The sequence below is a fragment of the Somniosus microcephalus genome, chromosome 10, assembly GCF_052327205.1.
Source record: "Somniosus microcephalus isolate GS21.2 chromosome 10, FLI_Smic_1.0, whole genome shotgun sequence".
Lineage (NCBI taxonomy): Eukaryota > Metazoa > Chordata > Chondrichthyes > Squaliformes > Somniosidae > Somniosus > Somniosus microcephalus.
In genome coordinates, this window is record NC_140996.1 from 167,935,727 (window position 1) to 168,007,815 (window position 72,089).

The window sequence follows — 72,089 nt, forward strand, 5'->3', positions numbered from 1 at the left end:
CTCACCTCCTCAGCCACCTGCAACCACGCTTTCTTGGTGAGAGCCACAGGTTTTTTCCTCCCATTGCTGAGGAAAGTATGCCCCTCCTACTCCTGACTATACCCAGCCAGCGAGGCGTCATTAAATCTGGGTGCTGCCCTTGGTCTATGTCCACCATCCATCCTGAACACCTCTGTAATGTCTGTGTGTAATTGAGACACGGACTGCAGAAGTTGGTTATAACAGGTGTTTACTGAATGGAGACAAAACTGGAACTACTATACAAAGTTACTTCACAGGCTTATATACAGGGGTGGTCACTACTGGTACTGCAGTATACAGGGGCTGCAGAATATAGGTTCCTTCTTCAAGGTACATACACTACAATTCCTCCCCTTTTAGCTAAACAGTACATAACATTCGATTAATAATTAAATAACATATTTACAATTACAGTTGCTATATACATTAGCTGAAGTTAATCAATTATAAATTCAGTCTTTGAGGAGGCTTCCTGATTCTGTCCGGATAATGCCTCTTTGGGGTATCAGGTTCTTCTGGCAAAGTTGATTCAGAATCAACGTCGTTGTTTAGTTCGTCTGCTTCCAATATCACCGATTCTGAGGTAGATGCAATTGGTACTTCGGTTTCATCACCAGGTGTATAGGATCATGGTGTAGATTTGACGTTTTCCAGTGACTCTAGAATCTGGTCAGCATGGCGTCTTACAATGCTCTCTCCAACGTCCACGGTATACATTAGAGGTCCTTGCCGTGTGCAGATCGTTCCTGGCTGCCATTTCTCTGTGCGGTAGTCCCGGGCCAAAACTGGTTGACCTATCTTAAAACTCCTGGTTGGCTTTTCATTCATATTCTGAAACTGCTTGTTCTCCACATCTCTTCTGATGTTTGGCTTAACCAAATCCAAGCGGCATCTTAGTCTTCGATTGAAGAACATCATGGCTGAAGTTTGGTTGGTAACCGCATGTGTCGCATTCCGGTAGGCAAACAAGAAGTTATCCACCTTGTGTTGTAGGGGTATGTCTTCATTACACATTGCCTTGATAGCCTTCTTGAATGTTTGAACGAACCTCTCAGCCAATCCATTGGTGGCTGGATGATATGGGGCGGATGTGTAATGCTTAACACCATTGTTCTTTAAGAACCTCCGGAACTCTTCAGACACAAACTGTGGTCCATTGTCAGAGCAAATCTGTTCAGGCAGCCCATTTCTGGCGAATATGGTTCGTAAGACTATGATAGATTTTTCTGTGGTGGTTGAGGACATTTTTATTACCTCTGGCCACTTTGAATGTGCATCCACCGCAATTAAAAACATCGAGTCCATAAATGGGCCAGCAAAATCAATGTGTACCCTTTGCCATGGAGATGAGGGCCACTCCCATGGATGTAGAGGGGCTTGTGGTGGGGCGTTTTGGACCTTCTGGCATCCTGTACAGCTCTTGGTCGTCTCTTCGATTTCTCTATCGATTCCCGGCCACCACACAAACGCTCTGTCTAAGTTCTTCATTTTTACCCCTACCAGATGACCCTCATGAAGCTCATTGAGCACTCTATCCTTCAATTTGGGTGGAATTACTACTCTGGATCCACACATCAAGGTTCCTCGGCACACTGACAGCTGTTCTCTTCTCGGCGAGAATGCTGGCAACAGTGGTTCGCCATGTGCTGGCCATCCCTTCACCGTTAAATCATAGACCCTGGAGAGTGTCGGGTCATTTCGTGTTTCCTTTTCTATGTTTGCATTCGTCACAGGGAGACATTCGACAATAGTCGAGTGGAATAACTCCACAGGATCCACTGCAGGTGCTTCTTCCACCGTCGGCAACGGTAGGCGTGACAATCCATCAGCATTCCCATGCTGTTTAGTTCCTTTGTACTCGATGTCATATTGGTGTGCCCCTAGGAAAAGGGACCACCTCTGTAGCCGTTGTGCTGTCATTATCGGGACGCCCTTCTTAGGGTTGAAAATGGAGACAAGAGGTTGATGATCAGTTAGTAGAGTAAATTTCTGTCCGTGCAAGTAGTGATTGAACTTCTTCACCCCCCACACCAGGCTGAGGGCCTCTCTGTCAATCTGGGCGTAGTTACGCTCGGCTGCAGTTAACGAGCGTGACGCAAAAGCTATCGGCCTCTCTGAACCATCAAGGGATTTATGTGACAGTACCGCTCCAACGCCGTAGGGAGATGCATCACACGCCAGTCTTATCGGTAGTGATGGGTTGTAGTGAGCCAATACTTCTCTTGAAGTGATCAGGCCTTTACACTTCTGAAAGGCCCGCTTACATTCATCGCTCCATTTCCATGCTACTCCAGTTTGTAGCAGGGTGTTCAGTGGGTGCAGAATTGTGGACAAATTCGGCAAAAACTTATGGTAGTAATTCACCAATCCGAGGAATGACCTCAGTTGCGACACATTTTCAGGTGCTGGAGCCTTAACTACCACTTCAATTTTGTCAGGGGACTTATGTAAACCCTCTTCATCAATCACGTGGCCACAATACGATATCTGTTTCTTACAAAACTCGCACTTGGGGCGATTGGCTCGTAGCCCATGTTCGCTTAGTCTAGTGAGCACCTGCTCTAGGTTGGCAAGGTGTTCACTGTCATTTTCACCTGTCACTAGGATGTCGTCCAAGTAACACTGAGTCCCCGGAATCCCTTGCAGGACTTGTTCCATCGCTCTTTGCCATATAGCCGGAGCTGATGCAACTCCGAATACCAGTCGATTATACTGGTAAAGACCTTTGTGAGTGTTTATCGTGAGATATTTCCTAGAGGATTCTTCAACCTCCATCTGCAAATATGCTTGCGCTAGGTCAATTTTTGTAAAACGTTTCCCTCCAGATAGTGAGGTGAAAATATCTTCTATCCTCGGAAGAGGATACTGTACTGTGTGAAGGGCTGGGTTCACAGTCACCTTGAAGTCCCCACAGATGCGAACCTTCCTTGGCTCCTCAGACTTATTGTTTAACGTTTTCTTCATGACAGGAACGATGGGTGTTGCCCACTCGCTCCAGTCTACCTTAGTTAACACGCCTGCATTCTCCAGATTCTCCAGCTCTGCCTCGACGGCTGGGCGAATTGCATACGGTACCGGTCTTGCTTTGAAAAACTTGGGAATTGCATTCTCTTCTATTTTTATCGAGGCGGTTACGCCTTTAAGAGTTCCCAGTTCTTGTTGAAATACCTCTTTAGCGTTAGCCAAGATTTTTGACAATCGTCCAGGCGTGACGTCGTCATCCTTTTTACCAGCCACAGTCAGTGCCTGAATGGAGTGCCAGTCTAAACTTATCTTTCTGATCCATTCACGTCCCAATAACGGTGGTCCACCATCTTGCAGTATGTACAGATACAATTTCTGTATTTCCTTGCCGTTGTATTCGACAGGCACCCTTATTTTCCCTCTGGGGTATACTTTCTGCCCCGTATATGTCTTCAAGACAATGGATGTGTCTTTCAAGGGTATGTGTGAGAATAGCCGCTCATAGTCTCGTCGATTCATGATGGTCAGAGCTGATCCTGTATCCAATTCCATTTTGACTTGGGACCCTGCTATCGTGAGGGTGACCCAAATGGTTCGGTGATCCTCTTTTGCAATTACGTTGTGTAGTTTGAGACAGCTTAGTCTCTTGTTCCCGGATTCACTATCGCTCTTCTGGTCTTCGGAACTACTGTCCATCATCTTTTGTACTTTCCTGTACTTTTCCTTAGTAGTCTTTTTCTTGTCGTTAGTCTTCTTCCCGGACCTGCAAACTCGTGCAATGTGTCCCATCTTTCCGCATTGCCTGCATGTTTTATCCTTAGACCAGCAGTCCTTCTGGTCATGGGTTGTTCTGCCGCAGCGATAACATTTTTCAAATCCCCGTGTCATTTCATGGGTGCCGTATTCCTGTGGCTTTTGCTGTATTTCTGCAGCTCCCCTTGCTGCTGCTTCGTACGATACTGCCACGCTGAAAGCCTTATCTAGCGTCAGCTTTTTCTCTGAGAGTAACCTCTTCTGGGTTCCTTCACTCAGGAGTCCACAGATAAATTTGTCCCGTAGGGTATCTGCCAGTCCTGCTCCGAACTGGCAGTGCTTTGATAGCTTGCGTAGTTCCGTAAGGTAATCAGCATTGCTCTCATCTTTATGCTGATTTCTCTTGTGGAATTTAAATCTTTCTGCTATCAGCAGCGGTGTAGGATTTAGGTGTTCCTGTAGGATATGAACAATTTCGTTAAAACTCTTCGCCATCAGTTTGACTGGAGTGATCAGGTTCCGCAATAGGCCGTACGTTCTTCCGCCCATTAAGTTTAGTAGTACCGATGCCTTTTTCTCATCGGCTACTTCATTTGCCTTGCAATATACTTCGACTCTTTCCACATACGTGGTCCAGTCTTCTATTGCATTATCGAAGGCAGTGATATTGCCAGTCTTCAGCATCTTGGAGATCTAAGATGGCGCCTCCCGCGCTTTGCCTTCTTCCCCGATTGAACAAAATGGCGCCTCCCGCGCTTTGCCTTCTTCCCCGCTGGATTAAGATGGCACCTCCCGCGCTTTCTGTCTTTTCCGCTGCTGCCAGCGCTGTTGCTGGCGTTTTTATGCCTTGATGGCGACGCCCTATGGTCTTCGTGCGCTTCCCCCCGCGCTGCTGCCAACGCCGCTCTCCGCGGTCCCCGTGGCAAACTGCAGCTCCTCGCGGCTTTCTGCGCTTCTAATTTCTTTTTCTTTTATTTTAATTACTGTTCCCGTCGTCAGCGCAGACCCTATGGGACACTTTCCTCCCTCTTCTCGGGTCTGTACGCTGCCCGGCTTCGTAGCACCGGCCGCGCCCTGTGTGCTCCACCCTCTCTCTCTCTCCTCTTCCCGACAACGCTGCTTGGCCCCGTTGAAAAGCCACCCGATCGAGCTCTAGCCCGCCGCAGCCCAGGAAGGATCAGTGTACTGCCTGCCACCAGCCCGATTAGCTGGAACACCATAGACTGGATAACCAAGCCCAGCTCTCGACAGCCTCTCCTGCAAATCTTCGAATTCGATGAATCAGAGGGCGGTTGCCCACGGTCGACGCCCGTTTCTTCTGTTTGTTTTTTTTTCTTTTTGGATTTCTTCCTTCTGGCTTCGACCTCTAATAAATTCGCTTCAGGGATGGATCCCCGTGAGGTGGTGCAGAACTGTAGGTAAGTTCGGATCTGTTCGTCGCCAATGTAATGTCCGTGTGTAATTGAGACACGGACTGCAGAAGTTGGCTATAACAGGTGTTTACTGAATGGAGACAAAACTGGAACTACTATACAAAGTTACTTCACAGGCTTATATACAGGGGTGGTCACTACTGGTACTGCAGTATACAGGGGCTGCAGAATATAGTTCCTTCTTCAAGTTACATACACTACAACCTCCAACTTCCATTTGTACAGTGTCCCTTTAAATACAGCTGAGCTCGCACCATCCGGGTGTGCATCACGCCACTGCACAGCTTGGAGACGGAAACCCGAATGTCAAAATGAATTGGTACAATTGAGTTGAGAGCGCAGTTTCCAACCCGCTCATTTGACTTCCGGGTTTCGCCATTCTACACCCGCCCCCCCCCCCCACCACTGCTCAGAAATGCCTTCATGTTAACATTGGGATCCGAGTGTGTGCCAGAAATGTTGAAGCTCCATAGGATTCAATTAATCATTTAAACTCAACAGCTCCAGACTTGCAGGGCTGGATTCCCCTGCTCTTGGTCCTAGAGGGAAGGGGCAGGACTTCCGTCCACCACCCTGAGCCCCCATAACCTTGGGCCAGATTACTGGGTCAGAGTTATTAAGTATTCATGGCCGGCTCCCACCTCGTGGGGGGAGAGCGGGAGGAAAATCTAATGCTGTTCTAGCAGCTGAATGGGTTAAAGCTACCAGTTTGTGTCTGTATTGTGGCTCAATGCAATGTCTGAGACTAATGCTTCTGCAGGAGACTGTTCAATTGAGGTGTTAGCATCTGTAATCCAGCAAAGCATGACCCAGCTTTTAGCTCCAAGGGAAAGAGGCCCATAAAAAGGTGACCTTGGCAGTGCGTGACACCTCACCCCCATTAAGGAATTCCTTCTGGAGCCTTGGCTGCGTTCCACCTGACAACATGGAGACTGCCTTCACATTTTCTCCTTTCTTCTTAAAGGGGAATCAGCCCACAAGCAAAGGCAAAGAAGTGCCACCTCAATTCCCCAAGCCTCCTGCTGCATATCATCAGTCAGCCATCTTAGAACCTCGTGTCAAGAGAGGTAGAAAGCTAAGATTGAAAGGGCATATAAGCGTAGGCACTGAGGGGAGCCATGGTGGTCTTAAATAGTAAGAAATTGTCAGATTTGTTGTCGGTGAGATGTTTTTTGTTGCTGATGGGATTATTTACAGAATGATATGGAGCAAGATAGGGAAATGTCTGAGTGAAAGAGTAGCAGAATGATGCCCAAATGGCAACCATGGAAGTTATGGAGGAGAGCGATATGTCAGCTAGCAACTGAGTTGTTAATGTTGCCTCAGGGGACTGTGCTGGCAGGACTCATTTGCAGTGTCCACAGATCTTCATTAGCTGAAAGTCTCCCATATGAGATCTTATTGCTTTCTGAGTGGATGCAGCCTTCTCAAGCATTGCCCACCTGGATCTGCAGACAGTGAAGCATGAGCACCAGTGGGTAGGGCCTGGAAGCTGCTTACAGTGTCTGCTCAGCCTGGCATCTATGTGACTGTCCACTTGATTTCACCTCCTCTTCCTGCTCAAACCAAAATAAAAGTTGCCTCACCAAAATAAAGTAACCTTTACACCTGCCTGTTCTCCCCCCCCACATCATCACAGAGTCCTTCAAGGTTCCAAAGACTTCTGCCAAGTTCCTTCTTGATACAAGTCTCTATTTTTCCTGCCATCATCCAACTCCCAAAAGTTGAAAGCATGCACAGAAACGAACTCACATCTCTATATGACTGAGCCGTGTTTACTTTAAATTACAATGTTCTCCAGGAAGTGCTACAAAAGTCCCTTCTCCCTATCTACAACTGTATTTTAACACCATGAGTCTCATTTGTGCCAGCTAATTTACTTGTTCTATCTCTTAACCTACTACTCCTACGAAATGCTCCCTGAGTGAATTGAGGTTGAGTGGTGCATGGCTGGAATGGTTCCCCAAAAGCCTTAAGAGGTCTGAGGTGACTCTCATCTCAAGGTAGCTGTTGTCACAAAGGGACCAGCTTCCTGCAGCAAAGGCAAGGTGTGCTAGGCCCATGTCTGGAGCTCCCTCATGTGAAGGCATTGGAGAGGGCTTTAGAGTAGCAGGCCCACTGCCACACTCGAGAAACAGCAACATCTGCGCCCACTTCTTGTAGAACCCTAGTGCAGGGCACAGGCTCAGAGGTGCTACTGGTCACATTATCACAGACCGATTAGTCCCAGTGACACTGTCCTGCTGAAGAAATACATGAAGTAGTGGAGGCTGCAACTCCAGAAGCCACCAAGTTCTTAAAAGGTTTTCCTGACTGCTTGATGCCGCAGCAATCTTCCAGGCTGTCACAGTCTACGGACTGTTCTGCGGGTAGTGCAACACTTCCTCAAATCAAATCAAATCAAATCAAATCAACTTTTATTGTCATTGTTAGTGCACAAGTGCAGTACAACGAAATGTAGTTCCTCTGTATGTGTTGCAGATGTGGGTAGCGGACTGCTCCCATTTATCCATCAACCATGTGCATGGAAATGCTCTCCACTGCCTCCACACGAGATCTATGCTCCTTAATCATTGCTTTTTTGAAGACGGGGCTCCTGCGATCTGGGTCCCCAGGTTTGCACAAATATGGTGCTATGACGGAGTTGGTGAGGAGGTGACAGGAATGGCGGATCTGGGACTGGTAGCGGCTGTTTCTCTAAGTACCCAGCTGGTCATCAGAGTGGCCGGCTTCCTCCTGCAAGGCACCCCCTGTGAAGTTACAGATAAGAAAGTTGTTTAGATGTGCAGCACCACTCCAGCTCACAGTAACAATGAATTAAAATAGATTTTAAACATATTTCTACCTAGCCTCAGCCCCACCTGCAGCTAAGAATGTTATTAAAACATACTCCCAGTCCACTCTCAGCACTTCCATAATGAAGCTAATAAATCTCACTTTTTTCATTAATACATTTTGTGCAACTATATTCCATTTATTCCTTTTATATATTCCTTTAATACATTTTAAGAAAATCCTTTCTGGTTAAATATCCAGTCCTTTTTAAGTAATAACATTTTGAGCAACCATATTTTATTTCTTCTTTACATGAATTTATAGGAATCATCTTCAATTAAATAGCTGCTACTTTTATTTATTAATAGATTATCATATGCATAGTGCAGTACATACCTAAACCCATTACCACCAAATTACCACTGCTTTAATTTTCTTTCATCAAACCCATTCTATTAAATAACCTCTCCTTCTATTTAATTTATAAATAACAATTGGCCCGGATTTTGTGGTGGGTATGACAGCATACACTCAGAAAAAGCAATTGCTGGTGCAGAGTTGGGCTATTTGCGTAAATGTTACAGTTGATGCAAACAGGTGCAGGGCCTCAGCGTAAGGGCATACCTCAGGCATGTTTTAAACATTTTCATCTCAGAAATTATACACATACACTGTATCAAATGAGTTTTTCAATGTTTCTACAAATATAAGAGTTTTAATGATGTCAAAAATTATCAAAAAATTACATTTATGGTGAAGTCGGTGGAATGAAGCTAATTAAGAATTAAATTCCAATCCTGTAAATTGTAATTAAATCTGATTTTGGGGTTCCATTAAATCTGATTACAGGATTCCCTTCAGAAATTATTAAAATCTAATTCTGTTTTGTGATTAGAGGACCAGGCCCACGTGATCCCAGGTACGCTTTCAAACAGGCTGCGTCCCTGGGATCCATGGGCCATTGCGCTGCACTCCGCCTCGCAGCGTCAGACTGCAAGTTTTCGCAGGAGGGCCGCCATCAGGTAGGTGCGTATTCCTTTTGCAGGTCAGAGGCGTACTCTGACCGCAATTTTTGGCCTAGTTAGTTGTTGTGATCTGGGATGCACTGCCTGAAAGGGTGGTGGAAGCAGATTCAATAGCAACATTCAAAAGAGAATTGGATAAATACTTGAAGGGAAAAAAATTACAAGGCTATGAGGAAAGAGCAGGGGTGCAGAATTAAAGCTCTACCAAAGAGCTGGCACAGGCACGATGGGCCAAACAGCCTCCTTTTGTGCTGTATCATTCTATATTTCTATATGTAAAAGGTCATCCATTTACAGTGATAAAACTCTGAGAATACCATTAAAAAAATGGAGTTCGCTTTATTCAGTCACAGTAAATTAATAGCCCTGATGTTATGCCCTTATTGTTTTAAAATACTGGGAGTCATTTTAATCTAAGCCATCCAGTGGGAAATGTACGGGACCGATTCAGCCGTTCATTTGAAACCCCATTGATTTTACTTTCCTTTCACTTTAATGCAAAGTAAACTCAGGCAGGGTATAAAACAAATGGCTGTTCCAAACCCGTCAGTTTCCTGCTGGACAGGTTAGGTTAAAATGACCCCCAGTGTATCCTCTACATGAGCAATGCCATGGGAGATTTGCCAGTTTCTTTAAAAATCTGCATGAATTATGTTACATCCACCGTACTGTGGACAGTATCACACAAGACCAAATTGAAGTGCACAAGCAGCCCACAACCTTCTGAAGAGCAACTGACAGCAGAACAGTGCACCCAAACTAAATGTAAACATTATCATAAAATTGGTATTGTTTATATTACTTAATAATAAGGATCAGGCAGGAAATCTATGGTAGTAATATATTATTGAAGAAGTAATCTAATAATATATTAGTGATTTGTAATCTTTTCCAGTGATCCATTATTCAGGATATATTATTAAAGTTTTACTTGTTCAGTATTATTTTATTTGTTCTTTGATACCACCATAGAATTCCTACATCATTTTTAATCATGGTGAAATAGACTATAACTGACAAAACATTGAAAAAATGTGGCAATTGCTTTTATTTCCTATCAAGAATGAAGACGACATTTGGAAATATTGCTTTGTTTTATGCATTCATTGAGTTCAGGCGAGAAAAAAAATTAATTTGATTTAAATACCTGCTGAAAGTTGACTGGCTGTCTTCCTGCCCCCCAACAAAAGAATGAGTCTTTTCCATTAAAGGCTAAACCCCAATCATTATTGCCCTGGAGGCTATCAATACTTTTTATTAATATTAACTTCAGGAAGTCGCTGTACTCAGCAAATAAAATCTATTAATATTATCTTCAAAAAGTAACTGCAACCAGCAAAAAAATCCATATCTCAGTGAAATGAGAGTCTCAGTTATAACGCTTTACATTCAGAATAAAAAGTCTAGAATGGATGGATCAGCAGTGGGATTCATCACAATCGGTTTCCAAATGGGAGCAAATTCATGGTTATTTAATAATTAGAAATGACATTGAAGACAATATGTTATTCAGTAGTGTTACTATTTCAAAGTTTTTAGTCCTGTTTTACTCTCAGTGGTCTAACAACAGCGTCCACAAGTAGTTCTTGTCCTTTGGGGTCTGGAAGCTTTTAACTTTTCAATACTTGGTCATCAGAGAAATGGGTACCTGAGGGGCTAAAATTATCTGACTTTCAGTCATCCTACCAGATTGAATGTAATCACACACTACACATTAAAAAGTCTCTTCAAAATGGTGGATATTACCAAGAATTCAAAGGCTGCTGACTAAAACAATTAATTTATTTACAGTTATAAGTATGAATATGAAGCTCAAAAATCAGCAAATACTAAAAGTGCAATGTGTATGTGTATATATATATATATATATATATGTATGTATATATATGTATAACTAATGTTAATATTATTAGACTATTTGTAATAGGTCAATTAACCTTCATAGAAACAGCTTTGGATTGAATTTAACAGGCTTTGAGGATTCGATCAACATAGATTTTCCATGCAACCCTCATGAGTAGTCTGGTATCTCAAACTTTGCCCTAAGGTGAAACCATGTGGTAAATTCTCTGTAGGGCAGAGAAGCCAGCAAAGCACTCACATGGTGAGCACAGCATTCTCCAGTTTCTAGCAGGACTGATCTCTCAGGATTTCCTGGAGTCGGCCCTAATTATATACTCCTGACCCAAATCGGGCCTGACGCTGCAAACTTAGAAGCAGGGTGAGGTGGGAAATTGCATGCACCAACAGTCCTCAATATCTGCTAGGAAAATTGAAGAAATGTGACTGTCTAAATTTAAGTTGCCAACATGGAGACAAAATGCTTTTTAAATAATATAAATGATTTCACGATATATTTCAACCTTTCCAAAAGCTCCTTGGAGAACAAAAATGCATGGAAAAAAGTAGGGACTGGCAATTTTTTTGAAAAACACATTTGATTCAACCCCTTACACAGAGGGCTGAGGGGAGAGGGGATGGTGAGCAGGTGCTAGTCTTTCTGTTTGGAGCAGGTGAGTGGCCAAAAAGCACCCGTAATGGCACTGCTTGGCCTGTGCAGCTGAGGTACCCTCCCAGTGACCCTGCAAACTCTGGTAGGATCACAAGCGGTTTTTCAGGGCCATCACATTTAAAGGGCAGAACTTATTTGAAACAATTAATGCATCATTGTGTCATTCTGTGTGGAAATGCTGCCCTCTAGCAACACTCTGGTACATGATTGTGATTGAACTAAAGAAGGATTGTAATTATAGGAAAATGTTATGGTGAATTAATCATAGCTAATGCGTGAAAAATTGATCTCAGCGCTAAGGATTATCAGAAATTCTGATGTAAATTACTTTAGAGACCCTTTATTGACCTACGTAGGCTTGAAAGGAAACAGACTTATTGCAGAGAAGACTGAGGGATGACCTGATAGAGGTCTTTAAAATTATGAAAGCACTTGATAGGCTAGACGTAGAGAAGACGTTTCCAATTGTGGGGTAACCAGAACTTGGGGCCATAAATATAAGATAGTTACTAATAGGGAATTCAGGAGAAACTTCTTCACCAGACAGTGGTTAGAATGTGGAACTCGCTACCACAAGGAGTAGTTGAGGCGAATAGCGTAGCTACATTTAAGGGGAAGCTAGATAAATGCATGAGGGGAGAAAGAATAGAAGAATATGTTGATGGGGTTAGATGAAGAAGTGTGGAAGAAAGCTCGGGTGGAGCATAAACACCAGCATGGACCTGTTGGGCCGAATGGCCTATTTCTGTGCTGTAAATACTATGTAAAAGAAAGAATTGCATTTATATAGCGCCTTTCATGACCACCGGGTGTCCCAAAGCACTTTACAGCCAATGAAGTACTTTTGAAGTGTAGTCACTGTTGTAATGTAGGGAATGCAGCAGCCAATTTGCGCACAGCAAGCTCCCACAAGCAGCAATGTGATAATGACCAGATAATCTGTTTTTGTTATGTTGATTGAGGGATAAATATTGGCCAGGACACTGGGGATAACTCCCCTGCTCTTTGAAATAGTGCCATGGGATCTTTTACGTCCGCCTGAAAGAACAGATGGGGTCTCGGTTTAACATCTCATTTGAAAGATGGCACCTCCGACAGTGCAGCACTCCCTCAGTATTGCACTGCACTGTCAGCCTAGATTAATGTGCTCAAGTCTCTGGAGTGGGACTTAAACCTACAACCTTCTGACTCCGAGGCGAGAGTGCTACCCACTGAGCCACTGCTGAATATTATACTATACAGCTGTAATACTATGTAACCTTGTAGGATACTGTGATATAGGATTGTTGCACATAATGTGCAAGTTTCCTTTGAATACGCTATCTTAAAATTTAATAACACAGGAAGGCACTGGTTTATAATGCAATAGTTATTGCATTCCAATACAGTAATTGCTTTTTTTAAAAGCCTGATCATTAGGAATTTTCCACCTATTGGTAGCTATGACATAACCACACTATTCCAGAAGTTCTTCAATAATCACACCGCAGCATTTGCTAACAATATGGGCCTTAAGGGCAAATTATACTGGGTGTGTGACTACAAATTCATCGGCACAGTGGAAAGAAAAATGTAAATTCCATTTGCTGCATAACTTTTAAGCAATGCAGATATAAAAATTAGAAAATAGTCTCTTTGAAGAGGCAATCAAATTATTGATGAGAGCAGTAAAGTGAATGCAGGCATCGACAATGTGGTCCAGGTGCAGTGATGTCAGAACTGCTGTATGCATCTCCACTGCACTGAGCTGGCCTTATGCCATGTGAGGTCAGCTCATTTATATAATGGCCCAGAAATTCGGGTCTCCACGGGTGAGTACACACGGGGTACTCACCCGTAGGCCCGATGGAAGTGCCGGTTTCCTGCAAGCACTGCGCATGCGCGGGAAACCAGCACTTCCGTTCCTCTGAAAGCAGGGGTTCAGAGGTCGAACGCGTGCGCGGGGGAGGCTGCATGTGCACTTTGAACTTACGTTTTTTTTACAGGTTTTTCCGGGAGGGTAAGCCTTTAGAATTTAGAAGTGTAAAAAGCAGGCGTAAGGCCTGTTTTTTACAAGGTAAGTGGTCAATTAATTAAAATTAAAACATTTTTTCCACAGGTTTATTATTTTTAAATACTTTAAAGCAAGGTAAGTTTATTTTTAGCCCTGTTAGAATATTTTTTTAAAAATTTCAAAAATTTAAATTATTTTTTTTAGTAGTTATTTAATGTAATTTATAGTTTATTTAAAAAATGTGATTTAAAAAAAAACTTTATTTGAAGGTTTACTGCTATTTTGGGGCCGTAGTATTTATAAGTCTTGACAGCACTTCCTGTCAAGACTTATGAATGGAGCATTCCCTGCTCCGATTGGCTGCCCATGGTCCACGTGGTCCCAGGGGACACATCGAACTAACTGCGCCCCGGGACACGCAAGCACTGCACACCGGCAGCTGGACCAGGCCCCGGATTGGAATTCCATGGGGCCCTACAGCTCAACGGCCGGCGCGCAAGGTAAGTGCAGGTCGGGGGCTTGCACCCGCAGGAAGCCCCCGACCCAAATTTCTGGGCCAATATCTAAGCACACCAGGCACATCGCACATGATGCACTGGCAGCGAAAGGGCCGGGGGGTGGGTGTAGATTATGGAATACAGCAGCTTTTAAGGAGCTGCTACTCACCCTTAAAGCTGTCCTGGCAGATAAATGGCTGGAGCAAGGTATAGGTCTTTCAATGAAGCTGGTTTGAAGCTGTTGCTGCAAGAGGTTTTTGAGAGAGGGACAGGAGCCCATTCCAAGGCCCTTTCCTCAATTTGTGCAAATTGGGGGCAATTATCGCTGCTATTCCCGACCTACCAGCAGCTTCCACTAGGCAATCCTAAGGAGTGGTGGTAACAGGAATGGGTGGGAGGGAAATGGGCTAGGTGACCTGGCTCTGCACCCCTGCCAGCATTTACATGTGGCGGGCGGGGAAGGGGAGAGCAGTGGTGGACCCAGGAGGGGCGCAAAGAGAGAAATAGAGGGCAAGGCGGGGAGGTGGCGGTAGGCATCATCGCTCTATTTTCCCACCATTTCTGTCATTATCCTGTCTGATTTTGGATGGCACAGCAGAGGAAAATTTAGCCCACACTGACACAAAGTGCAAACACAGCAATAAATCACACTGAACACACTAACTACACAATGTTAGTGCAAATAAGATTTGGGTTCCTTTTTAAAATTTTATTTAGGATGTAACAGAAAAAGACACTTGGGAAATAATGTATTCATGAGTCCTGATGTAAGGCCATGAAAAATGGCAGCAGTGTTTCTCTAGACGATGAATGGTGCACACTTTCAGATGTCTGTTGTGAATTGAATGTTTCAAGCACTTAAGTGAATATGTCGTTTATGTGCCTTGTTTGCCTGAGTGTTTATGCAGCTATGTCTGGCTGTTAGTTGGGATAATTTTCTGTCAGTGGTTGCTCCTGCCTGTCTTAGCCGACCTGCCACAAGGTACATGCCCATTGGTACTTCAACATTTCATCGGGGCCCTATTGATGTCACTGGACCCAGATTTACATAGGCTAATGAGGCTTCCACCTGTTTCCAGTGGGTGCCAAGGAAACCCATTTCAAGGCCCCAACCAAAATGGCGGACATGGGCGTTGATGGGAATGAGGCAGTAAGTGCTTCAATGCTATTTTAATTGATCTACTGTCCTGTTCCCGCCTAGCAGAAGGGGTGAATATTGGACCTAAGAACATAAGAATTAGGAGCAGGAGCAGGCCATACAGCCCCTCGAGCCTGCTCTGCCATTCAATAAGATCATAGCTGATCTTTGACCTCAACTCCACTTTCCTGCCCTATCCCCGTATCCCTTGATTCCTTTGGAGTCCAACAACCTATCTATCTCAACCTTGAATATATACAACGATTCAGCATCCGCAGCCCTCTGGGGTAGAGAATTCCAAAGATTCATAACCCTCTGAGTGAAGAAATTCCTCCTCATCTTGGTCTTAAATGCTTATCCTGAGACTATGTCCCCTAGTTCTAGACTCTCCAGCTAGAGGAAACAATCTCTCATGCATTTATCCTGTCAATCCCCCTCAGAATCTTATGTTTCAATGAGATCACCTCTCATACTTCTAAACTCCAGAGCGTGTAGGCCCAGTCTACTCAATCTCTCCTCATAGGACAATCCTCTCCTCATAGGACAATCCTCACATCTCAGGAATCAGTCTAGTGAACCTTTGTTGCACCACCTCTAAGGCAAGTATATCCTTCCACAGATAAGGAGACCAAAACTGTGCACAGTACTCCAGGTGTGGTCTCACCAAGGCCCTGTACAATTGTAGCAAGACTTCCTTACTCTTGTACTCCAACCTCCTTGCAATAAAGGCCAACATGCCATTTGCCTTCCTAATTGCTTTCTGTACCTGCATGCTAATGCTCTGTTTCCTCCACGAGGACACCTAAATCTCGAGAGGAGGAACAGTCAATTTTAGAAGTCTGAGTGCACATGAAGCATTGCAGCTGATTAGAAGACACACTGGAGAGGCAATGAAAGATGGGGAAGTAGGACGTGAATCAAAAGAAACAATGGCCGCAATTTTACCGACCAAGGCGGGTCCGGGGCGGCCGGAGTCGGTGTCGCGGTCCCAGCTCGCTGCCTACTGCAGCCCGCACTCTCCAAGTGATTTTACGTTAATAGGGCTTGTTAAGCCCACCCTGTGAGGTTCCTGGCCAATTAATAGGAAGCGGGTCTGATGAGGTCATTTGATGAAGTGTTATCAGCCGGTTTCCTTAAAGGGGCATGTCCAATTTGATCTTGACAATTGTGCTGTCAGTGTTTTACAGCATTTAGGTGCTGCAAACATTGATAAGCACTGCACAAAGGTGGATGGCTGCACCCAGGCTCTCCCATGACTCCCTCCAGATGCTTATGCAGGGAGTCACAGCATGCAGGGAGGTTCTCTTCCCTTCCCATGGGCGGAAGAGACCTCCCCAGGAGATCAACGCAGCCTGGTTGCACATTGCACAGGAGGACATAAGCAGGGATGTCATCAGGAGGACCAGGCTGCAGTGGCACAAGCCTTTCAATGATCTGAGTAGATCACAAAACGTTACTGCCAAGCCACACTCAACCTCATCCTGCTGTGCCACTTATCACATTCACATCACTCTGCCTTCCCTACCCTACTCCTGCACATCTTTACTCACACCAAATTACCTTGCACCTCCACCTAGCCCTCTCTATCTACCTTATCACATCCCCATCTCACTAGCCACCCTTCACACTCACCCTCAACCTATTGCAAGCATACCAACTAACAACACACAAGGGAAGGCACTTGGGTGGTTTAGCCAATGTTCATGTGAAGTTTCTGTTAATGTGTTGTCAAACATTGAAATCTATTTTCAACACTTTACCTTATTGGACAGATCTGTGCTCACCTTTGGAAGGGTCTTAGTGAGTTCCAGTGAATGTTAAGACATAACTTCCACCTGCCCCCGTCCAATTGTGATGAGTGTGAAAGGAATGGCTTGGACATTGTAGGGATGCTTTATGGTGCTGGTGTGGGGTGGTGTCAACCTGGCGCACCATGTGGCAGCCAGGGTGTATAACGCCAAGTGAAGTAAATCTGGCCATGGTGATGCCATCGCTGGCCTCCTGGGCAGCAATGTTGTCGGGTGCTGATGCCCGGTGTCCTGTGCAGCATCAGGTGATTGCGGAGAAGGCTGGTGCTGTTGGTGATTTTGGTGTGCCTGGTGATGTTGGTGTGGGGGCTGATCGTGGAGGGATTCAGAGGACCAGGGTGAGATTTTTTCAAGGGCCGGTTACCGATGTTGCTGGAATAGATGGCAGCTGAAGTTGAGATGACAGAAGCGATCTGTCAATGGTGCGAGGGGTTGCTCCAAGGAGGTGACAGTGGATAGAGAGTTTACTCCAAACACTTCCAAACTGCATAAAGCTCAAAAGCGTCTTCCATGTCCTGAAGGCTCAAGCTTCTGACATTGGAAAGTGACTAGCTGTGAAATGGTAGCTTTCATACCACTTTTGCAGCTGTCACCTATTCACAGCAATGGGGAGACATAGAGAATCCGACCCACTTACCTGATCTCCAAACGACATGAACCTCATTAAAAAAAGTGGAAAAATAGAAATAGGCTGGCAAAATAGTAGTTAACAAGCGTTTTACTATCTTAAATGCCTCCCCCGCCACTTGGTGTCGGGTCTGTTCTGAAATCGCAGACCCAACACTTTGGAAACTTACATGGAGGTGGGTTCGGAGCGGGCTCCCAACCCGCTGTCAATCATTTCAATTTTGACAGCGGACCTGCCTCTGAACCGGCCCTCTGAGCGCCGGCAAAATCCCGGCCAATGTCTTGACGCATACCTTTAATTTATACCACATGCACATTTAGTGATAATTTGTGGCATTCCACACAGGTAAGACAGAAAATATGCCCTGTCATACAAGTCAGTTGTTTTTGTGTTGCTATTTCTCTCTCTGTCTCTCCTCTTATGCTTTTCTCACTGGCTCTAAAACTCTGCTGGGGTTCTTCTGGTCTCTAGCTGGAGCTATGATGGGGGAGTGGTAGAAGCACTGCAAAATTTCAGTACATCTGTCTTTTTCTTCTTTTCTTTCGGATGGTGGACGGCATGACAGGGTGTGGTAAGGAAATCAGCCACCAATGATTCTAGAGAGCGTTCTGAATTATTTTAGACGTAAGTGCCATTTATATAAAGATGATGAATTGCCTTATGGCTTATGAATTTAAATTAAGAGAGAGTTATTCATCATTTTCATCTGCTGCCATTTTATCCATGATATAATGGATTGAACAGTAAGTCATATTATGTGAAACTTGAAATGTATTTACTGACTAAAACACCCTACAAAAGAGCCAAATAAAAAATCTAATTTTTTTTATGATTGAGTTTATTGATTTGGTTAACATACAAGCAACGAATGGTACAGTGATAAAAATCACACAAATGAGCATACCTTAAGATCCTTTACAAATGTTACAACTCTAACTCTGGAAATTGCTACATCAATGTTTTGTGCCTCTGAAATCTACTTTTTTATACAAATATATTTCTTGTTACTGGTCAGCCAATTAATGGCCGGTGTCGGGAGCGGAGAGAGCGGTGGTACAGTGAGCATTTAAACTCAGTTTTGCGGGCATTTTTCCTCAGAGGTCGGTGTCGGGAGCAGAGAGAGCGGCGGTACAGTGAGTATTTAAACTCAGTTTCACGGGCTTTTTTCCTCAGAGGCTTACCAATCTCACAGACCGGTGGTGGCGTTCCAGAGCCATGTCACAATTCAAAAAGTGACGCGAGCAAGAGGAAGCAGCTGATTGGGTGAGTACAGCCAGGTGAGTATTTATACTACTCTATAGTTTGACAGGTAAGGTTAATAGTTTATAAAGTTTAGAAGGTCTTAATTTTTGTGGTTGTGGTAAACCACTGTTTGTATTCCACTGTGTACATGCCTGGACATGCCTCGGCTGACTCCTCCCACAAGTCCTAGTATAAAGGTGACTGCTCCCCAGCCCTTTGTATTTCTGGACCGGCCGACCACTCGAGGCAGACCTTCATTCTTTTGTTAATAAAAGCCTTTAGTTACTCTCTTAACTCTCAGTCTTTTATGAGTAATTGATAGCGCATCAATTTTATTAACAAAATTTTTATAATGGAGAAGATCCTCACACCAGCATGCCTGGACTTAGATCATTGGGAGGCGGACTCATCCACCAAGTTTACTCACTGGCTTAAGTGTTTCGAAAAATTCCTGACCGCCTCCGCATCAATCAAATCGGACGAGGACAAACTGGATGTCCTGACCTCCAAAGTGAACCACCGAGTGTACTCGGTCATCCAAGACGCGACCTCGTACGCGGACGCTATCAAGCTCCTCAAGGACCAGTACACGCGCCCAGTGAACGAAGTGTACGCCAGGCACCTTCTGGGGAGTCGTAAACAACAACCTGGGGAATCGACCGTGGAATACCTTCAGGCACTGTCTGTGCTTGGCCGGGCCTGTGGTTGTAAGGATGTAAAGGCCGCCGTGTACACAGAGGAACTTATCCGGGACGCTTTTGTAGCGGGCCACAGATCCAATTACACCCGACAGCGACTGTTGGAGCAGAGTGACCTCGACCTCAACAAGGCCTCTGAACTCGCACTATCATTGGATGCAGCCTACCGGGGCATGGATGCCTACTCCTCTGCACCGTGGACGCCGCGGGGAATGACAGCCTGGGACACGGTAGGACCGCTTCATAGCGCCGTGCCACCCCAGCCACACCCCAGCAACGGCCCAACTACCACAGCAGTGTCCCAAGGCCAGACAGCAGTGCCCCAAGGCCAGAAATGCTACTTCTGTGGCCAGGCAAAACACCCCAGAGTGCGCTGCCCGGCGAAAAACGCGATCTGCTCGGGCTGCGGGAAGAAGGGACACTACGCTAACGTCTGCAGGGCCAAAGCCACCCCGAACCCCAGCAGCGCCGCGTGTGGGCCATGCGGGCCGCCATCTTGGGCCTCCCCGGCCATGTGCGAACCACCGGTACAGCAGCCATTTTGGACGCCTCCAGCCACATGGGGATCATGGACGCCGCCATCTTGGACGACAGCCGGAACGCAGCAGGCCCCCAACACCGCCTCATCTGATACCCGCAGCGACACACCGACCCCTACGCTGGCATCCGTTACACTGGACCAAGCGAGACCACACCAGCTGGCCAGTTCCACAATGGACATTAAGGTAAATGGCCACGATACAATCTGCCTTTTTGACTCTGGGAGCACGGAGAGCTTCATCCACCCTGACACGGTGCGGCGTTGCTCTCTCCCAGTCCTGCCTGTGCACCAGCGGATTTCTGTGGCCTCCGAGTCCCAGTCGGCGGACATCGGCGGCTACTGCGTAGTGACACTCGTAGTAGATGGGACCGTGTACGATCATTTTAAACTTCTGGTCCTGCCCGACCTCTGCGCTGCCGTCCTGCTGGGGTTAGATTTTCAGTGCCACCTTAAAAGTGTTACGATGGCGTACGGTGGACCCCTACCCCCACTCACAGTCCGCAGCCAGCAGCTCCCAAATTGCCCGCCGCGCACCAGGTGCAACCTCTCCACACTCAGAGTCACCCCCCCCCCACTGTTTGCTAACCTCACCCCCGACTGTAAGCCCATTGCCACAAAGAGCAGGCGATACAGTGCCGGGGACAGGGTTTTCATTAAAACCGAAGTGGAGCGGCTCCTGAAGGAAGGGATTATTGAGGGCAGCACCAGCCCCTGGCGAGCCCAGGTTGTGGTCGTTAAGACCGGCGAGAAGCAGCGCCTGGTCATCGACTACAGCCAGACAATAAATCGCTACACCCTGCTGGACGCCTACCCACTCCCCCGCATAGCTGATATGGTCAACCAGATCGCGCAGTACCGCGTCTTCTCGACCATTGACCTGAAATCAGCGTACCACCAGCTCCCTATCCGCCCTGAGGACCGCCAGTATACTGCCTTTGAGGCAAACGGCCGCCTCTACCACTTCCTTAGGGTTCCCTTTGACGTCACCAACGGGGTCTCCGTCTTCCAAAGGGAGATGGACCGGATGGTAGATCAAAATGCGTTGCAGGCCACTTTCCCATATCTGGACAATGTGACCATCTGCGGCCGTGACTTGCAGGACCATGACGCAAACCTCGAAAAATTCCTCCGCACCGCCCAACTCCTGAACCTGACATATAACAAGGAGAAGTGCATATTCCGCACAAACCGCCTTGCCATCCTTGGCTGTGTTGTGGAACATGGAGTCATCGGCCCCGACCCCGACCGGATGCGTCCCCTTATGGAACTCCCACTGCCCCACTGCCTCAAGCTCAAGGCCCTGAAGAGGTGCCTAGGGTTTTTCTCCTATTATGCCCAGTGGGTCCCCTACTATGCGGACAAGGCCCATCCGCTGATCAAGTCCACCTCTTTTCCCTTGACGGCAGAGGCCCGCTTAGCCTTCCACCGTATCAAGGAAGACATTGCCAAAGCCACCATGCACGCAGTGGACGAATCCATCCCCTTCCAGGTGGAAAGCGACGCCTCCGACTTTGCCCTGGCCGCTACCCTCAATCAGGCGGGGAGACCCGTGGCCTTCTTTTCACGAACCCTCCAAGGCCCGGAGACCAGACACTCCGCTGTTGAGAAGGAGGCCCAGGCGATTGTGGAGGCTGTGCGTCATTGGAGGCACTACCTGGCCGGAAAACGATTTACCCTGCTCACTGACCAACGTTCAGTTGCTTTCATGTTTAACAACAAGCAGAGGGGCAAAATCAAAAATGACAAGATCTTGAGGTGGAGAATCGAACTTTCCACCTACAATTACGAGATCTTGTACCGGCCCAGGAAGCTCAATGAACCCCCGGATGCGCTATCGCGTGGCACCTGCGCCAGCGCGCAGATCGATAGACTGCGGGCCCTCCACAATGACCTCTGCCACCCGGGGGTCACCAGGTTCTTCCACTTCATCAAGGCCCGCAACCTGCCTTACTCTATTGAGGAGGTCAGGACCATGACCAGGAACTGCCAAGTCTGCGCTGAGTGCAAACCGCACTTTTATAGACCAGACAGGGCCCACCTGATAAAAGCCACTCGCCCCTTCGAGCGCCTGAGCGTTGATTTTAAAGGGCCTCGCCCCTCCTCCGACCGCAATGTGTACTTCCTCAATATTATTGATGAGTGCTCCCGTTTCCCGTTCGCCATCCCCTGCCCGGACATGACCAGTGCCACGGTCATTAAATGTCTGAACGACCTCTTCACCCTGTTCGGTTTCCCCAGCTATATCCATAGCGACCGGGGCTCATCGTTTATGAGCGACGAACTCCGTCAGTACCTGCTAACTAGGGGTATTGCCACAAGCAGTACCACCAGTTACAACCCCCGGGGGAACGGACAGGTGGAAAGAGAAAATGCGACAGTTTGGAAGGCCGCCCTGCTAGCCTTAAAGTCTAGAGGCCTTCCAACCTCCCGCTGGCAGGATGTGCTCCCCGATGCGCTCCACTCTATTCGGTCACTGCTCTGCACTGCCACTAATGCCACCCCTCATGAGAAAATGTTTGTCTTCCCAAGGAAGTCCACATCGGGGACATCGCTACCGCCATGGCTGACGTCCCCAGGGCCGGTCCTACTGAGAAGGCACGTGAGGACCCATAAAACGGACCCCCTGGTCGAGAGGGTCGACCTCCTCCACGCCAACCCCTAGTATGCTTACATTGCATACCCAGACGGGCGGGAGGACACAGTCTCCATAAGAGACCTTGCACCCTCGGGGGCCGCAGTAACCCACTACTCACTACCACCCCCCACCACGATCCGATATCCAGCCCCAGCAGATGGCAGGCCTGGGCCCCGCGACCCGCTCGACATCTACGAGGACGACACGCCTGTGCCACAGCCCACGCAGGACTCGACGCCGGAAGCTCCACTACCCCTGCCGTCGCCACGCCGATCACAGCGGCAGACAAGACCTCCGGAGAGACTCCAATACACTAACTTTTAATACACTTCACCCCTCCGGACTCAATTTTAAACAAGGGGTGAATGTGGTAAACCACTGTTTGTATTCCACTGTGTACATGCCTGGACACCCCTCGGCTGACTCCTCCCACAAGTCCTAGTATAAAGGTGACTGCTCCCCAGCCCTTTGTATTTCTGGACCGGTCGACCACTCGAGGCAGACCTTCATTCTTTTGTTAATAAAAGCCTTTAGTTACTCTCTTAACTCTCAGTCTTTTATGAGTAATTGATAGCGCATCAGTGGTTATACTTTCTAAGGTCTCTGTTGTGTAGCAGGGAGTGCTAGTAAACAAGGGCCTTTGAATATATCATTTAATTGTAGTGTAATTAGTGGTATTGATTTGATTTAATTTAATTTAAATTAATTAAAGGGTAAGTCATGGCAGCACAGCTCGGCCCCGTGGCATGTTCCTCCTGTGCTATGTGGGAAATCAGGGACACTTCCTGTGTCCCTGACGACCATGTGTGCGGGAAGTGTATCCAGCTGCAGCTACTGGCAGACCGCATTGCGGCGCTGGAGCTGCGAGTGGATACATACTGGAGCATTTGCGATGCTGAGGACATCATGGATAGCATGTTTAATGAGTTGGTCACACTGCAAGTAAAGGGAAGGGAATGGCTGACCCCCAGGCAGAGTAGTAGGCGCAGGCAGGTAGTGCAGGGGTCCCCTGTGGCCATCCCCCTCTCAAACAGATATACCACTATGGATATTGTTCAGGGAGATGGCTTATCAGGGGAAGGCAGCAGCAGCCAACTTCCTGGCACCATGGGTGGTTCTGCTGCACAGGACAGGAGGAAAAAGAGTGGGAGAGCTATTGTGATAGGGGATTCTATTGTAAGGGGAATAGATAGGCATTTCTGCGGCTGCAAACGAGACTCCAGGATGGTATGTTGCCTCCCTGGTGCAAGGGTCAAGGATGTCTCGGGGCCGCTGCAGGGCATTCTGGAGGGGGGTGAACAGCCAGTTGTCGTGGTGCATATAGGAACCAACGATAAAGGTAAAAAATGGGATAAGGTCCTAAAAGCTGAATATAGGGAGTTAGGAGGTAAATTAAAAAATAGGACCTCCAAGGTAGTAACCTCAGGATTGCTACCAGTGCCCCGTGCTAGTCAGAGTAGAAATAGAAGGATATTTCAGATGAATACGTGGCTAGAGGAATGGTGCAAGGGGGAGGGATTCAAATTCCTGGGACATTGGAATCGGTTCTGGGGGAGGTGGGACCCGTACAAACTGGACGGTTTGCACCTGGGCGGGACCGGGACCGATGTCCTAGGGGGAGTGTTTGCCAGTGCTGTTGGAGAGGGTTTAAACTAAAATGGCAGGGGGTTGGGAACCTGTGCAGGGAGACAGAGGAAAGGGAAGCAAGGATAGAAACAAAAGACAGGAAGGGGAAAAGCAAAAGTGGAAGGCAGAGAAATCAAGGGTGTAAATCAAACAGGGCTAGAGTAAATAATAATTCTAAAAGGACTAAGAATGTTTAAAAAAACAAGCCTGAAGGCTTTGTGTCTTAATGCGAGGAGCATTTGTACTAAGGTGGATGAATTAGCTGCACAAATAGATGTAAACAGATATGATATAATTGGGATTACAGAGACATGGCTCCAGGGTGGCCAAGGCTGGGAATTCAACATCCAGGGGTATTCAATATTCAGGAAGGACAGGCAAAAAGGAAAAGGAGGTGGGGTAGCATTGCTGGTTAAAGAGGAGATTAACACAATAGTAAGGAAGGATATTAGCTCTAATGATGTGGAATCTGTATGGGTAGAGCTGAGAAATACCAAAGAGCAGAAAACGTTAGTGGGAGTTGTATACAGACCCCCAGACAGTAATGCTGAGGTTGGGGTTGGCATTAAATGCAAAATTAGAGATGCGTGCAATAAGGGCACAGCAGTTATCATGGGTGACTTTAATTTACATATAGATTGGGCTAACCAAATTAGTAACAATACTGTGGAGGAGGAATTCCTCGAGTGTATACGGGATGGTTTCCTGGACCAATATGTCGAGGAACCAACTGGAGATCAAGCCATCTTAGACTGGGTATTATGTAATGAGAAAGGATTAATTAGCAATCTTGTTGTGCGAGGCCCCTTGGGGAGGAGCGATCATAATATGATAGAATTCTTCATTAAGATGGAGAGTGAAGTAGTTGACTCAGAGACTAGGGTCCTGAATTTAAATAAAGGAAACTATGATGGTATGAGGCGCGAGTTGACTAGGATGGATTGGGGAGTGTTACTTAAAGGGTTGATTGTGGATAGGCAATGGCAAACATTTCAAGATTGCATGGATGAACTACAGAATTTGTTCATCCCTGTTTGGCATAAAAAGAGAACAAAAAAGGTGACTCAACCGTGGCTAACAAGCGAAATTAGGGATGGCATAAGATCCAAGGAGAGGACATATAAATTGGCCAGAAAAAGCAGCAAACCTGAGGATTGGGAGCAGTTTAAGATTCAGCAAAGGAGGACAAAGGGATTAATTAAGAGGGGGGAAATGGAATATGAGAGTAAGCTTGCAGGGAACATGAAACTGACTATAAAAGCTTCTATAGATATGTGAAGAGAAGAAGATTGGTGAAGTCAAGCATAGGTCCCTTGCCGTCAGATTCAGGGGAATTTATAATGGGGAACAAAGAAATGGCAGACCAATTAAATACATACTTTGGTTCTGTCTTCACAAAGGAGGACACAAATAAACCCCCAGAGATGTCGGGGAACATAGGGTCCAATGAGAGGGAGGAATTGAATTAAATCAGTATTTGTAGGGAAATGGTGTTAGGGAAATGGATGGGATTGAAGGCCAATAAATCCCCAGGGCCTGATAATCTACATCCTAGGGTACTTAAGGAAGTGGCCCTGGAAATAATAGGTGCATCATCTTCCAAAATTCTATAGACTCTGGAACAGTTCCCATGGATTGGAGGGTAGCTAATGTAACCCACTATTTAAAAAAGGTGGTAGAGAGAAAACAGGGAATTATAGACTGACATTGGTAGTGGGGAAATTGCTAAAGTCCATTATAAAAGATGTAATAACAGAGCACTTGGAAAACAGTGACAGGATCGGACAAAGTCAACATGGATTTACAAAAGGTAAATCATGCTTGACTAATCTACTGGACTTTTTTGAGGATGTAACTGATAGAATAGATAAGGGAGAACCAGTGGATGTGGTGTATTTGGACTTTCAGAAGGCTTTCGATAAGGTCCCGCATAAGAGATCAACGTGCAAAGTTATAGCACATGGGATTGGGGGTAAGGTACTGACTTGGATAGAGAACTGGTTGGCAGACAGGAAGCAAAGAGTTGGAATAAACGGGTCTTTTTCCGAGTGGCAGGCAGTGACTAGTGGGGTACCGCAGGGATCGGGGCTAGGACCCCAGCTATTCACAATATATTTAAATGATCTAGACGAGGGAACTAGATGTAATATCTCCAAGTTTGCAGACGACACAAAGCTGGGTGGGCATGTGTGCTGTGAGGAGGATGCAGAGAAGCTCCAGTATGATTTGGACAGGTTGGGTGATTGGGCAGATGCATGGCAGATGCAGTATAATGTGGATAAATGTGAGGTTATCCACTTTGGTGGCAAAAACAGGAAGGCAGATTATTATCTGAACGGCAATAGATTGGGAGAAGGGGAAGTGCAACGAGACCTGGGTGTCATTGTGCACCAGTCGCTGAAGGTAAGCATGCAGGTGCAGCAGGCGGTTAAGAAGGCAAATGGTATGTTGGCCTTCATAGCGAGAGGATTCAAGTACAGGAGCAAGGATGTTTTGCTGCAGTTGTACAGGGTCTTGGTGAGACCACACCTTGAGTATTGTGAGCAGTTTTGGTCGCCTTATCTGAGGAAGGATGTTCTTGCCATGGAGGGAGTGCAGTGAAGATTCACCAGACTGATTCCTGGGATAGCAGGAATGACATATGAAGAGAGATTGGGTCGATTAGGCTTATATTCGCTAGAGTTTAGAAGAATGAGAGGGGATCTCATGGAAACTTATAAAATTCTAACAGGACTAGACAGACTAGATGCAGGAAGGATGTTCCTGATGGCGGGGGAGTCCAGAACCAGGGTTCACAGTCTAAGGATAAGGCGTAATCCATTTAGGACTGAGATGAGGAGGAATTTCTTCTCCCAGAGAGTGGTGAACCTGTGGAATTCTCTACCACAGAAGACAGTTGAGGCCAATTCATTAAATATATTCAAGAAGGAGTTAGATATATTTCTTAATGCTAAAGGGATCAAGGGACATGGGGAGAAAGCAGGGACAGGGTACTGAATTTGGATGATCAGCCATGATCTCATTAAATGGCGGAACAGGCTTGAGGGGCCGAATGGCATACTCCTGCTCCTATCTTCTATGTTTCTATGTAATTACATTATGTTAAATGGTAATGTAACATTTTTACAACAAATAACATTTCAGTCAATGGGCAACTCATGAATTATGCTAAAACCAGTTTACTATGAAAACATAATTTTACAATTTTTCAGACCTGAAATTTTATAAATATCAGATTTAATGTTATGTTTGTAATTCAAACTCAAATTCTTCTCTTTTCCCCAGTTTCCTCCACTCTCCTCCTGAAGGCAGTGACTCCTGCTGTGGTGCATCTCCAACGGGACCGGAAGCTTCCCAGGACCATGTCTAAGTGGCCAGTTTTCACACTTGAACCTAGACTGTGAGTGTCAACTGCTGCTTTACCACATTCAAGTCTGAGTCTGCCCTCAACCAACGCCAATCAACACAACCTTCCAACAGAGTCAATGGACAGCTATCAGGAATTGTGGTTCATTTTTTCCCCTCTTTCTTGCCCAAGGTACTGATGCTTGCTTGTACACACAAAGCCCCCTGCCCCCTCCACACACACTCCCAAAACACACACTACTAGCTGAGGCATGTTAACTAGGAACTAAAACTATGACTTTCCGTGTATTAATAAGTCAGTCCCATAATGGACCGTACGTGTACTCCCAAATCATTCGGAAAGTCTTTGCTCTGACCCAAATCTAATGAAGCTCGATGTTTACTAGACATAAGATTGGGACAGAGTGATGTCACTCACATCAATAATCTGATATGTTTACCAGTTAATGCTCAATAACGTAACAAAAATCTCTAAGGTGCCAACTTTTCAATAATTACACTGTAGATTTTCCATTAATGGTGCAGTAGTGGTGCGTCAATGTCCCCTTGTTACTATAAGAACATAAGAATTAGGAATAGCAGTAGGCCATACGGCTCCTCAAGCCTGCTCCACAATAATGATGCTGTATTCCCAGTGCTGATTTGGCCAAATTGGGCAGGAATTTAAAAGTGTAGGTATAGCTCCTAAAAGAACTTACTTCTGGAGACATTTGAAGTTTTTTTTTGATTGATTTTTTTTCTACCCTATGCTAAAGAATTCAACTGCACGTGGAGGAGAGAAGATTGTTCCTGTTTTAGAATCCTGCAAATCATATTAATGGAGATCATGTAAAGGAGCCTTGCAATTTTTGGCTGTGTGGGGTACCTTCCTCAAAAACCATCTGTGAGGGCTGTGTGGGAAGGGGTGGCAGAGCAAGTCAATGCTGGGTCTTCTGTTAGCTGATCTTCCTCCCAGATGAGGAAAACGTTCAACACCTTAAAGAAGTTTACCAAGATGATTGTTGTTGTTGCCCCTGAAATTGTTCAGGGATTCAATCCCGGCAGTTCTGTTGGGAGCAGTTTAGGATTCAACAAAGGAGGACAAAGGGATTAATTAAGAGGGGGAAAATAGAGTTTGAGAGTAAGCTTTCAGGGAACATAAAAACTGACTGTAAAAGCTTCTATAGATATGTGAAGAGAAAAAGATTGGTGAAGTCAAGCGTAGGTCCCTTGCAGTCAGAATCAGGGGAATTTATAATGGGGAACAAAGAAATGGCCGACCAATTAAATACATATTTTGGTTCTGTCTTCACAAAGGAGGACACAAATAACCTCCCAGAAATGTCGGGGAACATAGGGTCTGATGAAAGGGAGGAACTGAAAGAAATCAGTATTTGTAGGGAAATGGTGTTAGGGAAATTGATGGGATTGAAGGCCGATAAATCCCCAGGGTCTAATAATCTACATCCTAGGGTACTTAAGGAAGTGGCCCTAGAAATAGTAGATGCATTGCTGATCATCTTCCAACATTCGATGGAATCTGGAACAGTACCCATGGATTGGAAGGTAGCTAATGTTACCCCACTATTCAAAAAAGGTGGTAGAGAGAAAACAGGGAATTACAGACTGGTAAGCCTGACATCGGTAGTGGGGAAAATGCTAGAGTCCATTATAAAAGATGTAATAGCAGAGCACTTGGAAAACAGTGACAGGATCGGACAAAGTCAACTTGGATTTACAAAAGGTAAATCGTGCTTGACTAATCTACTGGAATTTTTTGAGGGTGTAACTGGTAAAATAGATAAGAGAGAACCAGTGGATGTAGTGTATTTGGACTTTCAAAAGGCTTTCGATAAGGTCCCGCATAAGAGATTAGCGTGTAAAGTTAAGGTAAAATTGGGGGCAAGGTATTGACTTGGATAGAGAACTGGTTGGCAGACAGAAAGCAAAGAGTTAGAATAAACGGGTCTTTTTCCGAGTGGCAGGCAGTGACTAGTGGGATACCGCAGGGATCGGTCCTTGGACCCCAGCTATTCACAATATATTAATGATCTAGACGAGGGAACTAGATGTAATATCTCCAAGTTTGCAGATGACACAAAGCCGGGTGGGCGTGTGTGCTGTGAGGAGGATGCCGAGAAACTCCAGTATGATTTGGACAGGTTGGGTGATTGGGCAGAAGCATGGCAGATGCAATATAACGTGGATAAATGCGAGGTTATCCACTTTGGTGTCAAAAACAGGAAGGCAGATTATTATCTGAATGGCAATAGATTGGGAGAAGGGGAAGTGTAATGAGACCTGGGTGTCCTTGTGCACCAGTCGCTGAAGGTAAGCATGCAGGTGCAGCAGGCGGTTAAGAAGGCAAATGGTATGTTGGCCTTCGTAGCGAGAGGGTTTGAGTACAGGAACAAGGATGTCTTGCTGCAGTTGTACAGGGTCTTGGTGAGACCACACCTTGAGTATTGTGTGCAGTTTTGGTCGCCTTATCTGAGGAAGGATGTTCTTGCCATGCAGGGAGTTCAGCGAAAATTCACCAGGCTGATACCTGGGATGGCAGGAATGACGTATGAGGAGAGGTTGGGTCGATTGGGTTTATACTCGCTGGAGTTTAGAAGAATGAGAGGGGATCTCATTGAAACTTATAAAATTCTGACAGGACTGGACAGACTAGATGCAGGAAGGATGTTCCTGATGGTCGGGGAGTCCAGAACCAGGGGGCACAGTCTAAGGATAAGGGGTAAGCCATTTAGGACAGAAATGAGGAGGAATTTCTTCACCCAGAGAGTGGTGAATCTGTGGAATTCTCTACCACTGTAATGGCTTCAGCGGCACTTCCCTCTGCTCGCCGCCTGAGGGCGGTTTTTGAGGCTTCAGTGCGCTGCTGCCGTGCCTTTGGGTCCCTCTCCTCACCTGTTTCTCGAGTAATTGTTCTCATCAGAGTAATTAGGCTAGTTAATAAAGCTGGTTAGCTCCTGTCCCTCTTTTGCCTCTGGCCTCACCTGTTTGTTATTAAAGTATTTGTCTCCTGTGTCTCATTTGAATAATTATGTCATGTGACCAATCAGGCTTGTATTTAAGCTTCCTGTTTCCTGTCCTCTTTGCTCAGTTCTGGGTTCGCCTGCCTGCAGGTAGCAGCTCTCTCGAGTCTCTCTGTGTTTTCGAGGTTCAAGGAATCGCCTTTTGAGTGTTACTATGTCTCTGTGTTTTCGAGTCTCAAGTGAGTCTCCTTTCGAGTGTTACCCTGTTTCTATGTTCTCGAGTCTCAAGGAAGCATCTTTCAAGTTCTACCTGGTCTCGAGTCCTTGGATAGGTTTCCTGCACTTGGGTCCACCACTACCGAAACCCTAGCAAAATGGCCCTGTGAATGCATAGCCCCGTGACAACCACAGAAGGCAGTAGAGGCCAATTCATTAAATATATTCAAGAAGGAGTTGGATATATTTCTTAAGGCTAAAGGGATCAAGGGATATGGAGAAAGCAGGGATAGGGTACTGAGTTTGGATGATCTGCCATGATCTCATTGAATGGCGGAGCAGGCTCGAGGGGCCAAATGGCCTACTCCTGCTCCTATCTTCTATGTTTCTATCATGCCTACCAATGCCCTGCAGCGTTGACCCTGCTAGACTTATGTGGGGTCAGGGGGAGGGTGCCTAGAAGTACATCTCAGGTACCAGCCAGCCTACCCTGGCCTTTGGGGGAGCTGGCCAATCCTCCAACCCTCTTTGTAAAGGGACCAATGATATATTTTTTTAATTACTTTCTTTGACTGCAGGGATCCAGGACGCTTCCCTGACCTCTCTTTGAGGGCCAATTGTTCCCTTCAGAATGCTGGTAGGCGTACCAGCCTTGAAACTTATGCCGGGCCCCTTTGAAGCCAAGGAAGTGGGAACTCCCAATATAAGGAGACCCCACCATCAGCACCACACTCTGCGTCAGTAGCCCTGTTTGGGGAGGGTGGAAACTCCACCCCCAAGTAAGACCACTGGAAAATCTGCTCGTCCAGGACCTAGCATATATGGTCCCCACTGTAGTTTGCGGCTGTTCCGTTGGACCCCACTGGAGTTACAGCAGGAGTCCACTGGGGCAGCCAAGTCATTTCAGGGCTGTTGTCTCTTGGTGGTGTTCTAGTATGACATAGCACTAACAGACACTTTCAGCTACTCACATGTAATGTTTCTTCATCTTTAGGGGCCCTTTTATCACTGTAGGGTTAGCACAAGGCAATCCATATTCATATGTGTCTCATGGGAAGGAAGCTCATGTGGAGCATAAACACTGGCATGGTTCTGTTGGGCCGAATGGCCGTTTCTGTGCTGTATGTAACATTTCACATTCCCGGGAAACTTCTCACTGGTGGTGTGCAATGATATTAAAGACCCCACCACCACCCACTGACATGGTGCATTCTCTTGCACTCTTGTTTCGATGCCACAATGGCCCATTGCATAGCAACAGCAGGGCTCACAAAACTATCAGCACTTCACCAGTCTCTGCATAATTGCAGGAAAAGGAGATACATAATAGAAGGGTAAGGCTGGCACTGGAGTAGTCACATCCAATTTCAAGTTCCTAAGCAGTCTGGAGGAGCTATTACTGGATATCGTGGGTCACCAGCCTATTGGAGAGGGGCAAGCAGATGACCAATGTACATCTGAAGGCTCGTGCCTATTTGTTTACTTATCTACAATATCCTGAAACTTGAAGTAATCTTTTTTAATGGCATATATTTATTTTGCACTTTTTCAATCTACTTTTAAAAGTATCCCATTGTTGATCTATAGGGCTAAAAATTTGGCTGCTTTGCGCCTCCCGTTAGCACCTGCAGAAGGCGGTAATGGGGCGCTAAGGGATTACCGACCGGGCGCGGCGAATTCAGCGACACCCGCGAACTTCCCTGGCGGGTTTGCACTGGTGCTTACACTTACCGTCTCTGTCTCTAGTGCCCCATAGATCGTGCCGTCATCAAGTGCACAGCGCCCCATTACCACTCCGGATGTGAAATTCGCTCCTGCCCCCTGCTGCGTCGCCAGGTATCAACAACGCAGCAACAAGAGACACTTTCACCTCGGCTGGCCACTTGGGGAGCGATAATTAAAGGCAGTGGTGGTCAGGCAGGCCAAACTTCATTCTTCGCACCAGTCTGGTGCCTGCTGAATGTTTTTGAAGCCTCATTTGATGCCTAAGCCCTCCACTCTGTGAGAGTGATTGGGGCTGTAATGGAAGTCGTGCAGATTCTCCTGGCCCCATAGAACTAAGAAGAAGAATGTTGCAAACCATCATTGGCCCTTCCCTTTAAGCGAGGGAAGGAGCCTCTGATGCCGGCAGCACTGTACTGCATATTCTCCAGCGCTCTGCTACTACTGCCCCTCTCAGACACTTTAGTGCCCTAAGAGAAGTGGTTAGCGCTTGATTTGGCGCTCCACTTCCCTCTTGGAGCGCTAAAGCTGAAGTTCCCAGGATCAAAAAAGGATTATCGCCTGCCGATAATTTTCTCAGATTTCAAAAGTTATCACCCCCAAGCGGGGCGCAACGGAATTTCTAGCCCATACTACTCTGTGCCAATTTTTCTCTTCAACTCAACTCAGATAGCTCAGTCATCCTCTTTCTAAAACCTGTCCTATTCCAATCTAATGCCCTTGTTTTTGCACTAACTTTTTTTCCTTTCTATTTGGACTTAAAACTTTATCATATTACATAGAATTACATACATACAGCACAGAAACAGGCCATTCGGCCCAACCAGTCCATGGCAGCGTTTATGTTTCACTCAAGCCTCCTCCCATTCTTTCTCATCTAACTCTATCAGCATACCCCTCTATTCCCTTCTCCCTCATATGCTTATCTAACCTCCCCTTAAATAGATTGATACTATTCGCCTCAACCATTCCCTGTGGTAGCAAGTTCCACATTCTCATGACTCTCTGGGAAAAGAAGTTGCTTCTGAATTCCCTATTTGATATTATGAGATGATAACCATTTCCCAAGCAGAAAGCAGAGGAAAATTAACCTCAGTGTTTCCCTTTTCATCTTAACAATACCCGTCATAATTTTAAAACGCTGTATTAAATCTCCTCTTAACCTTCTCTGCCTCAGTGGAAATAGTCTTAGTAACTCAAGTCTCACCTCGCAACTATAATTTGTCATCCTTGACAGCATCCTGGTAAATCTATGGTGTATGCTCCCAATGGCTTTAATGTCCTTTCTGCAATGGGGTACCCAAAACTGCACACAGTGGCCTAACTGTGGCCTAACTAATTCCTTATACAAATTTATCATTATTTCTTACACTTGTGCTCTATGCTTCTATTTATAAAAACAAAACAGCTTTTGGCTTTTTTAATGGCTTTAATTACCTGCACTTGCATTTTCAGTGAATGATGTATTTGAGTCCCGGCCTCTCTGTCCATTCTTCAGTGAGAGTGAGCCACCCTGTTCTGCTCTTGTCCATAGGCTTGGGTCCATTTAGTAAGTGTCGGAATAGAGTAAAAAGAAAGAAAGAAAGTCTTACACTTATATGGCGCCTTTCATGACCTCAGGATGTCCCAAAGCATTTTACAGCAAGTATTTTTGAAGTGTAGTTGTTATGTCCGTGTATAATCAGACACAGACTGCGGAGAACGGTACAAACGGTGTTTACTCAACGTGGCTCAGACTGCAACTGAACTGTACAGATTACTACTCAACGTTATATACAGGTGTGGTCACTGCCGGTACTACAGTATACATGAGCTGTAAAAAGTAGATCTCCCCCTTAAAGGTACATACATTACAATTCCTCCCCTTTTAGATTAACAGAACCATAACACTCATTTAACAATTAAATATCAAACTAATTACAATTAACACTTTTAACATGCAACATTAGCTGAAAATAGTCTATTTATAAATTCAGTCTTTGGGGAGGCTTCCTGATCCTTTCTGGATAGCGCCTTTCCCGAGTGTCTTGCTCTTGGTGCGGAGGCGATTCTGGCCCCCTGTCGTCGGTTGGTTCATCAGCTTCCGATGCTACTGTTTCTGGGGTAGATGCTACCTGTACGTCGGGTTCATCACCAGGTACGTATGGGCGAGGCATGGGGTTGACTTGTTCCTGTGACTCTAGGATCTGGTCAGCATGGCGTCTCACGATGCTCTCCCCAACGTCCACTGTATACATTAGTGGGCCCTGCCGTGTGCATATCGTTCCTGGCTGCCATTTTTCTGTTCGGTAGTCGCGGGCCAAGGCTGGTTGCCCTACATTGAAGCTCCTTGTTGGCTTCTCATGGATGTGCTGGAATTGCTTACTCTCAACATCTCTTCGTACGTTTGGTCTGAGCAAATCCAGGTGAGATCTTAACCTTCGGTTAAAGAACATCATGGCTGGGGCCTGGTTGGTGACTGCATGTGTCGCATTCCAGTAGGCGAACAGGAAATTGTCCACCTTGTGCTGCAGCGAAATGTTGTCATTGTACATAGCCTTTATTGCCTTCTTAAAGGTTTGTACGAACCTCTCAGCCAATCCATTTGTGGCTGGATGATACGGGGCGGATGTGTAATGCCTTACCCCATTCTTTTTCAAGAACCTCCGGAACTCTTCGGACACAAACTGTGGTCCGTTGTCGGAGCAAATCTGTTCTGGCAAGCCATTCCTGGCAAAAATGGTCCATAGGACTGCAATAGTTTTCTCCGTGGTGGTGGAGGACATTTTGATGACCTCAGGCCATTTCAAGTGCACATCCACGGCTATTAAAAATATTGAGTCCATGAATGGACCAGCAAAATCAATATGCACCTGTTGCCATGGAGATGAGGGCCACTCCCATGGGTGTAGAGGGGCCTGTGGTGGTGCATTTTGGACTTTCTGGCATCCTGAGCAGCTCTTGGTCAGGTCCTCGATTTGTTTATCGATTCCCGGCCACCACACATAAGCCCTGGCTAGGCTTTTCATTTTTACCCCTCCCAGATGACCCTCATGAAGCTCATTGAGCACTCTATCCCTTAACTTGGGTGGAATTACCACTCGGGATCCACACATCAAGGTCCCCCAGCACACTGACAGCTGTTCTCTCCTTGTCGAGAATGCTGGCAACAGTGAGTCGCCATGTGCTGGCCATCCCTTCACCGTCAAATCATATACCCGAGACAGTGTCGGGTCATTTCGGGTTTCCTTTCCGATACAAGCGTTAGTTACCGGTAGGTATTCAACTATTGTCGAATGGAATATTTCGACAGGATCCACTGCTGGTGCTTCCTCTGCAGTAGGCAGTGGCAGGCGTGATAGCCCATCAGCATTTCAATGCTGTTTCGTGCCCTTATATTCAATCTCATAGTGGTGCGCCCCTAGAAAAAGTGACCATCTTTGTAGTCGTTGCGCAGTCATCACCGGAACGCCCTTCTTTGTATTAAAAATGGAGACAAGAGGCTGGTGATCAGTCAGCAAGGTGAATTTCTGCCCGTGCAGATAGTGATTGAACTTTTTCACTCCCCACACTAGGCTGAGGGCCTCCCTGTCAATCTGGGTGTAGTTATGCTCAGCTGAGGTTAGTGATCGTGACGCAAAGGCTATTGGCCTCTCTGAGCCGTCCGAGAATTTGTGCGACAGCACCGCTCCAATGCCGTAGGGTGACGCATCACATGCCAACCGAATTGGTAATGCTGGGTTGTAATGGGCCAATACCTCTTTCGATGTGATTAGTGTTTTGCTCTTCTGGAAAGCTCGTCTACATTCGTCACTCCACTTCCATGGCACCCCAGTTTGCAGTAGGGTGTTCAGTGGGTGTAGTATTGTAGACAAATTTGGCAAGAACTTATGGTAGTAGTTTACCAGCCCGAGGAACGACCGCAGTTGTGATACATTTTCCGGTGCTGGAGCCTTGACTACAGCCTCAATCTTCTCTGGGGACTTATGTAACCCCTCTTTATCGATAATGTGGCCACAATACGAGATCTGTTTTCTAAAAAACTCGTATTTGGGGCGGTTAGCTCGGAGCCCATATTCCTGCAACCTAGTGAGCACCTGCTCTAGGTTGGCAAGGTGATCACTGTCATTTTCGCCCGTGACCAGGATGTCGTCCAAATAACACTGGGTCCCTGGGATCCCTTGCAGGACTTGTTCCATTGCCCTCTGCCAAATAGCCGGAGCTGATGCTACCCCGAATACCAGCCGGTTGTATTGGTAGAGACCTTTATGGGTGTTGATTGTGAGGTATTTTTTTGATGCTTCTTCTACCTCCATTTGCAGATATGCCTGGGCCAGATCAATCTTAGTGAAGCGTTTCCCTCCAGATAGCGAGGCAAAAAAAGCTTCAATCCGCGGAAGTGGATATTGTACGGTGTGAAGGACCGGGTTTACTGTTACCTTAAAGTCCCCACAGATGCGAACCTTCCTTGGTTCCCCAGGCGTGCTGCTCAATGACTTTTTCATCACAGGGATGATGGGTGTAGCCCACTCGCTCCAGTCTACCTTGGACAGTACACCTGAACGTTCCAGACTCTCCAGCTCTGCTTCGACGGCTGGGCGGATCGCATAAGGTACCGGTCTGGCCTTAAAAAATGTTGGACTTGAGTTTTCTTCAATTTTAATCGTCGCTGTCATGCCTTTTAGTGTTCCGACTCCTTGCTGGAACACTTCTTTCACGTCAGTTAGGATCTTTGACAGTCGCCCAGGTGTGATGCCGTCATCCTTTTTGTCAGCCACAGTCAGTGCCTGTATGGAATGCCAATCCAGTTGTATTTTCCGGATCCATTCACGTCCCAGTAATGGTGGTCCTCCATCTTGCAATACATACAGGTCTAGTTTTGGTGTTTCCTTACCGTTATATATAACGGTCACCCTTATTTTTCCTTTGGGGTAGACTTTTTGCCCCATGTACGTCTTCAAAATAATTTTTGTATCTCTCAAGGGTATGTGTGAGAATAGCCGCTCGTAGTCCCGTTGGTTTATGACTGTTAGGGCTGATCCTGTGTCCAATTCCATCTTTACCTGGACTCCTGCTATCTTGAGAGTGACCCAAATGGTTCGGTGATCCTCTGTTGTGATCACATTATGTAGTTTCAGACAACTGAGTTCCCTGCTTTCGGAGTCGTTATCACTCTATTGTTCGTCTGAACTATTCTCCGTTATCTTATGTACCTTCTTGTACTTTCCTTTGGTTGGTTTCTTATTGCTGGTTTTCTTTCCCGACCTGCAGACTCGTGCTATGTGTCCTACTTTTCCACACTGTCTGCACACTTTGTCCTTGAACCAGCAATCATTATGGTCGTGTGTTGTTCTGCCGCAGCAATAGCACTTCTCTGTTCCATATGACATTTCGTTTGTGCCATATTCTTGCGGTCTCTGTTGTACCTCTGCAGCACCCCGTGCTGCTGCTTCATATGATACCGCAATGCTGAAAGTCTTTTCCAGCTTAAGGTCCTTTTCAGATAAAAGCCGTTTCTGGGTTCCTTCACTTTGAAGCCCACACACAAACTTGTCCCTTAAAGTATCTGCTAGTCCCATTCCAAACTGGCAGTGTTTCGATAGCTTGCGCAGTTCCGTTAAATACTCAGCATTACTTTCATCTTTATGCTGGTTCCTTTTGTGAAACTTAAATCTTTCTGCTATCAGCAGCGGTGTGGGGTTTAAGTGGTCCTGTAGGATTGACACTATGTTTTCAAAATCCTTTTCTACTGGCTTCTCTGGGGTTACTAGGTTTCGTAGTAAGCCATACGTTTTTGCACCCATTGAATTCAACAATACCAGCGCTTTCTTGTCATCTGGCACTTCATTCGCCTTGCAGTATACTTCTATGCGTTCGACATATGTCGCCCAATCTTCGACTTCATTGTCGAACGCTGTGATACTGCCACTCTTCGGCATTTTTGGGTGTGGTTAGACTTGCTTAAAATGGCGTCTCCTGCACTTTTCTTTCTTCCCCGCTGCGGCTTAAAATGGCGTCTCCCGCGCTACTGCCAACGCCGCTCTCGGCGGTCCTCGTGGCAAATGGCGACGCCCTGTGGGTTTTGCGCGCTGTTCTTGCGCTGCTGCCAACGCCGCTCTCTGCAGTCCTCGTGGCAATGGCAGCGCCTTGTGTTTTCCTGCGCGCCTCTCTCCCCCGTTGACGCTGCTCGGCCCTTGAAGACCGGCTGTGCTCTGCTCTCTCTCGTCTCTCTCCTCCGTTGATGCCGCTCGGTCCTGAACACCAGCTGCGCCCTGTGTGCTCTGCCCTCTCTCTCTCCCCCGTCGACGCTGCTCGGCCTTTTTCTGTGCCGCTCGGTCGAGCTCTAGCCCGCCGCTGTCCGGGAAGGGTCTGCGCAGTACCTATTGCCAGCCCGTTTCGCTGGACCACCGTGACTGGAAAGCCAAGCCTGGCTCTCGACAGCCTCCCCTGCGATGCTCAAATCTCCGCTGGATGACTGGGCGGTTGCCCGTGGTCGACGCCCGTGCTTCTGGACTTGACCTTCTTCCACTGTTCTCCAGGAGCGAATCCCTGGGAGGTGATGCAGAGTTGCAGGTAGGTTCGAATCTGCCTCGTTGCCACTGTTATGCCGTGTATAATCAGACACAGACTGCGGAGAACGGTACAAACGGTGTTTACTCAACGTGGCTCAGACTGCAACTGAACTGTACAGATTACTACTCAACGTTATATACAGGTGTGGTCACTGCTGGTACTACAGTATACATGAGCTGTAAAAAGTAGTTCTCCCCCTTAAAGGTACATACATTACAGTAGTCACTGTTGTAATGTAGGAAACGCCGCAGCCAGTTTGCATACAGCAAGTTCTCACAAACAGCAACAGATTATGTTGATTAAGGGATAAATATTGGCCTGGCCACCAGCTCTTCTTCAAAATAGTGCCATGGGATCTTTTACGTGAGAGAGCGGATGGGGCCTCAGTTTAACATCTCATCTGAAAAACAGCACCTTCAACAGTGCAGCACTTCTTCAGTACTATACTGGAGTGTCTAGACTTTTGTATTCAAATCTCTGGAGTGGGACTTGAACCCACAACCTTCTGACTCCAGAGGCAAGAGTGCTACCGACTGAGCCACATCTGACACAACAATAGCTCACTCATCACAACACAAGGGTTGCCTTATGTAACTAATTGATGGCTTTTGACCCTCTTCAGTACATACTCAAAGTGGATGATCCACTAATCATAATTATGGAATTAGATCAGGTAACTGGATGTTATTACAGAATGGCCCAGAAATTCGGGTCCGGGGCTTCCCACGGGTGTAAGCCCCCGACCTGCACTTACCTTGCGCGCCGGCAGTTGAGCTGTAGGGCCCCGTGGAATTCCGCTCCGGGGCCTGGCCCAGCTGCCGGCGCGCTGTGCTTGCGTGTCCCAGGGGCGTAGTTGGTGCGATGCGTCCCCTGGGATCACGTGAGCCATGGGCAGCCAATCGGAGGAGGGAAAAGCCCATTCATAAGATTGACAGGTAGACCTGTCAAAACTTATAAATACTACGGGCCCCAAAATAGCAGTAAACCTTCAAATAATTTTTTTTTTAAATCACACTGTTTAAATAAACTATAAATTACATTAAATAACTATTTTAAACAATAATTTAAATTTTTGAAAATAATAATTTTATATTATAACAGGGCTAAAAATAAACTTACCTTGCTTTAAAGTATTTAAAAATAATAAACCTGTGGAAAAAATGTTTTAATTTTAATTAATTGACCACTTACCTTACGCCTGCTTTTTAAATGTGTAAATCCTGCAGGCTTACCCTCCCGGGAAAACCTGTAAAAAAGACCTAAGTTCAAAGCGCATGCGCAGCCTCCCCTGCGCGCGCTTTCGACCTCTGAACCTCTTCGTTCAGAGGATCGGAAGTGCCGGTTTCCCGCGCATGCACAGTGCATGCAGGAAACCGGCAATTCCATTCGGCCTACGGGTGAGTACCCCATGCGTACTCACCCGGGGAGAGCCCAATTTCTGGGCCATTAAGTTGTCCGGACCAATAATTTGCCATTTACCAAATAAACTTGGTGCACTACATTCTACAGAAAGGCTGTACACAGATTCACCTCTGATTTTGCTTTGAGTTTCTGATCTTGAGTAGACTATCACTGAAGGAGGGAAAATAGGAAGGGGGGATACCCAATCCACTTCTCACCACAGGCAGGGGGGTCATATTCAGACTAGTATCTGTTGAGGCCTAACAATGTGCCTATGCCCATTGTTTAAACAGGGAATGATATGTGCTGAAACAATACCTAAAAAAGATAAGAAAATAAAAAATTAGAATGGCTATCTATTCGCACATAGACCAACAAAAGTTCAAAAATAATATCAGGTAGAAGGATGAATCAAACCTGTGTAGTGTAACATTTGCATATTGAATTATCATTGGCCCGCAGGCATCTGTAAGGAATACCTATTATATTCACATGTGATCACATGCTGAGTTGTCATTGGCCTGCAGGCATCTGTAAGGACTTCTATTGTTTTGAAGACCCAGGCTAGGGGTCCTAATGCCAGGCTTTTTCCCCACTGTGCTGCTATGAGTAAGATCAGACCTAATGCTTAATAAAAGAGTTAAACTGTAATACTCCGTTGTCCTGCAAGTTATTATTTTTGTACAAAGTGTGCAAAACAAGACATGGTGTCAGAACAGGGATTGAAAATGGACATCGTTGGAGCTCCCTTGCCTCGAATCGATTGGGGATCTTTGCACTTACCTGTAGAATGGCACAAGTTCAAGCAACACGTGGAGTTGATGTTCTCGGGTCCGCTGAAAAGCAAAGGGGAGGAAGAAAGATGCAGCTACCTACTCCTGTGGATCGGAGAAAAAGGGAGAGACATTTTTAACACATGGTCTCTCACCGCGGATGAAGCAAAGGTACTGAAAAGTTATTTTGACCGTTTTGAATCATATGTGATGCCCAAGACAAATACGATATTCGCTAGGTACAAGTTTCAGGAGAAAGTACAAGGAGCTAGTGAGTCGTTTGAACAGTTCGTGACTGAGTTAAAACTGTTGGTAAAAGACTGTGAATATGCAGATAAAGATGAGATGGTCAGAGACCACATCGTGTTTGGAATACATTCAGCTAAAGTGAGGGAGAAACTTTTGAATGTTGGGTCCGGGCTAATGCTGGACAAAGCTATGGACATAGCTAGATCGCACGAGATAGCCCAAGCACAGTTGAAAACCCTAACTGGCGCCATGAGCAGCTCACGTGAACAGACAGTGCACGCAGTTAATAGACACACACCAAAGAACACCGCCCAGAGAGCGTGTTTCAGAACAGAAAGAACAGAGAGAGTTCTAAAAATGGGCGACACAGACATAAAACGCTTCAAAAACTGTGGATATTGTGGAAACAACTGGCATGGGGAAAAGGAGCACTGTCCTGCCAAAGGAAGGCAATGTGCTAAATGTGGTAAACTGAACCACTTTGTTAAAGTTTGCAGGATTGTTTTCGGAAGAGCAGTACACACAGTGAGTGACAGCCAAATGCCAGATAGAGAGCCAAATGCAGAGGAACTGTTTATTGATTCTGTGTCACAGAAAAAACAGATTTCAGAGACTGAGCAAGCCTTTGCAGATATTGAGATAGGAAAACAGGGCACAGAGCTTAAGTTTAAACTAGACACTGGAGCTCAGGTTAATGTAATTCCTCTGAGTGAGTATCACAGCTTGAAGGATGAGTGTGAGCTACAGCCCACCTCACGCAGACTGACCAGCTATGGGGGTGAGCAGCTTATTGTAAAAGGCACATGCGTGATGAAATGCAAGTACAAAGAAAGCGACATGATGTTGGACTTTTACATTGTTGACACTCGAGCACCTCCAGTGCTAGGTCTAAAAGCATGTTTAGACATGGACCTCATCAAGCTAGTGCTATCATTGACAGCACCAGTTGAGAAGCAGACAGTCATGAGGAGTTTGCTGACGTTTTCAAAGGAATCGGAATATTTCCAGGTGAATGCACTATTGACCCAGCAGCAACCCCTGTGGTTTGCCCACCGAGAAGGACACCCCTTGCTCTACATAGTCGCCTGAAGGAGGAGTTGCAGAGCATGGGGAATACAGAAATCATCGTCCAGGAAACAGAACCGACAGAGTGGGTCAACGCGTTAGTAGTGGTTGAGAAACCACGTACAGGCAAGCTCAGAGTCTGTCTCGACCCCAGAGATTTGAACAAGGCTATCAAACGCCCTCACTACCTTCTACCAATGCTAGATGACATCACACCCAAGCTAATGGGAGCACGTTACTTCAGTGTAATGGAAGCAAGATCAGGATACTGGACTATCAAGCTCACGGAAGAGTCATCTAAGCTAACAACGTTCAACACACCATTTGGATGCTACCGATTTCTGCGTTTACCATTTGGTCTTATCTCAGCTCAGGATGAATTCCAGCGGAAGATCGACGAAACCTATGAAAGCCTCGACGGAGTAGTCGCAATCGTAGATGACATCCTGATCTATGGCAGGAATAGAGAGGAACATGACAGGAACCTCCGTGCAATGCTACAAAGATTATGGGAGACAGGTATCCAGCTCAACCCCGAGAAAAACATAATCGGATCCACCGAGATCAGTTATTTCGGGCATCGCCGCTCAACTGATGGCATTAAGCCAGATCCAGAGAAAATCTCCGCCATCAAGAAGATGGAGCCACTGAAGAACCGTGCAGAGCTAGAGACAGTACTAGGCATGGTTAACTACTTAGCCAAGTTTGCCCCGAGCCTCTCCGAAATCAACGCTCCCATGCGTCAGTTGCTCAAACAACCCAATGAGTTCCTGTGGGACAAACAACATGACACAGCATTTCAGAAAATGAAAGACCTAATCACCAGAGAACCAGAACCAGTTCTTGCCTACTTCAACCCCAACAAAGAGCTCAGACTACAAGTGGACCCGTCAAAGTACGGACTAGGCGCAGTATTACTGCAAGAAGGAAAGCCCATCGGCTATGCTTCCAGATCTCTCACAGACAGTGAAATCAACTATGCTCAAATCGAAAAAGAGCTATATGCAATTTTGTTTGGATGTAAGCGTTTCCACCAGTACGTCTATGGCCGACAAGTCTTTGTGGAATCCGACCACAAGCCCCTCAAGTCAATCATGAGGAAACCACTAGCCGCAGCCCCACCAAGGCTACAGAGAATGATCCTTCAGCTACAGAAGTACGACTTCACAATCGTTCACCGTCCAGGCAAAGACATTCCTGTTGCAGACACACTCTCCAGAAAGTCTCTTAGCTACCAGGACAGCAGCCTCAGTGAAGGCATGGATGTGCAGGTGCACATGGTGTACAACAGCTTACCTGTGAGTGACTCAAAACTGAAGGAGATCCGAGCAGGAACAGAGAAAGATGCACAACTCACACTGCTGAGCAAAGTTATACATGAAGGATGGCCTGAGGATAGGAGGAAATGCCCTCAGAGCATATCTGAATTCTGGAACCACAGAGACGAACTGTCACAAATCAACAGAATCATCTTCAAAGGGGAGAAAATCATCATTCCTACTAGTCTCAGAGAAGAGATGTTGACAAAAATTCATGCTGGACATATGGGCATGGAAAAATGCAAACAAAGAGCACGTAACATTATGTTTTGGCCCGGAATGTGCAAACACATTGAGGACATTGTTGGAAAATGTTCCATTTGTCTAGAACGCCGCCCATCAAATGTCAAAGAGCCCATAATACCTCACCGTATCCCAGACAGGCCCTGGCAGGTTGCGGCAACGGATCTGTTCACATGGAACAACGAGGACTACATTGTGACTGTTGATTACTACAGCAGATTTTTTGAACTGGACAAGCTTCACAGCACCTCATCTGCAGCTGTGATCCACAAGCGAAAGGCAGCCTTTGCCAGGCATGGCATGGTAGAGACTTTAGTCTCAGACAATGGCCCCCAATACAAATCAAAAGAGTTCGAGTCATTTGCCAAGGCATGGGATTTCACACATGTCACATCAAGCCCACATTACCCTCAAAGTAATGGCCTTGCTGAAAAAACTGTCCAGATTGCAAAAACACTCATGGACAAAGCCAAAGCAGACAAAAGAGACCCCTACATCAATCTCCTTGAGTACCGCAACACTCCGGTTGACAACTTCAAGTCACCAGTACAGCTGTTGATGAACCGCATACTTCGCTCAATCCTTCCAAGCACCAACCAGTAGCTGCAGCCAGAGGTCGTCAGCTGCAAGCAAGTACATGCAAAACATGTACAGAGACAGCAATACCAAAAGAGATACTATGACAGGTCAGCTAGACTACTGCCACCGCTGCACAATGGAGAATCCGTCAGAATCCAGGAGCATGACTACTGGAAGCCAGCAGTCGTCATCCAGCCAGCTGACACTGAGCGATCGTATCACATCCGCACCCCAGAAGGACAGGTGTACCGCCGCAATCGCAGGCACCTCCTCAACACCAAGGAACAACACCGTCATTCCGATGAGAGGATCAGTTCAACAGAGTGTGATGAACAGAGCAATACACAAAACACATCATACTTACCTGAACCTAAACCTGAACCTGAATTGTTGACCGATTCAGGAGCATGCTCAGTTTCATACCACACAAGGTCAGGACGAGAAGTCAAGCCTAGAGTTATCCTTGACTTGCGAACTGTCAAAGGGTGTAGGCGGATCACTGCCCTAAAAAAAACTGTACATCGTTATTGAAACGTTGAGATGTTTTCAGTGCTAGTTAAATGCTAAGTTTACTTATATGTTTATGCTACCGAGAACATTATGTAGAAGAAACGTTTAAAAGTAATGCATAACATTTTTCTTTTAAAAGGTGATGTAACATTTGCATATTGAATTATCATTGGCCCGTAGGCATCTGTAAGGACTACCTATTATATTCACATGTGATCACATGCTGAGTTGTCATTGGCCTGCAGGCATCTGTAAGGATTTCTATTGTTTTGAAGACCCAGGCTAGGAGTCCTAATGCCAGGCTTTTTCCCAAGGTGCTGTATGAGTAAGATCAGACCTAATGCTTAATAAAAGAGTTAAACTGTAATACTCCGTTGTCCTGCAAGTTATTATTTTTGTACAAAGTGTGCAAAACAAGACATGTAGTTCTGCTTTTTTACCAATAGGTGCTACTATTGTTCTTTGATTTAAAATTTACAGGCAGATTTCTATCATATTTTCAGTGTTACACAATTGTATTTATATATATTTTGTACAAGTTTCAAATAGAAGAATCGAACTCTCTCCCTCCCAATTAGCAGTGCAGCTTGATCTGTATTAAAACAGCACCTTAGGAACCACTACCTAAATTTTCAAAAAGGGGAAACCAGCCTTTACTTTAATAATACATAATATTGTACCTTATAACAGATTAAAATGTGAAAACCAAATCCGCAATCCCATGAAAAAATGAGATGGGGATTGCTGTGCGTGCGGGAAGAATCCCGCGTGGGGAGTGGGGAATCGAAAACAGCAGATTCAGCAAGATCAGCTCATTTAAATAATTATTATGTGCTCCTTGCACACTTTCAATGAACACAGCGAGCAGTATGGCTGAAAATAGGCGAGAATGAAAAGAGCAGCAGCTCCTATAAGGCTACCTTTACCAGTGTGGGTGAGCTGCTGCCACCTGTGACCCCTCCACATGTCAAGGGCTCCTATTTTGGGTCGCTTCCCTCGCTGGCAGCGCCCCTTAGGTGAGTGCTGGGGGAAAAGGAGGACAGGAGGGGGGGAGCGATCGTGAGCTGGCAACTCACTTACCGCTTGTTAGGCTACATCCACCTCAGCAAAACTTGAGCAGAGCAAGTCCAACGTCGCCGCCACTCAGAGCAGCCCAATTTCCCAGTGGGGTCCTTAAACTGTCGTTATGCCCTTCATATGCAAGGGACCTAATACCTATATTAGGCAGCCACACCAGATGCCTGAAAAATGACCCGACCGACTATTGGGTCGGATGTCTTTCGGGCATCCTTGAGGTGCAGGACATTATTCTCTGAAATTGACCCTCGTTATGCCTGTTTTTCAGTTGTCCAATTTCTACTCTCCCCACCACCAATCTATGACTCCCAAGAGGCTAACACCATCATCCCAGAGCAAGGCGAGGCAACTGTGCTAAATCAGAAGATCAAAGTCGTGTAAGTTCCTGCAATCATTGCTAAAGCTGTGAGCATATCAGTAATAAGGTGAACTCATTAGACTTTAATATATCCAGTAGACACTGTCAAATGCTGTTAACTTGTCAGCTATATAATGAGTCTAAACGTAAACTAATCTCACCAATTTATCTTAATCTCAAACATTGACCTTAACTATCAACTTATAATGAGGAATCTGGTTAATGCTGAATTACTGTGACATAGCTGAACTGCCTTTGTAACCTCCATTATTAATTGCATCAAATTATCTACTAAATAATTTGCATACTTAATGTTTAAGACTTGAATGATGCTAATTGTAATTATAAGGCATTAATAAATAAAAGTTAGTTCATAATTTTGGCTTCTTCTTTGATGATTTGGAGGAAGGATATAATTAATTCACTCAGTGCCTTAAACTATGCCAATAGAGGATTGGAGCACAAATTTTAATATAATTCAAACTTGTTGATGTACGACAGTTCAATGAGACAAACTTAGGCATCCAATACTTTCCTAGATGGAAACAGTGAATTTCTAGACGGTTCTTTGATGAGGAATTACGGTGAAGGAGTGAAAGGTGCCCTTTGATCAATGTTCCTCTCAAGGTACTAATCCCAGTGTCCTTACAGTACGTACCTCGCTGACTTGCAGCAGAAGTGGGGTCCACCTGGTAGGGGTTGGGGTGGGGGGTGGGGATGGTTGGAATGGCATGATGGCCTGGCCCCTGAAGATGAGGGTACAAATCTTCTGAAATACACATGGGGCTTGGGGGCATCTTATATTTATTTCTAAGATGAGGAAAAGTCAGCATCTCCCTGGCTGACCACTTATGCCACTATATGTGTTGCAGATATGCCCCCCAAGCAGCAAAAGTCTGCTTCTCATAGCCAAGCCCTCTGATCCCACAAACATCAAAGGGTCACTGATAGCACCAGCAGCCGCACGCATCCCGATAATTATGCCAGGAATTAACTCGCGGTAGAGTTTTGGAGCCATACTATTTAATTTATCTTTAGTTTGAAGGTAAAAGCTCTCTCTGTCTTTCTTCCTCATGCCAACAATGGCTAAGAAGGGAAGCAAACAAGTGGCTCTGAGGCTTCAGTCAGTGACAGCCAAATCAGCTGCTCGGAGGTCTAGAGGACAGATCATAGAATCATAGAATGATACAGCGCTGAAGCAGGCCATTCGGCCCATCGTGCCTGTGCCAGCTCTTTGAAAGAGCTATTCAAATTGTCCCACGCCATTGCTCTTTCCCCATAGCCCTGCAAATATTTCCACTTCAAGTATTTATCCAATGCCTTTTTGAAAGTTATTATTGAATCTGCCTCCACCATCCTTTCAGGCAGTGCATTCCAGATCATAACAACTCGCTGTGTAAAAAATGTTTTCCATATGTCGCTTCTGGTTCTTTTGCCAATTATCTTAAATATGCGTCTTCTGGTTACCGACCCTTCTGTCACTGGCAACAGTTTCTCCTTATTTACTCTATCAAAACCCTTCATGATTTTGAACACCTCTATCAAATCTCCCCTTACCTTTCTCTGCTCTAATGAGAACAACCCCAGTTTCTCCAGTCTCTCCACATAACTGAAGTCTTTCATCCCTGGTACCATTCTAGTAAATCTCCTCTGCACCCTCTCTAAGGCCTTCCTAAAGTGTGATGCCCAGATTTGGACACTTCAGCAACCTAGGATGCATCCCATCCGGACTGGGTGACTTTTCTACTTTTAGCGCTGCCAACCTTTTTAGTACCTCCTCTTTATATATTTTTATCCTATCCAATTTTTCTACCACCTCCTCCTTTACTGTGATATTGGCAGCATCCTCTTCTTTTGTGAAGACAGATGCAAAGTGTTCATTTAGTACCTCAGCCATGCCCTCTGCCTCCACAAGAAGATCTTTTTAGTTCCTAATCGGCCCCACCTTTCCTCTGATTACCCTTTTACTATTTATATGTTTATAATAAAAGACTTTTGGATTCCCTTTTATGTTACCTGCTAATCTATTCTCATACACTCTCTTTGTCCCTCTTATTTCCTTTTTCAGTTCTCTCCTGTACTTTTTGTATTCAGCTTGGTTATCTATTGAATTTTGAACCTAACATTTATCATAAGCCTCCTTCTTGTTTCATTTTAATCTCTACACCTTTAGTCATTCAAGGAGCTCTAGCATTGGATGCACTTCCTTTGCCCCTCGTGGGAATGTGTCAAGTCTGTGCCTGAACTATTTAATCTTTGAAGGCCACCCATTACTCAATTACTGTTGTACCTGTCAATCTTTGATTCCAATCCATTTAGGCCAGATCCCTTTCAACTCACTGAAATTAGCCCTCCTCCAGTTGAGTATTTTCACAGTTGATGTTTCCTTGTCCTTTTCCATAACCACTCTAAAACTAATGATATTGTAATCACTGTTTCCCAAATGCTCTCCCACTTACATGTGCTTCACTTGTCCCACTTCATTCCCCAGAACTAGATTCAGCACTGCTTCCTTCTTCATTAGGCTGGAAACATACTGATCAAAAAAGTTCTCATACACATTTCAGGAATTCCTCCCCCTCTTTGCCCTTTACATGGTTATTTTCCCAGACTATATTAAGGTAATTGAAGTCCCCCATTATCACTGCTCTAAAGCTCTAAAATTTGTCTGCAAATTTGCTCCTCTATGTCCTTCTCACTATTTCCTATAGGATACAGCCAGCAGCATAGTAGTTCCTCTACTGTTCCTTTGTTCTAAACAAATAGATTCAGTCTTTGAACCCTCAAGTACATCATCCCTTTCTAGTGCAGGAAAGTGGAGTTGAGGTAGATGATCAGCTATAATCTTATTGAATGGCGGAGCAGGCTCGAGGGGCCGAATGTCCTACTCCTGCTCCTATTTCTTATGTAACTTTGGCCGGGATTTTGCTCACCTCAGCGGGTCCAGTGCGGGTGATCGGTGGTGAGTCACAGCCCCGCTGCTGGCTCCATCCTGCGGCCTAAAATGAACTTATGTTGATTGGGCTTGTTAAGCCTGCCCAGTGGTCCAATTAGAGGAAGCAGGTCTGATGTTATCGTTCATGACCTGTCATAAACCGGTTTCCTTAAAAGGACCATGGCCAACTTTCTTTTGACATTTGTGCTCAGTGTTCTACAGCATTGAAGTGCTGCAAACACTGACAATCACTGCATAGAGGTGCAGGGCTGCACCCAGGTTCTCCCAGGACTCCCTCCATATGTGTATGGAGGGAGTCACAGGATGCAGGGAGGTCCTCTTCCCTTCCCATGGGCGGAAGAAACCTCCCAGGACACCAACACAGCCTGGTTGCACATTGCAGAGGAGGACACAAGCAGGGATGTCATCAGGAGGACCTGGGTGCAGTGGCGCAAACCTTTCAATGATCTCATTAGATCACGAAACATTAATACAAAGCCAGACTCACCTTCATCCTGCTGTGCACCTCTCATCACATCCCCATCACTCTGCCTTCACTACCTTACACCTGCACATCCTTACTCACACTAACTTACCATGCACCACCACCCATCCCTCTCTCTCTATCTACATTATCACATCCCCATCTCACTAGCCACCCCTCACACCCACCCTCATCCTAGTGCCATCATACCAACTAACAACACACAAGGGTAGCCACTTGGGTGTTTTATCCAATGTCCATGTAAAGTTTCTGTTAATGTGTTGTCAAACATTGAAACCTTTATTTTCAACACTTCCCTTCTTGGACATATTTGTGTGCACCTTTGGAAGTGGCTTAGTGAGTTGCAGTGAATGGTGAGACATAACAGTACCCGCCCCTGACCACCCCCCCCCACCAATGGTATTGAGTGTGAAAGGAATGGCTTGGATATTGTAGGGATGCTTTATGGTGTTGGTGTGGGGTGGTGCCAACCTGGCACATCATGTGACAACCAGGGTGTACAGCGTCAAGTGAAGTAAATCTGGCCATGGTGAGGCCATACCTGGCCCATGGGCACCAATGTGCTCGCGTGCTGATGCCTTCTGTCCTGTGCAGCATCAGGTAATTGTGGAGAAGGTTGATGTTGTTGGTGCTGCTGGTGTGTCTGGTGCTGCTGGTGTTGGGGCTGATCGTGGTCGGATTCTGAGGACCAAGGTTAGACGGTATAAAGGGCACCCATGTTGATGGAATAAATGGCAGGTGAAGTACAGATAACAGAAGCATTCTGTCAATGGTGAGAGAGTTTTTCTAATGAGGTAAGAGTGGATGCAGAGTGTAAAGTTGAAAGCCTGCAGAATCTGTGCTGGAAATGGACTAAGAAATAGCTTGTGGCTGAGAAAAGTGATGATCTGTCAAGTGGGAGCTTTTACTGTACATTTGAAGCTGTCAAATAATCAACTAGAGCAATGGCCATTCAACTCCCACCTCAGGTTCACAGACGTGGTCCCCGAGCAGTATGGACCCCGTGGGCGAGCAGTTAAAGTTAAAAGGTAAGGTTAAAAGCATTATCAACAACCCAATAATTGGTGTAATTGGGTCGCCCGCCTCTGCAGATCAGGTCGGATCGGAGATCACACACGTGCCATTGAAAAAGGTGTGTTGTGGTGGCTTGACAGTGGGGTCCCGACCCGCCATCAAAAAAAATCTAATTTCTCACCCGACCCGCCACCGATCCCGCCCGCTGTCCCCCCGGAAAATTCCAGCCGGTATCTTTGATCAATACTGCCACCCCTTCCTTTTTTTCCTTCTATATCTTTCCTGAATATATTGTGGCCAGGAATATTAAGTGCCCATTCCTCCGCTTGTTTGAGCCAGGTCTCTGTTATTGCCACTATATCATAATCCCACGTGGCTACTTGCACTTGCAGCTCACCAACCTTATTTACCACGCTCCAGGCATTTACGCACGTTCACTCTAAACCTATCTTAGTCTGCCTCGCATTTCCCCCCATCTGATCCCTCCTATTTGAAAAGTACTCTTTATTCTAATACTGTTTGTCTCTCCCAGTCCGCTGTGCACCTTGTATCTCCTCCCTAATGCTTCATCCTGGTGCTCCTCCCTCGCCAAATTAGTTTAAACCCTCCCTCACAGCACTAGTTAACCTCCCTGTGAGGACATTGATCCCAGCCCTATTGAGGTACAATCCATCCATCTTGTACAGGTCCCTCCTGCCCCAGAACTGGTCCTAATGCCCCAGGAATCTGAAGCCCTCCCTCCTGCACCATTTCTCCAGCCACGCATTAACCTATCTTATCTTATTGCTCCTATACTCACTATCACGTGGCACTGGGAGTCATTCAGAGATTACTACCTTTGAGATCCTGCTCTGTAACTTCCTCCCTCGCTCCTGAAACTCTGTCTGTAGGATATCAACCCTTTTCCTACCTATTTCATTGGTTCCAACATGGACCACGACTTCTGGCTGTTCCCCTTACCACCACAAAATGTTCTGCACCCATTCAGATATTCATCCAACTTGCTCTCTCCCTGTGGAGAAGTACCTACCATCCATTTAGCAAAATGCACAAAGCAAAGCAGAAACCTGCTTAGGCTGTTGTATCAGAAGATGTGGTTCTTTATTATTTGGTCCTAATAGATGGCACTCTGACAGACCAACATTTCAGCATTTAATATGTTATAAGCCTATCAATATCCCATGGGCAAGAAGGCAAAATTCTAATTCAGTATAATTCACTGGAATGTAATAATGCAAATAATGGTAAGGGATAAAAGTATGTTGTTCAGCTGTTAGAGAGTGAAACATTGATGGTGATTGTTAAGTCTGTGTGTCCCAGTTATGCTTATTATAAATCACTGGACACAGACCACAAGAATAACTTTTAACAGGTCTTTACTATTCGGAGGTCAGGGCTGAACTGCCCAGCAAATCCCTACACAACGTTTATATACCGGTGTGGTCACCACCGGTATTACAGTATACAGCAGCCAAGAGAAAGTAGTACATCTCTTAAGGTAGTTCTCTTAAGGTGGAACAGGTTACATACACCACAATCCTCCCTTTTTAGCTTAACAGTTATATCCCCATTTAACATAACATAATAACATATATAGATATATATATATACAACTTCATGCAAAGTTGGATAACGCCTTTCAGGGGTCTCTGATTCTCGTTGCTGGGGTGACTCATCTAGTTGGTCTCTTATGGATTGGACATCATCATCAGGTACATTCACTTCTGAGGTAGATGCTTCAGGTTCACTAACTTCTTTCACGGTTGTCTCTGCCATAGCCCTGGGTTCGACCCTTGTTCTCGATTCTACCAGTTGGTCAGCATGACGCCGTATTACATTTTCACCAATATCTACCGTGTACATCAGGGGTCCTTGTCTGGCCCGAATTGTTCCAGATTGCCATTTCTCGTTTTTATAGTCCCGGGCTAACACTGGTTGTCCTATTTCGAAACTCCGAGTGGTCTTGTTATTTATATGCTGGAACTGTTTGTTTTCAACTTCCCTCTGCACATTTGGTTTTAACAAGTCCAACCTGGACCGCAACCTCCTGTTATAGAACATCATGGCAGGACTTTGGTTTGTCACTGCATGAGTGGCGTTTCGATATGCCAGTAGGAATTTGTCCACCTTGTGTTGTCGTGGAATCTGATCTTCGCTCATGGCCTTTATTGCTTTTTTGAACGTTTGTACAAATCTCTCGGCCAACCCGTTTGTAGCCGGATGATATGGGGCAGAGGTATAATGTTTCACCCCATTCTTCTTCATGAATTTCTGGAATTCTTCTGACATGAACTGCGGTCCGTTGTCTGAACATATTTGTTCTGGCAATCCATTTCTTGCAAATATCGTTCTTAGCACCGCGATCGTCTTTTCCGAGGTAGTGGTAGTCATCTTAATCACTTCTGGCCATTTAGAATGTGCGTCCACCGCAATTAAAAACATGGAGTCCATGAATGGACCAGCAAAGTCAATATGTACACGTTGCCATGGGGTTGAAGGCCATTCCCATGGATGCAGCGGTGCAATCGGAGGTGCATTTTGCACTTTTTGGCACCCTGAGCAGCTTTTCGTCAGGTCCTCTATCTGTTGGTCAATTCCCGGCCACCACACATAAGCCCTAGCAAGGCTTTTCATCTTGACTCCCCCCAGGTGACCTTCATGCAGTTCCTTTAGAACTCTCTCTCTTAACTTAGGAGGAATAATCACCCTTGTTCCATACATCAATGTTCCATGACAGACGGACAGCTGTTCTCGTCTTGCTGAGAATGCCGGTAACAGTGGATCACCATGTGCTGGCCATCCCTTCACTGTCACTTCGTAGACCCGGGACAGTGTCGGGTCGTTCCTGGTTTCTCTTTCAATACTTGCATTGGTGACTGGTAAACATTCGATGATGGTCGAGTGAAATAACTCAACAGGGTCAACCGTCGGTGCCTCCTCCTCTGTAGGTAGTGGCAGGCGCGACAGCCCATCAGCATTACCATGCTGCTTTGTACCTTTGAATTCGATCTGATATTGATGTGCCCCTAGGAAAAGGGACCATCTCTGGAGTCTCTGTGCTGTCATCACCGAAACACCCTTCTTAGGGTTAAAAATGGATACCAACGGCTGGTGGTCTGTCAGAAGCGTAAACTTTTGGCCCTGCAGGTAATGATTAAACTTCTTTACTCCCCACACAAGGCTGAGAGCCTCCCTATCTATCTGAGCATAGTTGCGCTCAGCGGAGGTCAATGATCTGGATGCGAACGCAACTGGCCTCTCCAGGCCATTTGGCAACTTGTGTGAGAGTACTGCCCCAATACCATATGGAGAAGCATCACAAGCCAAACGAATAGGCAGCGTTGGGTTGAAGTGAGCCAACACTTCCTCTGAGGTGATCAATGCCTTGCTTTTGCGAAAGGCCCTCTTACAGTCCTCGCTCCACTTCCATGGTACTCCCTTCTGCAAAAGAGCGTTCAGCGGGTGCAGCACCATGGATAGATTTGGCAGAAACTTATGCTAATAGTTAATCAACCCTAGGAACGACCTCAACTGGGATACATTATCCGGAGCGGGAGCCTTCACAACAGCTTCGATCTTGTCAAGAGACTTATGAAGCCCCTCCTGGTCAATGACATGACCACAGTACGAGATCCGCTTCTGAAAGAACTCACATTTCTGGCGATTAACTCGAAGTCCATATTCTTTCAATCTGGTGAGCACCAGTTCCAAATTTGCAAGGTGTTCCTCGTCATCATCTCCTGTAATCAGAATATCGTCCAGGTAACATTGTGTGCCTGGAATTCCCTGTAATACCTGCTCCATGGCCCTCTGCCAAATTGCTGGAGCCGATGCCAATCCAAAAACCAGTCTATTATACCGGTACAAGCCTCTATGCGTGTTGATCGTGAGATACTGGCGTGACTGTTCCTCAACTTCCATCTGTAAGTACGCCTGCGCCAGGTCTATCTTGGTGAAGTGTTTCCTGCCAGACAACGAAGCGAAGATATCCTCAATCCGCAGAAGCGGATACTGCACCGTGTGAAGCACCGGATTAACAGTGATCTTGAAATCTCCACAGATGCAAACCTTCCCCGGTTCCCCGGCTTGTTGCTCAATGAACGCTTCATGACGGGAACAATGGGCGTGGCCCACTCACTCCAGTCTACCTTAGACAGTACTCCTGAACGTTCTAGCCCTTCCAGCTCAGCTTCCACAGCAGGTCGTATCGCATAAGGTACCGGTCTGGCTTTGAAAAATTTCGGGTTTGCATGTTCTTCAACCTTGATGTTTGCCGTAATTCCTCTCAGTGTTCCCAGTCCCTGTTGGAACACCTCTTTAGCATCGTCCAATATTCTGGACAATCGTTTAGGTTTGACATCTTTTTTACCGGAATCTACCGTTAGTGCTTTTAAGGACTGCCAGCCCATATTTATTTTCCTAATCCACTCCCGTCCCAGTAGTGGTGGACCTCCCTCAGGGAGCACATATAAGTCCATTCCTCGGCTTTCTTTGCCCTTGTGGACCACCTTTACCTCTATCTTCCCGATGGGGTATACTCTTTGCCCCGTGTATGTTTTCAATACAATCTCCGTATCCCGTAGGGGAATATGTGGGAATAACCTTTTGTAATCTTGCTTATTCATGACCGTCAATGCCAATCCAGTGTCCAATTCCATCTTCACTTGGACTCCTGCTATCTGAAGTGTGACCCAGATTGTTTGGAGGTCTGCTTCATTACCAACATTGTGTACTCTTAGGCTACCCAGTTCATTACTGCTGGAGTCTGAATTTGACTTCTGTTCGTTCGAACTGTTCTCTGTCACCTTGTGTACCTTTCTGTACTTTTCCTGCGGTGACTTTTTGTTGCTGGTCTTCTTTCCTGACCGGCATACTTTAGCTATGTGACCAAGCCTGCCACATTTTCTGCATTCCTGATTTTTGAACCAGCACTGGTTCTGATCGTGCGTTGTCTTTCCACAACGATAACATTTTACTGTACCCAAAACCATTTGATTGGTGCTGAGTTCCGGTGACCGTAGCTGCATTTCCGCAGTGCCTCTCGCTGCGGCTTCGTGTGATGCTGCAATAGTGACAGCTTTATCAAGCGTAAGATCATTCTCCTCAAGCAGTCGCTTTTGTGTTCCTTCTTTTAACAATCCACACACAAATTTATCTCTCAGCGCATCTGCTAGTCCTGTTCCAAACTGACAGTACTTTGATAGCTTACGCAGTTCAATTAAAAATTCAGCATTGCTTTCGTCTTTCAGCTGCGTTCTTCTGTAAAATTTAAATCGTTCCGCTATCATCAGCGGCGTGGGGTTTAAATGATTTTTCAGGACAGTAACAATATTCGCGAAAGTCTGATCCGCCAGTTTATCTGGTGATAGAAGGTGCTTCAATAGCCCGTATGTCTTCGCACCCATTGAGCTTAATAAGGTTAGTGCTTTCTCATCATCTGGTACCTTATTTGCTTTACAATAAACTTCCATGCGTTCTACATACGTGGTCCAATCTTCGATATCGCTATCAAAGATATTAATGTTCCCATGTTTAGGCATCCTTGCAAGTTTTTAAATTTTTCTTTTTCTCAAAATGGCGGTTTCCCGCGCTTGTCTTCTTCCCCCGCCTACTAAAATGGCGGCTTCCCGCGCTTGGCGGTCTTTCCCGCGCTCGTCTTCTTCCCCCGCCGACTACAATGGCGGATTCCCGCGTTTGCCTTCTTCCCCCGCTGGCTGCAATGGCGATTGCCGTGCTGCTGCCGTTCTCGCCTCCCCAGCGGTTCTCAATTCCCCGACGCTGCTTTTACTCCCCCGTGGTTCCCGTGGGCATTCACGCTTCCCCTGCTGTTGCGCCTCTCAGCCCCGCATGCAGCCCGGTCCTTTACACCGGCTGCGTTTGAGTTCTCCGCGGCTGTCGTGCCTTAAGCTGCCCCAGTCGCTGCGCCTCTCGGCCTCGATTGCAGCCCGGCCCTTTTCACCGGCCGTGGTCGAGTTCTCCGCCCTTTTTCCTCCGTTTTCCCTCCCCCACTCCACAGTCAACGCGGCCGACTTTCTGCTCGTGTCGCTGATCGGCTTACCCACCACCGTGGTAGAAGGGATGATCACTGCCTGTCGCTGATGGAGGGCTTCGTGGTCAGAATTTTTCTTTTTAACCCGGGTTCTCGATGCCTCCCGTGCGATGGTGCTCAGCAGGATGATGAGGGCGGATGCCTCTTCTCGACGCCCGTCCTGAGGACGAAGCTGCCTTGGATGTAAAACTGCCGCAGGGTAAGATCGGACTCGTCGCCACTGTTAAGTCTGTGTGTCCCAGTTATGCTTATTATAAATCACTGGACACAGACCACAAGAATAACTTTTAACAGGTCTTTACTATTCGGAGGTCAGGGCTGAACTGCCCAGCAAATCCCTACACAACGTTTATATACCGGTGTGGTCACCACCGGTATTACAGTATACAGCAGCCAAGAGAAAGTAGTACATCTCTTAAGGTAGTTCTCTTAAGGTGGAACAGGTTACATACACCACAGTGATCTTTTAAAAAGGAAGAATGATAGGCTTGTAATTTATTCGATGTTCAGTGCCAAATGATACAGACCCACATCCCTTGATACAACAACATAGGCACACCCAACATATTTCCATCAGACTCTTTTTTCAGAACGTTGCGGGGGCTGGTTGGGGAAAAAGTAATTACAGTGGGAGGAAGCTTGTGTGGAGTATAAATACCTGCATAGACCAGTTGGGCCGAATGGCTAGTTTCTGTGCTGTAGATTCGATGTAATTCTATTTAATATGATGGACAGAAAATCATGCAGGCTCCATTACACGCATGTGATCCTCTCCGTCCAATTTTCCTTTGTGTGCTGCACCAAGGCACCCTTTATGCCCAAGTGTAATAAGAGGAAATTCTGCCATTTTGCTGCCACCCCAAATTTCAGAATCTGCTGTAGCTGTAAGTATTACAGGCCTCTAAGACTTTCCCAAACATAACCAGATTGCAGATTAAAAATGTTGACTGTAGTGTCCAAGTATAAATAATACACGGACTGCAGGAGAACAATAATAACAGGTATTTACTGAACAGAGGGTAACTTAAGACTGAAATACAGAAGCCTGCTATGGCTTTATATACAGGGGTGGTCACTGCCAGTACTGCAGTATAGAATCAGTTCTTCTCTTAAAGGTACATACACAACAATTCCTCCCCTTTTAGATAAACAGTACATAACATTCATTTAACAACTAAATAATAACTAATTACAATTACAATTTTCTCTGTACTATATACATCAACTGAAATAATCATTTATAAGTCAGTCTTTGAGGAGGCTTCCTGATCCTGACTGGATAGTGCCTTTCTCGAGTATCCTGTCCTTGCGGTGGAGTTGATTCTGGCTCGTTGTCATTGGTTGGTTCGTCAGCTTCCAATACCATTGCTTCTGAGGTAGACACAATTTGTACTTCGGGTTGATTACCAGATGCACCTGCTCGTGGTATGGGTTTGGCTTGTTCCTGTGACTCTAGAATCTGGTCAGCATGGCGTCTCACGATGCTCTCTCCAACGTCCACTGTGTACATTAGTGGTCCCTGCTGTGTGCATATCGTTCCTGGCTGCCATTTTTCTGTTCGGTAGTCGCGGGCCAAGACTGGTTGCCCTATCTTGAAGCTCCTGGTTGGCTTCTCATTTATGTGCTGGAATTGCTTATCCTCAACATCTCATCTTATGTTTGGTTTGAGCAAATCCAGGCGACATCTTAGCCTTCGGTTGAAGAACATTATGGCTGGAGCTTGGTTGGTGACTGCATGTGTCGCATTCCGGTAAGCAAACAAGAAATTATCCACCTTTTGTTGTAGTGGTATGTCGTCATTATGCATTGCCTTTATTACCTTTTTAAAGGTCTGAACAAACCTCTCAGCCAATCCATTTGTGGCTGGATGATATGGGGCAGATGTGTAATGCTTCACCCCATTATTCCTCAGAAACCTCCGGAAATCCTCTGACACAAACTGTGGCCCATTGTCGGAGCAAATCTGTTCTGGCAAGCCATTCCTGGCGAAGATGGTCCGTAGGACTGCAATAGTTTTCTCCGTGGTGGTGGAGGACATTTTGATGACCTCTGGCCATTTTGAATGGGCATCCACAGCGATTAGGAACATTGAGTCCATAAATGGACCAGCAAAATCAATGTGTACCCGTTGCCATGGAGATGAGGGCCACTCCCATGGATGTAGCGGGGCCTGTGGTGGAGCGTTTTGGACCTTCTGGCATCCTGTGCATCTCTTGGTCATATCCTCGATTTCTTGATCGATTCCCAGCCACCACACAAATGCCCTGGCTAGGCTCTTCATTTTTACCCCTCCCAGATGACCTTCATGAAGCTCATTGAGCACTCTATCTCTCAACTTGGGTGGAATTACCACTCGGGATCCACACATCAAGGTCCCCCGGCACACTGACAGCTGTTCTCTCCTTGGCGAGAATGCTGGCAACAGTGAGTCACCATGTGCTGGCCATCCCTTCACCGTCAAATCATAGACCCGAGAGAGTGTCGGGTCATTTCGGGTTTCCTTCTCTATACTTGAGTTTGTAACAGGTAGACATTCGACTATGGTCGCATAGAATATCTCAACAGGGTCCACTGCAGGTGCTTCCTCTACCGTAGGCAATGGTAGGCGTGACAGCCCATCAGCGTTTCCATGCTGTTTCGTACCCGTGTACTCTATGTCGTACTGATGTGCCCCTAGAAAAAGTGACCATCTTTGCAGCCGTTGCGCCGTCATCACCGGAACGCCCTTCTTTGGGTTAAAAATGGAGACCAGGGGCTGATGATCAGTCAGTAGGGTGAATTTCTGCCCGTGCAGAGAGTGATTGAACTTCTTCGCCCCCCACACCAGGCTGAGGGCCTCCCTGTCAATCTGGGCGTAGTTACGCTCGGCTGAGGTTAACGAGCGCGACGCAAAGGCTATTGGCCTCTCTGAACCGTCAAGGAATTTGTGTGACAGCACCGCTCCGATGCCATAGGGAGACGCATCACATGCTAACCGAATCGGTAGTGTTGGATTGTAGTGGGCCAATACTTCTTTTGAAGTGATTAGGCATTTACATTTCTGAAAGGCACGCTTACACTCATCACTCCATTTCCATGTTACTCCAGTTTGCAGCAGTGCGTTCAGTGGGTGCAGAATTGTAGATAAATTCGGCAAGAACTTATGGTAGTAGTTCACCAACCCGAGGAACGACCTCAGTTGCGACACATTTTCCGGTGCTGGAGCCTTGACTACAGCCTTAATCTTGTCCGGCGACTTATGCAACCCTTCCTCATCAATCATGTGGCCACAATACGAGATTTGTCTCCTGAAGAACTCGCATTTGGGGCGGTTGGCTCGTATTCCTGTAATCTCGTGAGCACCTGCTCCAGGTTGGCAAGGTGTTCACTGTCATTTTCACCCGTAGCCAGGATGTCGTCCAAATAACACTGGGTCCCCGGGATCCCTTGCAGGACTTGTTCCATCGCCCTCTGCCAAATAGCCGGGACTGATGCTACTCCGAATACCAGTCGATTGTACTGGTAAAGGCCTTTGTGAGTGTTTATCGTGAGGTATTTCCTAGATGCTTCTTCCACCTCCATTTGTAGATACGCTTGGGCCAGATCAATCTTTGTAAAGCGTTTCCCTCCAGATAGTGAGGCGAAAATATCTTCTATCCGTGGAAGTGGATATTGTACTGTGTGCAGGACTGGGTTCACAGTTACCTTGAAGTCCCCACAGATGCGAACATTCTTCGGTTCCCCAGGCGTGCTGCTCAATGATTTCTTCATTACAGGAACGATGGGTGTGGCCCACTCGCTCCAGTCCACCTTGGACAGCACACCCGAACGCTCCAGACTCTCCAGCTCTGCTTCAACGGCTGGGCGGATCGCGTAAGGTACCGATCTGGCCTTAAATAATTTTGGGTTTGCGTTAGCTTCGATTTTTATCGTTGCCGTTACTCCTTTTAGAGTCCCAAGTCCTTGTTGGAACACCTCTTTCGCGTCAGTTAGAATCTTTGACAGTCGACCAGGTGTGACGTCATTATCCTTTTTAGCAGCCACAGTTAGTGCCTGAATGGAATGCCAATCCAATTGTATTTTTCGGATCCATTCACGTCCCAATAATGGTGGTCCTCCATCTGGTAGTATATATAAATACAGTTTCTGTGTTTCCTTGCCGTTGTATTCAACTGGCACCCTTATTTTTCCTCTGGGGTAGACTTTTTGCCCCGTGTATGTCTTCAATACAATGGACGTGTCCTTTAAGGGTATGTGTGGGAATAGCCGCTCATAGTCTCGTCGATTCATGACAGTTAGGGCTGATCCTGTGTCCAATTCCATCTTTACTGGGGACCCTGCTATCATGAGGGTGACCCAAATGGTTCGGTGATCCTCCTTTGCGATCACGTTGTGTAACTTTAGACAACTTATTCTCCTGCTCCTGGAGTCCTTATCACTCTCCTGATCTTCCAAACTACTGTCTGTCAATTTCTTTACTTTCTTGTACTTTTCCTTAGTAGTTCTTGTAGTGTTGGTTTTCTTTCCCGACCTGCAGACTCTTGCTATGTGTCCCATTTTCCCACATTGCCTGCATACTTTGTCCTTAAACCAGCAGTCCTTCTGATCATGGGTTGTTCTGCCACAGCGATAGCACTTTTCTGCTCCATACGCCATTTCATTAGCGCTGTATTCTTGTGGTTTCTGTTGTATTTCCGCAGCTCCCCGTGCTGCTACTTCGTAGGATACTGCCACGCTGAAAGCCTGTTCTAGCATCAGGTCCTTTTCCGAAAGTAGTCGTTTCTGCGTTCCTTCACTCTGGAGCCCGCAGGCAAACTTATCCCGTAAGGTGTCTGCCAGTCCTGCTCCGAACTGGCAGTGCTTCGATAACTTGCGTAGTTCCGTAAGATAGTCAGCATTGCTCTCATCTTTGTGCTGGTTTCTTTTATGGAACTTGAATCTTTCTGCTATCAGCAGCGGTGTAGGGTTTAGGTGTTCCTGTAAGGTATTAACAATCTCTTCAAAACTTTTCTCCATTGGTTTAGCTGGGGTAATTAAATTCCACAATAGGCCGTACGTACTCGCGCCCATCAAATTTAATAATACCGACGCCTTCTTTCCATCGGCCACCTCATTTGCCTTGCAGTACACTTCAATTCTTTCCACATACGTGGTCCAGTCTTCTACCTCGTTGTCGAAAGCAGTGATACTACCACTTTTCGGCATCTTGGGTGATTTAAACTGGCGCCTCCCGCGCTTTTCCTTCTTCACCAATGGATTAAAATGGCGCCTCCCGCGCTTTTCCTTCTTCCCCAATGGAATAAAATGGCACCTCCCGCGCTTTTCCTTCTTCCCCTTGCTGCCACGCTGCTCCTAGCGTTCTGCAGGGTAATGGCGGTGACCCGCGGCTTCGGCGCATCTCACTTTTCCTTCCCCTTGTTTTATTTTTGCTACGCAGCCCGGTTCTTGAGCACCAACCGCGCCCTGTGCGCTCCACCCTCTCTCTCTCTCTTTTCCTCCTGACGACGCTGCACGGCCCCTTTGCAGAGCCGCTCGATCGAGCCCGCCGCAGTCCGGAAGGGTCAGCGCACTACCTGCTACCAGCACGATTAGCTGGAACACCTTGACTGGGGAGCCAAGCCCAGCTCTCCACAGCCTCTCCTGCAACTCTCCGAACTCCGATGGATCCTTGGGCGGTTGCCCGCGGTCGACGCCTGTTGTTCTGACTTCGACCTCCAAAAGCTTCTTCTCAGGGAAAGATCCCCGTGAGGTGATGCAGTACTGCAGGTGAGTTTGAACCTGTTCGTCGCCAATGTAGTGTCCGAGTATAAATAATACACGGACTGCAGGAGAACAATAATAACAGGTATTTACTGAACAGAGGGTAACTTAAGACTGAAATACAGAAGCCTGCTATGGCTTTATATACAGGGGTGGTCACTGCCGGTACTGCAGTATAGAATCAGTTCTTCTCTTAATATTGTGCTTCCTATCAACTTTTAGATATTCAAGCACCTTATACAACTCCCCAGAGCCTCTTGATACAGTTGCTAGGAAATCTGAAAGTTGTTGAGATCTTGCTATCACATTTGTGAAGCAGTCTCCTACCTTTTTGACTCTCCACAATAGTGTGTCAAGATTTGAAACTCTTCCTTTGAGAAATTGAAGCTGCAAACCCACAACCTACTATTGTACACCATATTTCAAAAGTGAATAATTGTGTAAATTTTATAAATGCAATTATTATTAATATTATAGAGTTCAGTGGCACAGTACTTTGAGCATCATTAAACTGCACACAACTCTGCCTTCTGACATTGAAACTATGGCCGGGATTTTGTGGAGGAAGGCGGGTTTGGGGCGGGGCCTCCGAGGTGGGCGGGTGTAATGTATTATCACATGGTTTGTCACATGGTTTAGTACTAGCATGCTCAGTTCGCTCTGGCCTAGTAAAGCAAGCACATGGACTAGCAACTCATCCTGCCTCTGTCCTTCATTTATTCTACCCACATATATTACATTTTTTGTGACGAGAGTGGAGTCCCAAAGCCATTTTTAGGGAATCATGGAAGGACACAGTGTTCAACCTTCGAATGGAAAAGTTTAAGGTACACAGGTAGCGTGCTGAGTCACTGTTCAACAGGATCGGGACAATCATGGCCGCGCCTATGGGATTCATCAGAAGCCTCGGCATGTATGACCGAGCTCGCGAATCATTCAGTTCTTGCATTGAGCGGATGGAGATGTTTTTAAGGCCAATAACATTATTGAGACTGAAGGCGCAGATGAGAATGTTCAAGCTCAGGATAAAGTAATTCGTGAATGGAAGAGAGCAATTTTTCTAACGGAGAGCGGGCCAGATGTCTACGGAACGTTGACAAACCTATTCACGCTAGGGAAAGTGAAGGATATGTCATTTGAAGACATTGCCAAGAAACTCGAGGACCACTTCAACCCAAATCCATTAGAAATAGCAGGGAGCTATAAGTTTGATACCAGAAACCAAAAACAAAGTGAAACCATCAGTGAGTACATTGTACCTCTTAAGAACCTGGAGTCTGAGCTTCAGACACTGCGACACATCAGGGAGCGGGAGAAGTACCTGGACTCTCTGTATCAGGAGGTGGTCACACCTATGAAGTTAATTAATTCAGATGTAGCCCATGGTCAGGGACAGGACGGTATGACTATGAGTGAGGCAGGTACGGGGATCCAGGAGGTAGAGCTGGAGGAGCCGCAGCCCTTGCTCTTGTCCAACAGGTTCGAGGTTCTTACTCCCTGTGGGGAGAGGAGCAGGGACTGCAGGGAGGATGAGCAACCTGGCCACAGCACCGTGGAACAGGGGGCCATTCAAGAGGGGGGAGTAAATAGAAATGTTGTAGTGGTAGGGGATAGTATTATTAGGGGGATAGATAGAGTTCGCTGCAGCCGAGAGCGAGAGTCCCGAAGGCAGTGTTGCCTACCCGGTGCCAGGGTTAAGGACATCTCCTCTGGGCTGGAAAGAAACTTGCAGTGGGAGGGGGTGGATCCAGTTGTCATGGTCCATGTTGGTACAAACGACGTAGATAGGACTAGGAAGCCGGTTCTGTTAAAGGAGTATGAGCAGCTAGGGGTCAAATTAAAAAACAGAACCTCAAGGGTAATAATCTCTGGATTATTACCTGAGCCACAAGCGAATTTGGCAAGGACAAATAAAATTAGAGAGTTAAATGCGTGGCTCAAAGACTGGTGTGGGAGAAATGGGTTTTGCTTCCTGGGACACTGGCACCAGTACTGGGGCAGGAGGGAGCTGTTCCGTTGGGACGGGCTTCACTTGGCCAGTGCTGGGACTAGAGTCCTGGCGGATCATATAACTAGGGCTGTAGAGAGGGCTTTAAACTAACTAGTGGGGGGGAGGTTCCTAGAGAGCAAATAATAAAAATGACAACAGAGAAGGTCATAGACTTAGGTAGCAGAGGGGAAATTAAAAACCAGAGCGTGTCAGGAAGGGGCAGAAGGTATGGAGTAAAAGGTAAAGTAATAAAAAGGGCAAAAGCAGGAACTAAGTGTCACAAAACATATTTGAAAGTTCTCTATCTGAATGCACATAGCATTCGTAACAAAATAGACGAGTTAATGGCACAAATAACTACATATGGGTATGATCTTGTGGCCATTACAGAAACATGGCTGCAGGGTGACAATGCCTGGGAATTAAACATACCAGGTTATTTAACGATCAGGAAGGACAGGCAGGAAGGAAGGGGAGGTGGGGTGGCTATGTTAATAAAGGAAGGAATCACTGTAATACAGAGAAATGATATTGGGTCAAAAGATCAGGATAATGAAATAGTTTGGGTGGAGATAAGGAATAATAAGGGGAAAAAAACACTAGTGGGCGTAGTCTATAGGCCTCCGAACAGTTGCAACTCTGTTGGACGGAGTATCAATCAGGAAATAGTTGAGGCTTGTAATAAGGGAACATCTATAATTATGGGGGATTTTAACTATCATATTAATTGGACAAATCAAATTGGGCAGGGCTGCCTTGAGGATGAGTTCATTGAGTGTATTAGGGATGGGTTTCTTGAGCAGTATGTAACTGAACCGACCAGGGGGCAAGCAACCTTAGATCTGGTCCTGTGTAACGAGACAGGATTAATTAAAAATGTCCTAGTAAAGGATCCCCTTGGAATGAGTGACCATAACATGGTTGAATTCCATATTCAATTAGAGGGTGAGAAGGTTGGATCTCAAACAAGCTTGCTAAGCTTGAATAAAGGAGACTATGAAGGTATGAGAGCGGAATTGAGTAGAGTGGATTGGGAAAATAGATTAAAGGGTAAGACGATACATGATCAGTGGTGTACATTTAAGGAGTTATTTTACAATTTCCAAAAAATATATATTCCACTGAGAAGAAAAGGGTGTAAAAGAAAAGACAGCCATCCGTGGCTAAGTAAAGAAATTAAGGATAGTATTTGACTAAAAACAAGGGCATATAAGGTAGCCAAATCTAGTGGGAGGATAGAGGATTGGGAAAACTTTAAAAGACAGCAAAAAATAACAAAAAGATTGATTAAGAAAGGGAAGATAGATTATGAAAGTAAATTAGCAAAAAATATAAAAACAGATAGTAAGAGTTTTTATAGTTATATAAAAAGAAAAAGGGTGGCTGAAGTAAATGTTGGTCCCTTAGAGGATGAGACCGGGAAACTAATGGTGGGAAATATGGAGATGGCAAAAGCACTGAATGAATATTTTGTATCAGTCTTTACAGTAGAGGACACTAAGAATATCCCAACACTGGACAAACAGGGGGCTATAGGGGGGGAGGAGCTAAACACGATCAAAATCACTAAGGAAGTGGTACTCGGTAAAATAATGGGACTCAAGGCGGATAAATCACCTGGACCTGATGGCTTACATCCTAGGGTCTTGAGGGAAGTGGCGGTAGGGATTGTGGATGCATTAGTAATAATTTTCCAAAACTCCCTGGACTCAGCAAAGGTCCCGGCAGACTGGAAAACTGCTAATGTAACACCCTTATTTAAAAAGGGCAGTAGACAGAAGGCTGGAAACTATAGCCTAACATCTGTGGTAGGTAAAATTTTGGAGTCCATTATTAAGGAGACAGTAACAGGACATTTGGATAATCATAATTTAATAGGACAAAGTCAGCATGGTTTTATGAAGGGGAAGTCATGTTTGACAAATTTGCTGGAGTTCTTTGAGGAAGTAACATATAGGGTGGATAAAGGGGAACCAGTGGTCGTAGTGTATTTAGACTTCCAAAAGGCATTTGACAAGGTGCCACACAAAAGATTATTGCTTAAGATAAAAAATCACGGGATTGGGGGTAATATTCTGGCATGGCTAGAGGATTGGCTATCTAACAGAAGGCAGAGAGTTGGGATAAATGGTTCATTCTCAGACTGGCAATCAGTAACTAGTGGTGTTCCGCAGGGGTCAGTGCTGGGTCCCCAACTCTTTACAATCTATATTAACGATTTGGAGGAGGGGACCGAGTGTAACATATCAAAGTTTGCAGATGATACTAAGATGGGAGGGAAAGTAGTGAGTGAGGAGGACATAAAAAACCTGCAAGGGGACATAGACAGGCTAAGTAAGTGGGCAGAGATTTGGCAGATGGAATACAATACTGGAAAGTGTGAGGTTATGCACTTTGGCAGGAAAAATCGTAGAGCAAGTTATTATCTTAATGGCAAGAAACTGGAAAGTACTGAAGTACAAAGGGATCTGGGGGTCCTGGTGCACGAAACTCAAAAGGTTAGTATGCAGGTGCAGCAAGTGATTAAGAAGGCCAATGGAATGTTGGCTTTCATTGCTAGGGGGATAGAATATAAAAATAGGGAGGTATTGCTTCAGTTGTACAAGGTATTGGTGAGACCGCACCTGGAATACTGCATACAGTTTTGGTGTCCATACTTAAGAAAAGACAAACTTGCTCTCGAGTCAGTACAAAGAAGGTTCACTCGGTTAATCCCGGGGATGAGGGGATGGACATATGAGGAGAGGTTGAGTAGATTGGGACTCTACTCATTGGAGTTCAGAAGAATGAGAGGCGATCTTATTGAAACCTATAAGATTGTGAAGGGGTTGGATCGGGTGGATGCGGGGAGGATGTTCCCGATGATGGGTGAAACTAGAACTAGGGGGCATAGTCTTAGAATAAGGGGCTGCTCTTTCAAAACTGAGATGAAGAGGAACTACTTCACTCAGAGGGTGGTAGGTCCATGGAATATGCTGCCCCAAAAAGCTGTAGAAGCTACATCAGTACATAAATTTAAAACAGAAATAGACAGTTTCCTAGAAGTAAAGGGAATTAAGGGTTACGGGGAGCGGGCAGGAATTTGGACATGAATCTAGGTTCGGATCGGACATGGCCCTGTGGGTAGCGGAGCGGGCCCAGGGGCCGTGTAGCCTGATCCTGCTCCTATTTCGTGTGTCTAATTCTGTTAGATTCAGGAGATGGTTCTGTGATAGTAGATTGGCGGTTAGGATCAGATCAGCCATGATCTTATTGAATGGCGGAGCAGGCTCGAGGGGCTGATTGGCCTACTCCTGCTCCTATTTCTTATGTTCTTATGTAACCTGTCTTTGCATTGTAACTTCGGCACATTTTTGGATCGTGCATTGCGAGATAGGTTTGTGTGTGGACTGGTGGATGAGCGCACACAGTCCAAGTTACTGAACACTCTGAAACTAACATTTGACATAGCATGCAAAATTGCCCTATCTATGGAGATGGCATCTAAGAATGCTAGGGAGCTCCATCCAACTCAAGTGACTAGTGCAGCTGAGGTCTACAGTCAAAAAGCCACCGCCAAACCTAAAGTTGTGAGACCAAGTCAGAAGCATGTTGGTGAAAGCAGTTCAGTGAATTGTTAACGCTGCAATGGAAATCACTCACCACAGACCTGCCAATACAGAAATGTGAAGTGTTTTCACTGCCAGAAGCAAGGCCATATTTCAACAGCTTGCAGAGCTAGATCGAAAGCAGGAAGTAAGAACCATTCTAGTGGCAATGCAAATCAATGACAACAAAAGGGAGGAATTCACAATATTGAAGTGAACACACCTGATATTGGAGAACTGGCCATCTACAGTATCTATGCCATTAGCGGCAACACCAGCAGTCATGAGAAAGACTTCCGTACAAAACTTTTGATCAACAAGCAATATGTGTATCGACACAGCGGCGGACTGCTCTATCATGAGTAAGGACACATATGAGAATAAGTTCAATCAAATACCACTTACAAAAAGTACGCTAGAGTTAAAAACCTACTCCGGAGAAATCCTAGAGACATGTGGATAAATGGAATGTACAGTTCAGTACAATGGCCAGTCAATAAAGCTGCCTATTATCATGGGCAAAGACTGGTTGAGAAAGTTAAAACTAGACTGGAAAAACATCTTCAGTGTAGATGCTTCAAAGAAGTGACTCAACACAATGCTGAACAAGTATAAAAGCACGTTCTTAGACAGTTATGAGGGCATCACTGGGTATGACGCGCATATCTGCATCAAGTCCAATGCGAAGCCTGTCTATTGTAAGGCAAGGCCGGTCCCCTATGTGTTAAAAAGTCAGGTGGAGGAAGAACTGGAGAAAATGAGAGAGAACGGAGTGCTAGTAAAACTGACAAAAGTGAATGGGCTACCCCAATTGTGGTAGTGCCCAAAGCAGACAAAACTGTACGCTTGTGTGGTGACTACAAAGTTACTATCAACCAAGCAGTTGACGATGAGCAGTACCCATTACCTACATCGCAAGATTTGTATGCAGCACTCTCTCGGTCAAAGGTTTTCTCCAAGCTTGACCTGTCGTACGCTTACGCTCAGCTGAATATTGACAAAGAGAGTCAACAGTATCTCACTATCAACACTCACAAGGGACTGTACTCATAAACCAAGCTGCCGTATGGTGTAAAGTCCTTCCCCAAAATCTTCCAGGCTACTATGGATAAGATTTTGCAAGGATTTCCCAATTGCTTATGCAATCAAGACAATGTGCTGATCGCAACAAGCAACGAGGAAGAAAATCTAGAAGTGTTAGATTTAGTGTTTCAAATGTTGAATTCCTACAATGTCTAATTGAAAAGGAGCAAATGTACTTTTGTGCAGCCCGAGGTTGTGTACCTTGGTCTGAAAGTTGATGCAAATGGCTTGCAACCAGTTAAGGAAAAGATTGATGCTGTCATCAATGCTCCAAAGCCAATGAACGTGTCTGAGTTAAGATCTTTCCTTGGAATGGTCCAGTACAAGGTGTTAGATCTGTGTATCTTAATGTTGTGTCCTTCAATAATCAGACAAAGGACTGCAGGGAACGATCAACAGGTGTTTACTGAATGAGGGTTACTCTAGAACTAACTATACAGATCACTACTCAGGGTTTATATACAGGTGTGGTCACTGCCGGTACTACAGTATACAGGAGCTGTAAAAAGTAGTTCTCCCCTTATAGGTACATACATTACAATTCCTCCCCTTTTAGATTAACAGTACCATAACACTCATTTAACAATTAAATATCAAACTAATTACAATTAACACTTTTAACATGCAACATTAGCTGAAAATAGTCTATTTATAAATTCAGTCTTTGGGGAGGCTTCCTGATCCTTTCTGGATAGCGCCTTTCCCGAGTGTCTTGCTCTTGGTGCGGAGGCAATTCTGGCCCCCTGTCGTCGGTTGGTTCATCAGCTTCCGATGCTACTGTTTCTGAGGTAGATGCGACCTGTACGTCGGGTTCCTCACCAGGTACGTATGGCCGAGAAATGGGGTTGACTCGTTCCTGTGACTCTAGGATCTGGTCAGCATGGCGTCTCACAATGTTCTCCCCAACATCCACTGTGTACATTAGTGGCCCCTGCCGTGTGCATATCGTTCCTGGTTGCAATTTCTCTGTTCGGTAGTCACGGGCCAAGACTAGTTGCCCTACATTGAAGCTCCTTGTCGGCTTCTCATTGATGTGCTGGAATTGCTTACTCTCAACATCTCTTCGTACATTTGGTCTGAGCAAATCCAGACGAGACCTCAAGCTTCGGTTAGAGAACATCATGGCCGGGGCCTGGTTAGTTACTGCATGTGTCGCATTTCTGTAGGCTAACAGGAAATTGTCCACCTTATGCTGCAGTGGAATGTCGTCATCGCACATGGCCTTTACTGCTTTTTTAAAGGTTTGTACGAACCTCTCAGCCAATCCATTTGTGGCTGGATGATACGGGGCGGATGTGTAATGCCTTACCCCATTGCTTTTCATAAATCTTCGAAACTCTTCGGACACAAACTGTGGTCCGTTATCAGAGCAAATCTGCTCTGGCAAGCCATTCCTGGCAAAAATGGTCCGTAGGACTGCAATAGTTTTCTCCGTGGTGGTGGAGGACATTTTGATGACCTCAGGCCATTTCGAGTGCGCATCCACAGCTATTAAAAACATTGAGTCCATGAATGGACCAGCAAAATCAATATGCACCCGTTGCCATGGAGATGAGGGCCACTCCCATGGGTGTAGAGGGGCATGTGGTGGTGCATTTTGGACCTTCTGGCATCCTGAGCAGCTCTTTGTCAGGTCCTCGATTTGCTGATCAATCCCCAGCCACCACACATAAGCCCTAGCAAGGCTTTTCATTTTCACCCCTCCCAGATGACCTTCGTGAAGCTCATTGAGCACGCTCTCCCTTAACTTGGGTGGAATTACCACTCGGGATCCACACATCAAGGTCCCCTGGCATACTGACAGCTGTTCTCTTCTGGATGAGAATGCTGGTAACAGTGAGTCGCCATGTGCTGGCCATCCCTTCACCGTCAAATCATATACCCGAGACAGCGTCGGGTCATTTCGGGTCTCCTTCTCTATACCAGCGTTAGTTACTGGCAAGCATTCAATTATAGTCGAATGAAATATTTCGACAGGATCCACTGCTGGTGCTTCCTCCGCAGTAGGCAGTGGCAGGCGTGATAGCCCATCAGCGTTTCCATGCTGTTTCATGCCCTTATACTCGATTTCATATTGGTGCGCTCCTGGAAAAAGGGACCATCTTTGTAGCCGTTGCACAGTCATCACCGGAACGCCCTTCTTTGGATTAAAGATGGAGACAAGTGGTTGGTGGCCAGTCAGCAAGGTGAACTTCTGCCCGTGCAGATAGTGATTGAACTTTTTCACTCCCCACACTAGGCTGAGGGCCTCCCTGTCAATCTGGGCGTAGTTACGCTCGGCTGAGGTTAGTGACCGAGACGCAAAGGCTACTGGCTTCTCCGAGCCATCTGGGAATTTGTGCGACAGCACCGCTCCAATGCCATAGGGTGATGCATCACACGCCAACCGAATTGGTAGTGCTGGGTTGAAATGAACCAACACCTCTTCTGATGTGATCAATGCTTTGCTCTTCTGGAAAGCTCGTTTACATTCGTCACTCCACTTCCATGGTACCCCCGTTTGCAGTA